The sequence below is a fragment of the Sinohyriopsis cumingii genome, chromosome 1, assembly GCF_028554795.1.
Source record: "Sinohyriopsis cumingii isolate HCF-2022 chromosome 1, ASM2855479v2, whole genome shotgun sequence".
NCBI classification, from domain to species: domain Eukaryota; kingdom Metazoa; phylum Mollusca; class Bivalvia; order Unionida; family Unionidae; genus Sinohyriopsis; species Sinohyriopsis cumingii.
Genome location: NC_142961.1, coordinates 107,182,045 through 107,254,133, shown reverse-complemented (window position 1 = coordinate 107,254,133; position 72,089 = coordinate 107,182,045). Strand labels below are relative to the sequence as shown.

Genomic DNA, 72,089 nt, shown 5'->3' with positions numbered 1-72,089 from the left:
GAAAGATAAAATATTGCAGTGAAATATCAAAACATTATTTAATTATGCTTAATTTTTTTTTTGGTTTTTTTTATCTCGAGATGAATGATAACAACTTCTCCAAGAACTATTGATGGTATCAATGAGTATTCCACCAATTAAAACAAAAGCTTCAGATATTTCTGGTGTGCGGTGCTTGTTTCATTACTTTTCAACGTATAATTTATCAAATAATATGTTTCCGGAGACTTTTAAACCAGATGAATGATAGAAACCTGGCATTGGAAATGGGCTCAGAAACCACTGAAGATAAAGTGAGATTTAGAAAAACCTAGGAAGGAAAACATTAACTGTTGTTTTCATATTAGTGCTCTACTAACGAACTGTTTTTGGGAATAAAATTAATCGTAGTTAACTATGAATTGTGTTTTCTTCATATCAGCACTTATCGAACTTATCTAACATCACATTATATCATATTATGTAATAACCAGGTCAAAGGTCAGTATGCTGATTAAGATGCACCTCTACTACTTTCATCTAAAATAAATGACTTTATATTTGTTTTGTAAACACAGAACCTCACATCAGAAGATAGTTGGACATGACCCAATCTAACTGTAAAGTATAAAATTTGAACACTTTACACTGACTGCAGATACATGAGGTCACTAGCCACCAGTCCTTGCACTTAGGTCAGCCTATCCGTCCTCTCTCTCTCTCTCTCTCTCTCACACACACACACACACACACACACAAACACACATACACACACAATAGATGACTTAACTCCTTTGTGTGGTGAATAAACTTCATGCAGCAAGCCAATCAATCGCCAAATATGGTAGGTCACACACAGCTTATACGCAGTTACGTGGCTTTGGAGAATCAAATGCAGAAAAATGACAAGGATGAACAATAGGTATAGCCAGTAAGACGGAGTTTTAAAAAAAAACTTGAGGAATGTGTGCATCTAAAATGGAGATGTAATTATGATAAAGGAATCAAAGAGACAATAACAGACAATAGAAAGACCTGTAGACAGTCCGAAGGCACCTATAGTATATTATCCCGTTCAACCATTCCTATATGAAATAAAGGGGTGAATAAATTAGATCATACAGATCATATAATTTATAATTGTCCTAAAATTAACAATAAGGGGCTTAAGATAGACTAAAAAATACCCTAACCAAAGAAAAACACGGTACCAATTTTTAAATATCTGAAAACCTTACAGTGAAAAAGTATTGCATCAAAATTGAGGACTAATAAATATTTTACAAGAAATCTTCTCTTTATTTTCATAACCATGTACTGTAAATCTGATTTTTATTTCTTGAAATGTCATTATGATGTAAGGGAGATAAATGACTGATATACATAGTGTGTGATATTTTTTTATTCCTTCAAAATATTATCCATTTAAATTAGTTTCCGAAAACATGTATGAACGTTACATGCAATTAAATTATCCAAAAATAAATTACTGAAAAGTGAAAACATAAACTCCAGGCTTCTAAACAAAATATGACCTGATATGAATTAACATGATCTCTCAGGTTGCCTGACAAGCCACAACTCTTACACAGTGTACCATTCAGCTAGTTTTATTCTTTGTTTCTGAATGCATCGTTCCCTGCACATTGAGCTCCGCCCACCTCGGACTGTACGACTGGCATCGTTATACCTTAAATGTACAATTCCAGCATGCCGGCGGAAACTCGTAAGCTTACTTTGAATATAATGTGTTTCCTTTCTTTTCATCATATTAGGTCAGTAATTTCATTGATTATACTATGTCTGCATCATATTAAGTGAACACAATACTACTGCTCTTAATGTTATACTTACCCATATGCTTTTTTTGTACTCAGTTGTGCTATATCATATACCTACATTTGACATCTGATATATATGTACAACATTTTGAAGTGGCTCTACTCGGCATGTACATCGGGTGCTTGAATAGGTATGACAAGGAAATCAATTTCATTAAATAATAGTATATAAAATCGAATTCAAAATACGAAGAAAACTACTTAATATGTTTTCTTTAAAATTTAAATTTAAATTCAAAACGGAGAGCAACTATATGACTTTATTAAGGATACATTAGGTCAGGAAAAGTTCTTGATTGATAGCGAGTCACATGTTTCTCCTAGTATATGTTAAGCTTATAAAGTTCACCATCATTGTCAAGATATTAATTCATTCCATGGTACCTGATGTTTTTTACCAGAGACGTTTTACCCTGTAGTCACGATCATTTTGTCGTGGGATTTAGTCCAGGAGTTGATTTAAAATGCAATGAGTCCAGAAAAAAATAAATGTTCTCAAACTTCGACCGTCCAATTGAAACTAAGCTCGCGTCCTATACCAAGCAGATTAGTTGGCTATTTGGTAATTACTGAAACTCAATTTTAGCTCTTAGACCATAATTCAACTTCCGAATGTGCACTGAGTACCTGCTCAATACAATGTAAATAATGGCATAAACCTATACTACCATAGATTCAACAGTTTTCATTGAGGTGATACAAATGTTTAGCGGAGTTAACAGAACGCAATATCAAGCGATAGAGTGTATTGTTTACGGGTATAGATGTGATAATATTTCGCCATAACAAGCCGTTTTACTGTACAGTTCGAAGATCTAGTAAACTCTACAAGGTCAATATGCAATAACATGTGAATGAAAGAGAACGAATTTATGGTATAAAAAAGCGTTTGATTTTAAGCTGCATATGAAAAATATTGAAGAAACTATATAAATTGATGACATATTGTTCCCGTTGTAGCTGGAAGTCGTGATGAAATGTTGATAGCGCAGACAATGATGCTTAGTGAATAAATAACAAAACTTCTAATTATGCATGTTGTCATTCCGTTCTTTGATGAATGATACTTTTGGAAGGCAAACTTTGGCAACAGTCCTATTTGCAAAGGGCTATTTTCCGATCCAAGCGGAGGTAATATTCAAAACCAGGCAAAATAGTTAGGGTAATCCTTTAGCTTGAAGCTTAGAGGATTGAAATGGACAAGATATGGAGAGGATGTAATACAAAGAATATCTATATCTAATACGGGAATTATATAACATAAATAAGATGAAAGGATTTTCAAAGGGAAATGAACTGACTAATTTTACAGCTGTAAGCTAGATAAAACCATTGTTTCATTTGGGTTTTTTTAAATTATGTCAAAAGCTGAATAACCGATGTTAAAAGGTAGTGACCGTAATCTGATGCATTTTAAATAAAGCTATACAATTTATAGTACTGTCAAACATGGTTGACACATATGTGTTCATATTTTATTTAAGCCACAGCTTGTAAGAGTTTCTACATGAATTCAAGGACTAATAAATAACATCTGCAGTAATAATAGTATGTTCTTAATTGCAGAGTATATAAACCTGAATCACAGCTGGAATTACTCCAAATTGATGACAAGGACGTTTTTCTTATGTTTTCAGCATTTTAGGCCACTATTAAGTTTAACAGTTTGAGGATAATACTGTAAATCCGGATCGGCTTACTGCTACATAACTTCTTGACAATGGTCCAAGAAGGTTAATTTCCTGGTTTTATTATTCTTGTATTTATTATTGTGTTGTTTTGTTTGTATTAGATTTTATTTATAGTTATAGTGAATACACGTCAGTGTTAATACAATATTATATTCTGTTGGCGGAGTAATTAAATTTTCGGTATTCAGCAAGTGAGATAAATAAAACAGATACCACAATTAGCACATTTCATTTAGATATGACTCATGATGGTTTATCAAGATAAAGAAAAACTCACTATCAGTTCTCGTGATATATGTCAATTAGTCCGGTATTTTCCTGACTCAATAACTATTAGCTTTTGATTCCCATGTGGAATCTGTCGACTTATTATATTGCGGAAAAATATATTGAATATTGAACGTTACATGTCTGAAGTATATGCTTGAAATTTGTGATATAACTGAAAGAGCAAGCGAATGATCAGCTAGATTTGTGAGTACGTATGATTCAAAACAACAGTCTAAGGCATTGTCAGAAAATTTGCTTTTATACATTTCTTGAGAGATAAGGTGTGATTGTGCTTTAAGTAGTCTTATACTTTGCTATGAAATAGATGCTTTTAAATGTATATGGTGTGAACGTTATTATATCAAAAGGACAAAATAAATATTTTTTCTGCAATATATTGATAAATGCAAATATTCTAGGTTAAATGCATACAAAAAGAATATTACCAGCGTTTAATAATTAAAGTTATTACCATTTTGCGAAGGCCTGGTGGTGACATTCACAATTCACGTTTCACTCTCCTGCGTCTGAGTTCATGCTTGTTTTTCAGTATTGCCTTAATATTTCAATGTTTGCATGAAGTTTAAATTTCTGATTCAGATATTGAATGGAAGACTGATACCCTGGTATCTAGTTATCCTTTCAATTGTGCGCTTTGTTTGTCCTGTCGTTTGCATATTATTAGTGTGTTATCTGTCACTATAAATAAATTTATAATGGATGATGAACGAAACTTATATGAACAGGTAAATCATAGAAACGGTACAGATTTAATATTTTCTTCATTTTACAATGTTGTTTATAATCCTAATTGGTTTTCATTTATTCATACATTTAAACCAGGGGTCTCCAAACTTTTCAGCCCGAGGGCCGCATTAACTATCAAACAGCAGTTCGGGGGCCGACTACACACTCGAGGTCCAAATAAAAAAGAATCAAAACATGGATGTTGTTTTTAATTATTTATTTAATATTATTTTATTCAGTTATTATTTAATAACACATTGATACACTACATATGAACACCTGTATTAGTGGGAATGGTGAAATTGTTTCCTGGATGCCAAAATAGCAGACATTTCTGGCTTTAGATTTGATGTCCCTAACATCAACAGTGACCTGAGATTATCATCGGACAAGTTTGTTCTCAAATTGTTCTTCACGTATTTCATTCTTGAAAATGTTTGTTCACACAGGTATGTTGTTCCAAAGATTGAAAGGTACCTTGATGCAAAAGTTTTGACATTAGGAAAGTCTTCCTTGGGCAAAAACTGGTAAAAACCCACCAGTCCTTCTTTGAACTTGTCCCTAAGGAGGTCATTTGCTTGCAACTCAATGACCTCCAGCTGCAGTTCATTTGGGCAACTGGCCACATCTGCTTCAAATGGGTTTTGAAACAGTCTCACTTCTTCTGCCTTTGAATCCAAGTCAGAAAACCGCTGCTGAAACTGCAGCTGGAGGTCTTTGATGATCTCGCATGCAAATGACGTGGATACTCAGCTGTTGCTTCAGCCATGAAGACCTTGCACTGCTGAAAGTGCGTCAAGTTGTTGGCCTGTACTTGTTCCAAAAACAAGACAAGTTTGGATCTGAAGGCCTTTAGGTGGGTGTATAGATCAGAAACTAGATTTTCCTCTCCTTGTAGTTTTAGGTTCAGAAAATTTAAATGACTAGTTATGTCTGCAGCAAAGGCCAATTTCCATACCCACTCTTCATCAGACAGTAATGGCTGTGGCTTGCCTTTACTTTCCAGGAAGTCACCTATTTCCTTTCTTAACTTAAATACTCTGCTCAGAACTTTCTCACAACTTAGCCATCTTACTGCTGTGTAATATGGTAAATCTTGCGATTCTGTGTCTGTATCTTTCAACATGTCTCTGAACTGTCTGTGGTTGAGCCCATGTGACCTCATTAAATTCACCATCTTCACCACAGGATTCAGTACACTGCTAATGTCCACATATTTAGCACACAAAGCTTGCTGGTGAATAATACAGTGCAGGAACATTGGTTGTAGAATGTTTTTCTCATTACACATCTGCTTCACTTGTCCAACCAAGCCTTTCTTTATGCCACTCATGTTCCTTCCTCCATCAACAGTCAGACAACTGAGGTTAGTCCAGTCCAAGTTATAATCAGCAAATGTTTTTTTCAACTCATTGAATATATCCTCTCCGGTAACAGTGCCATACATGCTATGTAGGGAAGCCAGCTCTTGTGTTATGTTCATGTCTTCATCTACACCTCTAATGAACACAAGCAGTTGAGAGGTGGAACAGCTGTCCAGCGATTCATCCATTGCAATTAAAAAATGGCGAAACTTGCTTGCATTTTTCGCTATTTGAGTCACAATGTTTTCACCCATGTCAGCAACACGGCGGGCAATGGTATTTGCACCCAAAGCTACACTTTCAAATTGTTTTGACTTTTCTGGGCAAAGTTCCTCAGCCACCTCCAACAAACATTCCTTCACTACTTCACCATCTGTAAACGGTTTGCCACTTTTAGCCAGGACGTAGGCAACTTTATAACTGGCCTTAGTTAAAGATTCATTTTCATTTGAGGATTTACTGAACAATGTCCTCTGAGATGTGAGTTGATTTTGTAATTTAGAAAATTTTTCGGCACGGACTTTACCCTCCAACTGTGCATATTTCTCCTGATGTTTGCTTTGATGATGACGGCGCAGGTTGTATTCTTTCATCACAGCCACGGTTTCGTTGCAAATCACACACAATGCTTTCTCGTCGGATTTGATGAAGAAGTATTTCAAACTCCATTCTTCTTGAAATTGCCGACACTCATCGTCTATTTTTCTTTTCCTCTTCTCGGCCATCGCTGGGCACTAAAATAAAGTGAATTCAACATTAATAAATAGTGAAACTGAAAGTATCTTGCACACAATATCGCTCAAAAAACCTGATTATGCGAACTAATTTCGTCGCAATTATAGCTGCAATTTTTAAAAATTCTTATGATTTCTTACGTTAAACTTACCTGAATATAGTGTGCAAATATATCCACTTATGGTAGAGAGATTGTTGCTTTTAATGTTTCCTCTTCAGAATATTCGCAATCAGACGCTAACTGACACCAACACCTCCTCATCGCAGCAGTCAACCGCAACTGGCAAACTGTGATCAAAATAATCAAGTCTTGAACAAGCAGCAAACCATTTAAAAACTCCGCCACTAGATGGCCTTATATCATCTCATTGACTGTGAACGGAAGTAGAAAAACTAAGCAGCGAATAAGGTTTTGCAATGTAGTGATCGGTTGGAAAACATAACGCACTACTGCGCGCCTCTATTTTAATTCGGTAAAAACATAACGTCCACGTAAGCGGCGGCTGATCTTGGCAGGATACACGTAAATTTCCGTAATTTTTTTCCGTAGACAAAAAGGTCTCCACGGGCCGGATGTGAGGGCCTCGCGGGCCGCATCCGGCCCGCGGGCCGTAGTTTGGAGACCCCTGATTTAAACTAATGTAACATTTTGTCAGCAATATATATGACACTCAGACTATCTTAGTTCATTGTTCAATTGAATTGGTGCAGTCATGAAAATATTGTGATTTACTGAATACTATTTTCAAACAACAATGCTAAATAATGTTGTTGTTGTTGTGAGGTTTGAAGCCATTTTTAACGCTAAATAGTACACTCAGGAACGTCGAACGTGGTGTTCTACAAGACGCATCCGTCCCTGTCTTGAATATTTCTCTGTGAAAGGCACAGCCAAACAACACCTCTACATACATTTTGAACTATTTGGCTCAGAGGCATGAAATGCAAACATGTACACTGATAACACATCATAACAATATATTGCCAATGAGAAAAATATTGGGAGAAATGTTATAAGTCAGTTGATAAATTCTTCACTTTCGGAAAAAAAAATCAGCTTAATCAATATTGAAAATTGTTTCAATGGTGGCTACCCGCATGAGAGTACAGTATTTTAAATTGTCATGGAAAGAAAACCGTTAAAGATTTTCAACCCCAAAAGATTATTTATTTAATGCAATCGAAAATATGAAAACAAACCTGGTTGCCACATCTTTTGATAAAAGTAAAAACTGGGAGTCATTTAAATTTTTCGTAAAATTGTAACTAAATTTGTTTAATTAAAATGTTTAGTCTGAGATACTTTAAAATTGTAAATTGCCAAAAGATGTGCTAGAAGAAAGAAATACTAATCACCTACACAACTGCTAGCATTGATCGCAGCAGGGTGCACCTGCTTTATGCTAGACCTGCACATACACCACCCCAAACCCTTACTATTCCATCCACCATAGCAGGTAGCAGTGCTGCTGAAGTCAACCAAAGATTCCAAGTGGGACTTCATGAGAAACAAATGGGAAATACAAGAACCGTACACTTGCTTACAACCATAGCTATCCCTCTTCCAGCTCCAAGCGACATGCAAAGGACTGCAAACAGAGTAGCAAATATTAAAACTGAACTAAACAAGAAGGATATGTCACAAAAACTTAAACTGGTACGTGACATGACAAACGATTGAGGCATCACATACACTTCGCTTCTCTTATCAACATTAACATTTGATGCACGCTGCAACTCTATTTGCATACTTAGTGACAAGAAACCAGGACAAGCATCTTCACAAACTGTCAGAATTGCTTGTGAAACAATTTTTGTTGTTGTTGAGTTTAATTATAGTGGCGTGCGCACAATTGTGCATGTGCCACTTTTTTCTGACTGCACCGCAGTCTGCTAGTTGTTCCTGGGGAAGGGGATGGTGCCACCTCCCCCAGGCTTTTATGGATTCAAGGAACCCTGATAGTTTGGCCTCAGTCTGTGGGTCCATAAAGTTCCCTACAGTTGAATGGTTGGCTGTCATTAGTGGGAAGGAGAGCTCGGGAACGGTCCTGCTTGCTTTACATCGCTGGTTTCTTGTTGCATTTGCCTGGTGTTTCTTGCGACTTTTTTTTTGTTATTTTTTTTTTTTTTTTATTCGATTTTTTTTTTTCTTCTTCAAAATGTTCTAAAAGGAGAGGGGGATGTTCTATGCTGTTTATAGAGGTTCTTAGTAGAAATCATGTATGAAGAGAGATTTTCAAGGTTATTATGGTATTACTAGTCGAGGTGTTTAGGGTGTGTTTCCTACGTTATGTTATTTATAAGTTTTTAGATATTACCTCTTTAAGTTATTTATTAATTAATGTTTTTAGAGATTGAATGTTATTTATACTTTATTTAGCAAGAGACCGGAGTCCTAGCAGATTACACGGTTCGTTAAGGACATCTAGGACCGGAATCCTAGCTGATTACTCGGTTCGTTAAGGACATCTAGGACATCCGATTTTGCGGTTTCCTTAGTTTTTTATAGGTGCTTCGTAAGTGAATTATTTATTAATACTTTTTTAAAATTGAATGATACGTTATGGGTTTTTATGTGGTGGCTTCTAAATTTATTTAGCTAGTTACTGGGTCTTTTGGTTTTGTGGGGATAGTAATTATATTTTGTTCCTAAGTCCTGCTGAGTCTATGAATTGATTTATATTTTTATATGCTGATTGTTTATTTTTATTAAAGTCCATAAGTAACTCTGGGTATGTGTGTGGTGATCCAATCTCTTTTTGGTTTTTGATAAATATTTTCCGAGCGGGTTGATATTTTGGGCATATATTGAATACGTGGTGTAGATCTTCGGTGGTGTGGCAGTTAAAGCAGTTAATGGTTGCTGGTTTGGGTCCTATAAACCTTCCAAAACTGCTTGCTAGTTTAGTTTTTCCAGTTATTATCCTGTTTATGGTTTTCTGTTCTAAATAGGTACCCTTAGGTAGCTGTATGTTCCTATCTACGTTTTTTGGGGTTTCATGGTGCTTTTTACCTTTTGTGGAGGAGTTCCAAAACTCTTGCCATGTTTGGTCTATATATGTTTATGCGAAGCTTATTGCTTCTGTAGAGCTATAGTTAAGCTTGTTAGAGTTTTTATCTCCTAGTTTGGTTTTTGCAACTTTGTCTGCTGTTTCGTTGCCAGAGATTCCAATGTGCGACGGTATCCACATGAGCTCGACTAATTGATGTGCTGTGGTGATATCGTCAATTAATTGGCATGCTCTGTCGAGGAATTGTTCTCTACAGTGTGTATTGCGATTTTGGATAGATTTGATAACGCTTAGGGAATCGCTTATAATGACTGCCTGAGGTATTTGGTTGTCTTTGATCTATTGTAGTGATTCAAGTATAGCCCAGAATTCAGTGGTGTAAATGGAGCAATAGTCAGGTAATCTGGATCCCGTTTGTATATTGAATTCAGGGATGACTATTGCTGCTGCTGTTCTTGGTGGGTTGTTTGTTTTTGATCCATCGGTATATATTTTGACATAGTCCGGGTATTTTTGGTTGATTTCGTTTACCAGTACAGGTTTTAGTAAGTTTTCTTGTCCTTCTTTATTGCCTAATTTGGTAGCTTCAATGTTAATCCTTGGTGGTTTTTGTAACCATGGTGATTTGTTCTGGTCTGTATTGTTTGTTACCTGTTTTTTTAGTAGAGGTATCTTTTCTCTTAGTTCAAGGATTACTTTGCCACTTGGTGTGATGGGTATGATTTTGGGTTTGAAGACAACTTTACACTTATTTATAGCTATTTTGGTGGGATGGTTGTCTGGGTGGGTATCTAATCGAATGGAGTATCGGAGGAGCAGTTCTTGCCGACGTAATTGTGAGGGTAGTTCTCCTGTTAGTGTTTGTAGTTCCTCTAATGATGTTGAGGGGAGTGTTCCTGTGCATAATAGTAAGGCTTTTCTCTGGATAGTGTCAAGTTTTTGTAGTACAGGTTGCTTAGCCGAGTTACATGCTTGGCAACCGTAATCCAGTTTTGATCTAATTAGGCTTTTATATATCGTGCGGAGGGTTTCCTGGTTGGATCCCCAGTCAGTCCCTGTGATGTTCCTGAGTAAATTGAGATCTTTGTTACAATTCTGGGTGAGTTGTTCAATGTGCTGTTTCCATGTGAGGTGGTTGTCAAAGAACATTCCTAGGAATTTTACTATTGTTACGTATTTGATTAATTGTTTTTGTATATAGAAGTTTGGATAGACTAGGTTGTTATTTCGCTTGGGGGTGAATATGATTGCCACAGTTTTTTCATGAGATATTTTGAAACCCCATTTGTCCGCCCATCTCCCTATGTTGTCTAGGCTCTGCTGGATTTCTTTAACTACTGTGTTATTGGCAGGATTTCCATTCCTCCATATGCCACTGTCATCTGCAAATTGTGACAAGTTTATTTTTGTGGAGGCTGCATTGAGGTCAAGGTCGTTTACCATTAGGTTAAATAGTAAGGGACTTATTACACTGCCTTGCGGTGTTCCATTTTCAAGTGAAAATTCTTCCGAATGGGTGTTGCCTATTCTTGTGGTAATTTTCCGGCCTGTGAGGAAATCGCTAATCCAGTTGAACAAGCGTCCAGTTATTCCAAATTGGTTTAGTTTGGCCATTAGTCCATTAGTCAGTTTTCCTATGTGCGTTAAAAGCGAGTTTGATGTATATTTCCAATCTGAGAAGTTGGTCAGTGGTGGACCGTTTGTTCCGAAAGCCACATTGATTTATGGAGAGTAGGTTATTGGTTTCTAGGTGGTGTTTTAACCTATTTGCGATTATTGTCTCCATTATTTTGCAAATATTGTTTGTAAGGGAGATGGGTCGGTACGAATTTATGTTGTTGGGATCTTTACCTAGCTTGGGGATTGGTATTACTATGGCCTGTTTCCATTTGGTGAGAGTTGGCCTTTATCCCATATCCTATTAAAGAGTTTGATTATGGCTATTGTTATATTGATAGGTAGTTTTTTGTAGATAATGTAACCTAACTGATCCTTACCAGAGGATGTTTCGTTTTTGGATCGTAGGTCTATCTTCCATTCATGTACTGTGATGTCGCTATTTAGGTGAGATTCTTTTGTTCCTTGGTCTTGAAACATTTGAGGTTGGGTTCCCTCCATTAGTTTTTTGTGTTCTTGAAAGTTTCTGGTGTGATTATTGTTGCTACTCATGTTCGAAAAATGCTTCGCTAGGAGGTCTGCCTTATCTTTATTTGTTATGGCATTTTTAATTTTTTGGGGCTGAGGTAGTTGCTTTCCCCTTTATGGCTTTTATCTTGTCCCATATTTGTTTTGAGTTTGATTTTAGACTCAGTTTAGAGCAAAAGGTTTGCCATAGATTAATTTTAGCAGTTTTTATAGTTTGTTTTAGTGCTTTTTCTTTATCCTTATATTGCTGGAAGTAGATAGAATTTTTGGTGCGTTTATATTTATTTAAGGCCCTTTTTTGTCTTTATGTGCTATAGTGCACTGTTTAGTCCACCGCGGTACAGGGTTTTTATTTTGGATATTAGTTGTCTTTGGTATGCATCGGTTAGCTGCTTCTATAATTGTGTCTGTTATGTTATCGTAATACATGTCAATACTTGGGCTTTCTAAGTTATCTGGATTTACTCTAGCTAGTAATAATTGGAATTGGTCCCAGTCTGCCTGTTGGTACCTCCATTTAGGTGGGGTTTCGTTTGGAATGTGTTGAGTTTTTGTTTGAATATTGATTGTGATGGGAAAATGGTCACTTCCTAACGTATCTTCCTGATCCACCCTCCAATTTGTGATTTGAGCCAATTTTGGGGTAGTGATGGTTAGGTCTATGGCTGAGAGAGTGCCATCCTCAGGGCTTAATCTAGTGTTTGACCCGTCATTTAAGATGACCAGATTGTTCTCAGTTATCCATTTTTCAACCATTTTCCCTCTCTGATCTTTCTTTTTACCTCCCCATAATTCACTGTGTGCGTTGAAGTCGCCACAGATCATTAGATTGTTGTTGTTGTTATTAGTGATTGCCTTTAGTGAGATTAGGTTGGTAGGGCAGAAGGTACCCCCTGGGTCGTATGCATTTATTATTTGAATGTTTGTGGTTCCTATATTTATCATTACTGACATTATTTCGATGCTATTATTGATGTTTAAGTTAGGGGGTACTTCTAATACTTCATAGTAGATTAGTGTATCTATTAAAAAAAATTGCTATTCCACCCCCTTTCTGCCCATGGGTCTGTTTTTAAAGATTCCCTGGGTATAGCTTTGTAGTTTGGGCAGGCGTTTGTGTTCTTGTGTTATGAGGGTTTCCAGTAGGCAGATTACGTCTGGTTTTACGGCCGTATTATTCAGTTTGTTCTGCAGTTCTGATAGATTTTTAAAGATTCATCTGCAGTTCCATTGCCAGATGGTGATTTTATTATTTTTTGTACTATTCATTTTTGACGTTGTCTTTATCTGTTAGTCTTGTGGTCCAATCAGCTAGTATGGTGAAAATGGTTTTGAGGGTTCTCATTATGCTACTGAGATCTTGCATTAGGGTTCCTGTTGTTAGGTTCATTACTTCCTGTATTAATTCTGTCTTGGGGTGTGTGTTAGGTTTGGGGATGTTTGGGGTGACAGTTTTGTTTGTATCTGGAGTGTTATCAGGGTGGTCATGGTTTGTTACAATGTGGGTTGTAGTTTTTGGTTCTTTTGTTTCCTAATTGGAGGGTATGTTTTGCGGTGAAATGTTTTCCCTTCTGATTCTGCGTGGAGAGTTTTGGTACTCATTGATTGTTTCAGAGGTAGATTTTGGTTGTGAAACAATGACTGACCATATGTACATAACTGAGATCGTGTATAAAAACAAACTGTGTTGGACTGGAACTCGACTCAGAGTAAAAGAATGATGTATGCCCTAATGGTCATTCGGATTGTACTGGAAATATTTCATGTGTAGCACCTCACTCTGAGCTTGCAGATCAAGAAGATTTAGTTAAGTTTGAGACTACAGACGGTCATACAAAATCAGCCATCCGATTTTACGAAGCGTATAATACATTGTATCCCGTGTGGCAAGTTTAGCCGATAGAACGTATTTGGGAAAATCGCAATTTAATTTTCTGCCGATCTGCCATATTCAGCGATGGTATGTTTCCTGGTGCTTCAGGAAGAGAAAGCAAGAATCGGACACAAAAAATCCTTAGCCAAGACTTTAAGTCCTGCTGTAGCTTAGATTGTAAACATTAAGGGAAGCAAATGGAGGTAATTTACAGAAAATCTAGTTTTTGTTACCCGAAGTTCTAGATGCAACACTGCGTTGCTATGAAAGCGACTGTTCCCGATGCCGGATTTACTCTATGGACTCCGGTGGTGGTCAGAGAAATAACTGGTGGCTCAATTCATAATTTTCCGTTCAAACAAAATCACCAATCTCAAACGCATGAGAATGAAAATAATTACTGCAAGAAGTTAAATGAAAGTACTTTAGTGACAATGAGACTTTACACAAACCTACAAAAGAGTAAGTTTTGCGAACATTTCTGTATGTGTTTCTCTACCAAAGAAAATCTACTACTCCAGGAACTTTGAATGCAGATGTGCAGAACTTTTCATAGAATTAACGACAAATTTAGGTAACTATGTGATAAATATTTGGTGCAATTTAGGTGTCAGCCTCTCCACCAAAAACGTTGAGGTCCATGGATCAAATTGAAAAAAAAATCTGAATATCACAAATAATACCGTGATAGACCTGTAGTCAGGCGTTGCACATTGAAAAACTGGGCAACAGGTTTATATCCATAACACGTACAGAAAATTAGATAAAGCAAGGAAATCTGGCAGTAGGAAAGGGCAATTAGATATACTAAAGCAAAATCAAGAACACCATTATGCCTAAAAGTAACTGAAATACTGGATGATAAAAACAACAACAACAACAACAACAACAATAACAGCTCAAGTAAGTTTTAATTTAGGATTTTGAAAATCGACTATATAGTTTTCTCCAGGTTCTCACATCGAGCAGATTTGAAACTCTCCTCTATTACTATTCCCTCAGAAAATAGAAAACGTGTTTCTGGATTTGGATAGATGACTGAATTGTTACTGCTTGTCGTCGGTTTCAGTTTTAATTTAAGTTTCCCCAATGGCCAATTTGAGATAATGTTTCCACAGCTGGTTTGATGACTGCATGATTTCTACTTTTCGTTACCTTTTTTGCTGAAATCAAAACAATCTTTTCTTTATTGCTGTTCATTCAGGGCATAAAGAAAGCTTTATCCATAGTTAGGTTAGATAAATGCAATGTTAATATTTTATATTAATGTTTCACTGAGTTTTCTTGGGAATAATATAATCTATGGTGGGAGTTGCACCGAGACAAGGAAATCTTAGTCAAGGAGTTACATTATTTGTCTCCCCACAAGGTAGAGAGTTCCTTGGTTTGCTACAAAAACACAAATATACAGTATTTTCCATTCAACCTAAAACCGGGCACTTTTGGAATGTAGTCAACGCATTCAACACATAAGTATTTGTTAGGTACTATCGTTGCTTCACTTTTATACATATCATATGGTCTGATTCTGAAAATCTGAACAATTATCGAAACGGAATCTAGCAATATATGCCGATCTTAAAATAAAAAGGTCCAGAAAAAGCTATAATTTCTACCTGTTGCAAGTATTGCATCATGAGCATCTCGAGCCACGTGGTATTGTTTGTAAATATCGCGCATTAATACAAATATGTTAATGAAGGTAGTATGGTAACCCGTCAACTCTAAGTACACAAACATAAAAAAACATTTGATATTTTCTCTGTATCATCACGTTTAATCGATGGATGTCATATAAAAACATCAATAAGTAATTAATAACTTTTATAAGGATAAACTTTAACTTTCATCAGTTCTAATTTGGAAAATGTATATGGTAGCCAATGACACAATATGACACTGGGTACGAAGCTCTTACGAAGTGTGTAATGACTGTAGTACTATTTATATGTGTTGGACTATTCATTAAGAATTATAGATCTGTGTTACTATCATATATAAGTCGCCTTTTTTTTGGAAGAGGTGAGACTGTATGAGACATTCTGGTGTAGTAATTGATAATGGTTGTAAAATTACAACCATGTATGAAAAACCCCTCAAATGTGAGGAAATTTCTAATTCAGGATTTTCTTGGACACTTATATTTTAAGTCTTTGAAATATGGCAAGTGTTGCTATTAATAGTACAATGATACGGTACAGGAAATCCTCTTGTGGAATAGCGTGTGGATTGGATAATGAGCCACTCTGAATGTTAGGTGCATGAGTTTTCATTTGTAGTTATATTTTTATGTTTGAGTCAACCGGGCCGGTGTGTGACAAAGTTTGAGGAAAGCAGGTCTGATATAACACATCTGGTTGTTGATATTGTTGATGAAATTTGTAGTTTTATAACCAGGGATGTATATAACCCGATTTTTTTGTTACTTTGTAGCATATATATTTTATCACGCTTGAGCTTATGCCATATATCTATAAGTCAACTTGGGCAAGTCCTGTTTCAGAAAATTTTTATCAAGATATTCCGTTTTCTTGCCCCAAATGGGTCCCATAAAAATGCATTATTCATTTGACCCAGGTGCATCAACATGAGTTACACTGGCAAGATAGAATGAATGGTCAGGTCACAAAAATCACTGGGACGATAACATGTGTAGATAGAAGACACCTATCTTGGAAATATGGATTAGCGTACATTCTTGGTTTCTTATTCCTTGTGGTTTTACATAATGCCCGGTCCTTCTCTTTGTAAGTCTCTCGTTAAACTCTAAATATTCTAAATATAGTTTACAATCTTCTTTTAAAGAGATATCACCACACTTGATGTTTCTGTGTTTTTCACCCCTCTCCGTATCCCAACGTGCAGCGTATTTTTAAAACATAAAGAGTTCAATAAAGTTGATGGTGTCTTAGAGCCAAACAGCGATTATTCAACATGCTTTTGATGTGAGCAACACTGATGGCCTTAGCAGTTTCATTTGTGTCATATGTTTGTGTCTGTACTAAATACCCCGGTTTCGTGTGTGCGTATATGTCTTTTTCAACATGTTGTATGGTGTGTTATTAAAGTTTGAGGGATCTTAACTTGCCTTACGAGTGACATTTCTTTGTTATATACAGTATGTGTTTGTTGATATTTGACTTTATAAGAACTCCGTCAGGCACAGAAGAAAACAAAGGTTTTTTTCCCGTGAAAAATAGTTCCTAGCGCGTGGACACCATGACAGATACAAGCAGGCTGAGATACGATAAGTAAGTTTAGCAAATCAGCTAGAATGGGTGAGAACAATGGGACCATTTTTTTTTTCTTGTTCTGTTCCAACAGAATGTAAACGATTCAGCTCACCTCACCCCATCTCATCTCATACGTTGTATGTATATGTTGAAGAATATTGCAATACGAATAATTAACCAGCTGCTTAATTTGCATTTATTAGTAATAGAGAGTGATTATCTGGTAATATAATGTTAAATTCATTTTGGAGGTTAGTATGACTGATTCTTAGAAATACAACACCAATGACTTTATAAGCAATTACAATGTACTAGAATATAAATAAGAATATAAATAAGATGCTATTGAAAAAGTGAACATTCTAATACACAGAGAGTATATCGTTTGATAATGTTACGCTTGTCTTCGGGAGTAAAAACGAAGACTATTTAAGAGAACTGGACCGACCAGTTCCACTTTCGATCGAAAACATCCATTCCTAATTAATTCGTTAGTCTTTTCTCCAATAACTTAACTCTCAAGTCATTTCAATGAAGAAGTTTTAAGAACAATTGAGCCTTCCTCCATTCCGATTAAATTACAATTGAAAAAAAAAATCACTGACCTTCCAGCAAAGAAAGAGTTATCCAGTCAAAACGTGTTCCAAGATGACCTTGATTGCCTTCATCTAGTGAAAAGAAAATTATATTGAAACAAACAGCATGGAACAGATGAACAAACTCATAAATTAAGGGATTCACGTATTTCCATTTATTTCCGAAATATCAGCAATATATTATTTTCCTTAGCGTTGTAAAGGAGGGATTTAACTACCAATTTTAAAATCAGATTTTTCTAATCAGAAAATGCCGTCATGTTCAGTAGCCCCGCAAGAGAGATTACTCTTACAATAACTACTGTAATATTCATAAAGGGTAACAACCTCTACATTCCCTTTCATCCTATATTTATTTAGCATTGTGTAAGTTTTCATGTCAAAAGTATCCATTAAATGATATTGATTAGATGCATATACTGTATAAAAAGCATGCTGAAAGCTATTTTTGTTTCCATATTAATGAAAAATAGAAATAGCATGGACACTTTAACTTAAACACGGTTCTAAAGCACTTCCAATAAAATTAAGTTCAGAAAGAATATTTGAAATATCATACAATTTAATTTCCTGAGATTTACTATCCAGCATTTTTCACACAAAATATGAATTTCCACAGGTGACACAACTGTACTGATCGTATCCAAATTAGCCACTAATTTCTTTACAGAGACTGGCGGCTCTAGATCTTTCAGGTTACATATATGGTCTTTGTTGGTCTCTCAGTCTTCGTCTCTTCGGTCACTCTTGTATAAGGTTCTTTCTCACCCATGCAAAAGAGAAAATCTACGGGTTTAGCTAAACTTATTTTCCTATCTCAGTCTGGTAATATTAGACCAGTCATCTCTGTCATAGTGTGCACGCGCTAGGTACTACTTTATCAACGGACGCAACCATTGTTGTCTTCTGCTTGGCCTGATGGTGTTGTTTTTCGATCAAACAAACGCCGATACTTTCGGAAATTTACAAAAATGTCTTATCGAGTAGAGAAATAAAATACTTTTCACTTGTGGTACGTGGAGTTTGTAAAGAAAGCACACAAAGATAAAGTGGGGACAAATATTACTGATGCAAGATTTCGAACTTTGACTAGAATATTTAGAGATTAACTAGAGACAGACTAAGACGAAGATAAGGGAGGACATAAGAAACACTAGAAATGAAAAACCAAGGCTATACGTTAACCCTCTTTTTCCAGATAGATGTCCTGTAACTATCTACAAGTGTATTATGATCAAATGTCCAAGTGATGTTTATGACCCTGACCATCCATTTTACCTTGCCCCTATAACTCATTTGCAGGCAAATATGTCCAATAAGCAATGGATTTTACTGGCACCAGTCTGGGCCCGAAAGCTTTATTCACTAATGAAAAAAAATGGCTATGGAAGTAAACATGCCAGATTTGGCTACTAAACGCATTACAAACGAAGCATGAGAAAATAACTATGTCAGAAACCAACGGAAAACAATGTTCCAGACACACCGGCTATACACATCATTGACCGCAAACATCCTAACTCTCTCAAAGACTGACAGAAAACTTAGTAACAGCCAGAAATGTGTTATGTCAAACCTGCTTTCGTCTAATTTTGTTAAATATCTCCATTGTGCCCCAGCTTAATCAAACATGTACCTGCAATCATTAATGACAAATAATGCACTTACCATTCAGAAGGAATCATTTATCCATCCACGTGTTATTCCACATGCAGATTTACCTGTAGCACATCCTTCCACTAATAACAGAACCCCTGCCATATTTTCAAGAAGAAAATATAAATTTTCCAAGAAATGTTGAATTTAACGTTGAGCAGATGTTTATCAGTTAGGGTTCGTATTTGGAGGGTCTTTCATAAACGGGAGTCATTTTACAATCAATCACTATGACCCCCACCCCCCCCCCCACACACACACACAGAGAAAAAAAAAACAAGTATCGCTTTCTGTGCATGTATACGACTATCACCATTTCCTTTCCTTTCAAGTTGCTTCTAAATATTTCTCTCATTTGTTCATCACATCGTGCGACCTCTCTACTAAAGTGTAGCAATTTTGTTCGAACCTTGTGCCATTCTCAGGAATGGATCTGAGGACAACGCTAAGTATGATATAGGTGTGCCATTGGTGACGTTGCCTACCCACCCAAGATGCTATTTCGTGAGCAGAGTGTGAATGCTTGGAATGCCTGTTCATGTGAGGACCTCATGTCTGGAACCTTTTCCGCCATACGATCCTCGTCAGTTTCCTTTGGTTTAAGAAAACCACCATGTTTGATGTGAACCAATGCCTGATATGATGGGTTTATTTTCAAATTTTGCAGAACACCAGCGTATTTCAAAATTAGATCTCACCAAATGATATTGGCAGGTGCACATCGCTGATAAGTGTAGAGATCAGTGTGCACCGATCCTATAGTTTACATAGCTGAATAAATTGTTAATTTTGAGAACCGATGAGCCCGACACAGAATTATAAGCATTTTTAGTACAGGATTAAGGAGGAGTAAAGTTAACCATTGCTTATGCTGGTAGGGAATTCCTGCTTCAGGAGCAAAATTAAACCTTGATCGTAAAGGAGTGTTTGGCACTGGTGTCGGGAACATGAAAATTTCACAAGTTCGTTTTCGGAAGGGAATTTATCATAAACGGATCTCCAGCTCCTTACGTATTTAAATAAAACGAACGCAAGATTGATGCGTTGGACATTGTCATTACAGCCGTATCGCTTCCAGGTAGAGACAATTCGAGGGACGGAAAATGGGAGCTGTGGTTCATACGTGGTTGTTCACAGGATCGGCCTTAGGGCAAGGTGAGGAAGACGGTCCAATTGACAAAAATATTAAGCATACTACAGTAACTCCAGAAGGCGCCTTGGACCTCGCAAACTATAAGGCCGTCAGGTGGATGGTCATGGACTATTCGACGAGAGCTTTGGAACCGAAAAAATCTCGTGATCATCTACTAGGCGCCACGAGAGACATATCATATGTTCCATTTTAAAATCAGCAGAATTCACTATCGCTACATTATTGAAAGTGAATTAAACATACATCTTACTTGCTGATAAACCATACCTTGTTCACAAATGTGTTTAAATTATATACATTGCTTATCCCTAGTGATAGATTCATATATTGCTCATATGTGGTTGTAAGTTCAATACATTGACAATTCAATATGATAGATCGATATATCAATCATATTTATTGATGAGTTCCAGACTTTGATTATTGCATGATTTCTCGTTGAAGATACATGCTCTGATTAGTCTTATTTAGGATCGATATCTTTTTCTTATATCCATTGTTGACCTCTGTGCATATCATTCTGATAAATCCATTCTTGACCTTAACGTGCACGAGAATGGCGATTTACCCATCGTCGTCGAACTGCATTATTATAAATAAACATCCAATTCATGAAATTGCTCTCAATGACTTCTTTAAATTCCGTCCCATCCGGGCTTCAACGTGTCACAATAGTAATGAATCATCTCCAAACTTAAAACATTAAGTAGAAATATATCTCTCTGGACAACGCAAATGACATTGCCAATATGTTGAAGTAACCTTTATTCAATGTGCCAGGGAAAATTTCCAAGTCCAAGAAAAGTCACAAGTCAGAGTGGGCGTAGAATATTTTTGTGCATGCGATGATATAAGGCAAACGTCTTAGCTAATTCGGATTAAACCGGATGTCTCGATATCCTTGCGGCTTTTGACTAGCCTACCTAAATGGCTACTAACGTTTCCGCCAGCAGCGTAAACAATTTATTAAAGTTTTGGTTCAAGTTTTTCAGCAGTATTTTTTATTCTAAAACGGTGTCTTTTTTCACATCTGGTCTAAGTCTGTTAACTAGTTACGCAAGTGCTAAAGTGCTTGACGGTTGTAAATGCCCCTTATTGTTAGTTCATTTACAGATCATGATAAAATAAACCACCGCTTGAACTATTTGCCGTCCTTGTTCAATGGAGGTCGTTAATTGTTTTCTAGGCTCGTTCCGGAACATGCTGACCGATCCGCAATACAAAAGGGTGCTATCCGACACATTGTTTAACGGTAGTAAATAGCATATAACAGCCTAATTATTTTGACTGAATTAGTAGAAATATATATGAAATTTGCGTAGAATAGTCCAGTTTCTTTGAACCAGAAAGAATATATGCTGTTTCTTCATTCCCATAAGTGTGTAATAATAATAATAAATAATAGTAATAGTAGTAAAAGGACAGAATTATGTGCTACGCTAAATTCCGAGGATTTTTGTAATAAAAATGCTTCGCAAACATTCTAATACATTTGTCAGTTTAATAATACTGCAAGCGATGAACAAAATTGTGCAGATCATTTCGTATCGCGTGGGATCTATTCAGAGCAAGCCTCGTCGCTAAATCACTTCATGGAATCGGTTGGTACTCACCACTAGGAATTTTAGCCGTAACTCGAGGAATAATGTACTGATTGATTATACCTAGTTATCGACCCTTGCCATATGATGATAGACTTCACAGACTAAACGTTGTATCCAGATATTAAACCAGGGGACGTCTAAAACTTTGCCTTTACCTCTGACCTTTAACTCAAAATCTATACAGATTTGTATAGATAAGACTAAATATATATTTAAGACGGAATTTGGAGCTAAAACTAAATACTGTCTTCGGAAAATCCATTTGTAGTTTCAACTTTCACTTTCAGTACTCGGAAATGTATTACAATTCCTAGCCGTAATGCAATTACACTGCATTCATAGTCTCCCATTTGATGAAAGGTAAGTAAAATTTGCTATTATCATAAATGCAGTGGCGGATTAAGGTTTGTTGTTGTTTTGCTGGGGGGATGGGGGGGGGGGGCGAGTCACTTAAGATATCAATCTTCAAGTATGTGTGTGTGTGTGTGTGTGATTTGGGTTTTTAACGTAGCTTTAAAAAAGTTTAGTCATATCGCTATGATGTCTGCAGTGTGGCAGTTTATAGTGATGCCTAGCACTGGGGCATCATGTCGCAGGCATGTAGCATGATGTCCCACCCAGTCACATTATCCTGACACCAGGCCGACCAGTCCTAACACTAACCTCTTAATGCTGAGCGTCTTGCGAGGCAGCTGTTAGTACCATTTGTGTAAGTCTTTGGTATGACTCGGCCGGGGTTCGAACCCACGACTTCCCGATTCCTAGGCGGACGCTCTAACCACTAGGCCACCGGAGCGGTATGATCTACACGTACACCCGTAAACTGTCCTGTGTACGTGTATATCTGTTATAGCTATACTAACCTAAGTAATAGGCGGTTTCGAACTGTATGTAGTTTGATTTAAACATATGTATTTTTATCTGCGGCAACGAAGGGGGTTTGGGGACATGGGCATCCGCACATAGGGGCACTTGTGCCCCCCTCCCTCTCTTTTCACCTCTGAACATGTTTTGGCCTACATCCTTAAAACTAAATATCTGACCCTTACTTGTTTGCTCCCGCGCCCCTTACAATAATTCTGCGGGCGCCCCTGTTTCACGAATGACTAGCGGGGGCTGGAGGTGGGCTCGGGCATCGTGCCCCTTGCCCCCTCACCTTAGTCCGACACTGCATACATGTAACTTAATATATTTTGGTACAGGTAAGTGTGCATTCTCTCTCTTTTCTCTCTCTCTCTCTCTCTCTCTCTCTCTCTCTCTCTCTCTCTCTCGGGAGTTTCAAGAAGATTTCATCGCAAAGTCAAACTGAATTTATCAAAAGTACATGAATTTCCTTTTCTATTATTATGACCACAGGGTCCTCATAAAGGTCAAATATAATACAGTACATACGGTAATCAGTTGGTACTTCAGGATATGCTTTACGCCTTTTCTGAATACTTCAAGCTGAACGTGTTGACTTCAGTGCTTCGTTTATTTGGGATTGTACGGTTTTAGGTCATTGTGCACTAGTTAGGTTTACTCCGTGCAAAGAAAAGGTTTATTACATTTTGCCAGGGGCGCAACCCCTCCCCGATTAACCTCTAAATATGTTTTGGCCTACATCCGTAGAACTTACTAGCTGATCGCTACATGTTTGTCCCCTCCCCCGGACAAATAAACATGTTTTGGCCTACATCCGGGAAAGCTTAATACTGACCACTACATGTTTGTCCCCTTCCCCATAACAATTTTTGCGGGCGCCCTATGTTTTCCCCACCCCTTGTAAAAATTATGCAGGCGTCCTTGGTAACATTTATATGATCATTTCAGTTCGAGTACGTGGTTATACCTAATACAGCTTTTTTTTAATCCTAGAGAAACATTACAAAATCTGTTTTAAACAGACTCTAAATATTTTGATTTGAGTTACAACTTACATAGAAAATAATTCATTTGGTCATTTTAATCGGACTGTATCCATCACTCCTAAAGCTTAAAAGTGGATTTTTATACTTCAGTTTTTTTATATCTCTTTTAGTTTCAAATACCATCGAGTACATAGCTGGTCGGTAGTGTGAAGACACTTCGCATCTAGTTGATCGTCATTGAAAGAGAAAATTCAGTAAACTTCTCTGTCATCGTAATTCAAAATAGGAAAAACAATTACTTATCAAATCTATATCGCCACTACCATCCTCTCTCTCTCTCTCTCTCTCTCTCTCTCTCTCTCTCTCTCTCTCTCGTGAACGCGTTCTGAGGACTCGGTTCTCGCGATGTTTTATGACTGACATAAATTATTATAGTAGATTGTTGCTAACATTACCATGACCGATGGTTTTCATAAATATGGACATTATTCGGACGTAGTAAATACATCGTGCACCATTATGTGAAAATGATAAATTATTGAAACGCATGGATGATAATATTTCTTTTTGACGCCCGCATGGACATGTGCTTTAACCTTTCCAGGAAAACTTATATTCGCCCTGTTAAAAAAATATCCTTGCTTAGTTGTTCTTAATTTTCTTCATGATACAGTCAGCTGCACTTTACTACTAATGTATAATTTCACCAGTAAAGTATATTATGGAAATTAACATAACTTAGCAACAAGATCTTCTTTCGTAATTTCAGTCCCATATCTATAGACTCAGAAGAGTATTCTCCCCTAATAGTAAATGTTGTTGCTAAGTTTGGCATATGTTCCTGGTTTTTAATAGTCATATCACTTGTGATTTTCATTTTAAAAGGTTGATAATCTCTTTTCTCCATATTAAAAAGTAGGTTACTGTTTCATCTGGAGAAAAGGATGCGTGTTACTAACAGATTATGACTGTTTTTTTGAGCAGCAGAGGGGGCGAATCGGACATTTTGCCCAAACGTCATTTGGGTTAATTAATACCTTCTGCACTCAGCGGATCCAGCGTCGTCAGCGCCTGGTAAAAAAAAACGACGTCGTCGTCGGGGGGGGGGGGGGGTAAATCGAACGTCATTTAGTTTAATATACTTTCTGCACTCAGCGATTCCAGCGTTGTCAGCGTCGGGTAAAAAAGCGCGACGACCACGTCGATGTCATCGCCCCCTCTGCTGCTAAGAGGCTATTTACAATTTAACCGAATATTTGGTCAAGTCCGATACGATATCGTGTCCGAGGATCATGTAAATTTATCGTTACAAATCCATGTGGGGTCGACTGAGCATGACTAAAAAAGTTTCGAAAAACATTAAAGTCCATGTCACCGCCGCACCATGTCTGCCAAATATTTCGTAGCGTGTGTGTATCAACGCCGTTGAATACAGCAAGAATATTACAGTTATCTCTGATTACTTTTGGAATCTGAGTGTATCGTTGAGTGACATATATCACGTCAGTGTTTTTATGCCTGCCTCTGGAAAATATCCTAGCTGGGTTTTTTTGATTGTCTAACATAACATCATCGTACACGACTAGATTGTTAACATCGCCATCAATATCATCAATACCTGGTGCATCATTGATATCTGTAATAAACTCAATAACATTTTTTTCAGCGATCGCTGATGCATTCTCGTTAAAATCTTTTAACACCTCGTAGCATCGTTGATCATCTACGGGCGATTAAATACAACTTATCCCACTTCATCCATCTCATTATTAAATTAAGTAACAATTGCGTCTTGCCGGATCCAGATGGTCCGATGATAATCATCCGGATCGAGTTTGGTAACGCTGCAACATGCTTAACTGGTTCTCTTGTTTTAGTCGCCGAAAAATCAGTTATATTCATATCTCTATACATAAATTATGGATCTATATTGTGTGAAGTGTAGAGTGCGTACTGGCACAAATGATATGACAACCGTTACAACAAGAAATAACAGATCAGCACTTACTGGTAAGTGTGTACAATGCGGTACAAAGAAATTTAGATTTATTTCTATCAGACCCGGGGATGTTTTAAAAAAAAGCGAGGAGGTGATATTGCAGGCAAGTTATCAAAACTCCCCGGAACTCCGTGGGCAAAGTATCCAGGAGAAAAGCACCTTCCAGGATATAGCTACTGTGGCCCCGGAACACGATTAGATATCAGACTCGATGATCAAAATCAGCCCAAGCCCGGTGAGTATCCAATAAACGCTATCGATAAGGCGTGTCATGCTCATGATGTTGCTTACAACAAAAGTAGTGATCTGCAACAGCGTCATATCGCGGACGTAAAATTAATTCACGCGTTAAATACCATTCCTGATAAATCATTCAAAGAAAAATTGGCCTCATGGTTGGTAAAATCGGCTATGAAAGGTAAATTAATGTTGGGCGCTGGTAATTAATAACAACATGGAATCCATCTATTATTCTCCGAGAGGATACTGGAAGGGGAAGGCCGCAATTGGTAAGCTTGCGAGCGCTGCAAAAGTAACGAGGGCCGTTGCGGCTAATTGGTTATCCAAACAGGCTATATGGCAAATTTATCTACCACCGCCTAAACAAATCAACTTCTCGCGCTTTAATGTCAGCGTACCTAATGAAGTTCATCAGGCTGATATACTATTTCTGCCGCATGACAACGGTTACAAATACGCGCTAACCGTAGTTGATGTTGCGAGTCGATACAAACAAGTGGAGTCGTTAAAAACAAAGTCAGCAACTGAAGTAGCCGATGCGTTTGAGCGGATTTATCGAAGAGGTCCTCTGCGCTGGCCAAATCTATTACAAGTTGATCCTGGTAGTGAATTTCGCGGCGCTGTTTTATCAACGCTGAAACATCATAGCGTCGCGATACGACGAGGTCATACTGCGCTACATCGTGATCAGGCAATTGTTGAACGATTCAATCGGACTCTTGCTGAACGGTTATTTGGGTATCAATACGCGAAGGAATTCATCCAAGAAAAACGATCTCGTGAATGGGTCAAAAGGTTGCCAGGCGTAATTGCAGCGTTAAATAACGAGATTACCCGAGCAATCAACATGAAGTCCAGCGACGCGATTAAAAAAAAGTATATACCCGGAAGATCAAAAATAAATAGCGTTTCCAAGCCGATTCTCGGCGATGTCACTGTTAGATATCTGTATGAACCAGGAGAGCTTGAAGGCGGTAAAAAAAGAGCTACTGATCCTATCTGGAGTGTTACCACACATAACATATCAACGATAACACGATCAACTGATAGACCACCGATCTATAGACTGGATTCAACTGCCCCACAGCGGGGGTTTACACGCGAGCAACTACAAGTGATACCTGACGATACTCAATTACCCCCGCGTGGTCTTAACTAGCGCCGTTGCGTCTATTGCACTCAAGACAGGTCAACCTCACATTGGTTTTGACATGACCGAGACTGTTATCGATCCTGTCCACGGTAAATTGGCGAGCGTCTTTATCCGAATAACGCCAACGCATTACACAATTACAACTCGCGCAGTGATTATTCTGTTGTTGTCGTAACGCAATTATTAATTCGGCATCAATATCAAAACGCCGCTGTTTTTTTTTATCCTGTTGGCGGTAACCCGAAAGTTTTCTATCAATGACGCTTGCATCGATGATGTCGTTGGTGACTTTGTCGGTGACTTTGTCGGTGACTCCGTCACCGGCTTCGTCAGTAACAATTCTTCGAAGCTGATTTATCCTCCGTACTCTGGACACTGCAAGATAGACTAGATTTGACCATTCGATGCGATTATCAACTATCCAAACAATTGTGTCCGTGATGGTTAGTCCCTGCGAGGAATGTATTGTTGTTGCGTATCCTAGCGTCCACGGGGATTTATCAGCACGTAGCGCGTCCTCGACGACGCTGATATCAACGAGCACGATATCATTCAGCACGAGAACTTGTTTTTTTGTCCCTGACGCTGTCGGGCCTGGAATTTCAACTTCGATGTTCTGCCGCCGTGTATCCTCGGGGCTATAACATAACGGCACTGGGCGCGTTGGAAACTTTTCCTTATGCAACGTAAACAACTTTTGCTGAAGTGTGTCTCTGACTATCTTTCTACTCGCTACAATCAAATCGTTTGGTCTCCATGTTTCCCAGAATTCATTTAACGGCGTTTCCGGAATCACCTCGCGGACTATTTCACACTGAATTCTATCCGGCTGTAATCTGATTAATTTCTTAACCTCGCGCAGTTGTTCATCAAGTGCTCGGTAATCAGTATCGGTTTCTTCATAATAGTCCACAAAACCCTTTAACCAATCATGTGGACCCTCACCGACAAATGGTGGTGATTGACCATGATCCCCGCACATTATCACCGCTGTATTTGCGCGCAGCAACCACTCAAGAAACATTTGTAAAACATCTAACGAAACAGTACATATCTCATCCCAGATGATAACCTCAGGAATAAATTTTTCACCCATTCGATCAGGAGTCCACTCACCGCCGCTGTATCGAAAAAAGCTGTGATAAGTAACGGCGTCAACATTTCGTTGTTTTATCTCTCGCGCTAGTCTATGGGTTGGTGTAAGCACGATTATACTTGCCCGCGTTCGAAATAATTCAATTGCCCGAGTCGTCTTTCCTGACCCGCCACAGCCGCTTAAATAAACTGTTTTGTGTCTACAAATTGGATCAGAACACGGTGGTGCATTAGACCATTCTGATAGATTATCACCGCGTAAGTAGTTGTTCTCAACGGTGACATCTGCTGACGGGGAATAATCGCGTCGTATTTCATTTTTAATTCTCCATGTACCCCAACTCTCGTCCGGACTAGTAAACTCGGCTATGTTTCCCTTATACTTTACGTCTATGTAAAATGAATCAATCGCAACTCTAACTGCGGTGTCGGGAAATCTATTTATCATCGAGAATAAATTGATAGCGGCGTAACCCAGCATAGACGCCCTCAAATGCGGGTATGCTGGGCTGTCTCCATCGCTGTAAGTAACAACTGTACCCAACCTTGTTCCATTGGACAAGAAAGCTGTTTTGCAGTTCACGTATCTATTTTTCGCCACTGCGTCCTTGATTACGAAATCATATTCTGCGTCATCTATAATCAGCCGTGAGCAATATCGTTTGTAGTCGCAGTTTTTTCCACCTTGTGTGAACTTACCAATTATTCTTCTACCGAGATCTTTTGCCTCTCTGTTTCGTTGGTTGAATATCTTTTTGGACCATTCGATGATATATTCCTCGTTGGCATCAATCTGTTTTCTGGACTCGTCAATTATACTATCTAGACGCTCTGGTTCTGGTAACCAGACTTCAGTCTGCGCCCGGTATGATATAATCGCGTCACTGACAATCAACGAAACTAGCATTTTACAATCAATCATATACCGTAGCAGCGCTATTGGCAACCACGTTTTTTCAGTCATGTGTCTACCGATCCAAATATAGCAACAGCGATGAAGTCCTGCCGCAAATTCAAATGATACTATGCGAGCGAATCCAGTTAAATCAAAATCAGGCAGTGGTCCATTAATAGCAACACGAGTCATTTCATGTCTGGGGTGTCCAAATCGTTTAAAGTACTCAGCGGCGGATCCATACCCGAGAAAACTCGCTGGATAACAGGCAACCATATCAACGGAAATCATAGCGTCGCGGTTGTATTCAGTGTTCCATAGTCCACCGTGATAGTATTCCAAACAACTGGATTGTACATCCGGTAGAAATTCCTTGCGCGTTGGTCTCCACGCATTTTTCTTTGCTGCAACATGAGCCGCAACCGATGGAATCGTAAAACAATTTGTTAGCAGTTGTTCATTATGCTCTTCAAATTCCATGGCGGTTTTTTTCATCTTGTTGTGAAACGCTTCAGTGCGATATAATTCGCCATTTGGTCGTACAAACTGATCAAAGGTATCCGCATCGTTTTCAGCGCTGCGAAGTAACCACACTGATACAGGGTCGTTTTTACACAAGCAGGCAATAGCATCAAATAGTTTCCTCTCCGCGAGAAAACCGTCCTTGGAGAATTGTTCTCCCAGGAATCCCCCCGGGATATACTTTACTGTTCTATCCCGTGGAAATACTGTGATCGCGGACGTCCACGCGTGTTCGTTATGATCAATAATTTTGATTGGGGCTCCCTTTGATTTATACTTTGATTCGTATAATACTTCACCGGTTCTCGTTGTAACGGTTATTGGAAATCTCAACGACGTTTCTAATCTCGCTATGTCGCTGATGGTTGCTCCTCGCTCGCGCACTGTCTCCTCCCACTGGTTGATTTTGCTACGTCGTAAATCAGTCAATTTGTTTCCTCGACATGCATTTGTAAAATGCTCTATTATTCGTTCTGCTACACAATTTATCCCCGTTGACTGTTTCATCGGCGCTAGTTTTCCGATATCATGTTTCTTATTTAACGGGTATATTCCATAAACAACTGCTGTTTCAGGATACGCTCGTTCATAGTATGGTCTGTCAATTCCGGTTAACAGCCCCGGCTTGGAGTCGCGGCTAACAATAACTGTTTTCTTGTCGCTGAGAACTGGTTCAAATTTATCACGTGTGATCCAATTACCTGATTCCACCCGGACAATGAATTTTACTCTGAAAAAATACTTTTTACCGTCAAGTTGTGATATTATCGTTGCTGCGCGGTTGTCGTTCATGGTAGCATCAACAACGCCATCAATTCGAAATGTTGACCAACTATGAGATGCACCATCACGCTTGAATTCATTGATACAATCGCGTATTTTATTCAACAGGGTTCTATCGTTTATTAACGCTTTTGGTGCGTCCTTGAGGGCTCTATCGAGATTGAACTTAATATTTTTCCAGGGCTTAATTGCTGCTAATTTCTTGAACTCCTCCACCATATAATTAAAACAAATATTTAAATAAAAGAATATAGTATAATGAGTAAATGCAACTGGTTGATGATTGGGTCGACAACCCCGTGCAATAAATCATGTAGAGGTGAATTCTGCGGGTATCATTTACAAAGCGTTCGTAATGGTTCTCTTGGCCCCCTCCCGTGCTTGGTTTGCCACGTTGGTGTAAGAGGAAAATCACAGTTGTGTATCAATTGTGGCGGAAAGCGATACAGAGAGTTAAAACGTTATTATGATAAACGAATTAAAAACTCCGTCATTGACCCCACCGAGTCCGTCAAGGACAAAATCATCAAAACTCCTCAAGACTACATTGAAAGGTTTATAATTAAACCAAATAATGAATTAGACAAGTAGTATTATTATACAAATGGACCAAGAGTTCAGACCTCACCCTGTGCTTGTTAATTACGAGGCATCTCGCGACGGCGTTGTTCGAAACCGCAGACTGAAGAGGCCGGTTGGTACTGTGAATAATCAGGGGTATTTGCGACTTACTGCGGGGGAAAAAAGCTATCTTGTTCACAGGGTGGTATATGAAGCGTTTAACGGACCAATCGAGGACGGTCTCGTTATTGATCACATTGATGGATGTCCTCAAAATAACAGACTGTGTAATCTACGAGCTGTTACACCGAGTCAAAATTCCAAATTTGGAAAAACAGGAGGGATAAGAAGGGCAAAAAGTATCAAATCGTTTGATACAATAACGCACGAAGAAAAAACATTTCACTCTATAAATGCGGCTGGTAAATACTTCGATATTTGTAAAACCTCAGTACAAAAAGTAGCAGAGGATATAACTAAAACAGCGATCTCAAAAAAGACCGGGCACAGAATTCGATTTTCATATGTAACATCAAGGGGAATAACTCGTGATGGTATATCACCGAGTGACGAAGTTACCGACAGTGTGAACGCTACAGTCTATTACAATTAATAAATTGCCTGTTCCGGAAGAAAACTGATGGAATAAATTGTCTTTACAAACAACTGTAATATTCTGTTTTATGTTTCATCGAAGTATTTAGTGTTGTTTAAGCGCTATTGATAGCGTTTTTTAAGTAATTTAACGAAATATAATAACACACCTTGTGACCTGACGCGGTTGTATTAGTCACCTTATATATAAGACGACTCGTTATAAGCCTGGGGCTTTCGAAAGCCAATTCAACTAATCAAAACTAACCCACGCTCTTGACCCGGGCGTGTGGTTGTCTTTTGTTCACAATCATGCAACTGGGTTAATTTAATTGGGTTGCTTTTGATTGGTTGAATTGGCCGTAGAGTTCCGCCCCCGCCGTTTTATGTTTGTGCTGTCTTGTGCCGTCCCATCATCCATCAATCATTTCATTGTAAATATATCCATCCTTAATTAAGTACATGTAGTGATGTCCCCCCAAGCATATATTCTGGGCGGTCTACGATGACGTTTGTCACCCTAGGCCTCCCTCCCGGAGATGTATGTTTCGGGGTTCCCTTGGGCTCAGATGGATGCGAAGGCACCCAAGGGGTTCCAAGATGTGTTGTTGATGGATGTCCTTAATTAAGTAACCGATGGGCCTCTCTGACGTCATAGGGCGCCAGCGGGGTTGCCAAACGGGTCTTTTATGTATGTGCCGTCCAATCATAATACTCTCTGTTAACACGAAGATGCAGTGGCAACTTTATGTTATACGAGTCCATAATCACGCACATATTTCTCTAGGCAGTAAAGATGTTAACAGCACCTTTATGTGCCTAGAGTTCATTTTGTAAAACATTTTTTTTTATATTAGAAATAAGATGTTTATAAGAATATGAATATCGAAGACATCAATAATATATTAACCGAGATTTCAAAATTAAAAAATCAAGGAATTAAATTATCTGATAGTCTCAACAGCGAAAGAATATTATCCGATTATGAAATTATTAACGAACAATCGAAACGGGGGAGTTTTACCCTGGCCCGCGAGTATTCTTTTATAAAACGATTACAACATACGATTAATGAAAACCTGTACCGCAATGACGTAAATGCATTCATCGGGCTATTCACTGCCGTTGAGACAGTACGAAAAAAACTTGGACGTGTTTATGAACGACGCCGGGAGATTTCTAGTAAGATTAAAAACATTAGAAAGATTATAGACGAAACCCCCGTGGAGCCCCCAGCGTAACGGAAGTGGCGCATCGTTGTATACATTTTTTTTTCCCCCGATAGGTCGTGGTAACGATACTAAAATAGTAAGACGATTGCGTCTGACGCGACAGGTGTTCGGGTATATTCCTGCCACAGGGAAATTAGAAATTGCGGAGCAATTTGCAATAATGGTAGGTGAGTCACTTACTACTCGGCTAGCCAGAGAGCGGCTAGCAGCGCTTGAAAAGTTCATACCGTTACGAGACAGGGTCCGAAAACAACTTCAAACGCGGCAACAACTACAAACTGATTTTGCTGTTGGAAGCGAACAACTCTTTGCCCCGGTAAAAAGCGCAACTGTGCCCGTCCTCGGTGCGCTTGAAAAGATAGCGGCTCAGACCGAGCAAACAAAAAAGTCTCTGGAAACACTTCCTGCGAAAATAGCGGTTGCTACAACACACCAACGGAGGGAGAGGCCACCACCACTCGCTATAACCGACCCACAAGAACCTTATGTTACAATGGCCGATGAAGAAGAACTAGGTGCTACTGCAAGAGAACCAGAAGAAGAAATACCGGAAGAAATACCGGAAGAAAAAAAGAAAAGGGAGAATACACCCCGTAATGTACTTAAAAAGAGCACAATAGGTCAAATTAGAGCCCTCGACAGCGAGGAAGAATTGATCGATTTCACTGTTGCAAATTTTGCTAAGGGCTTACGAGATGAGCATGTCAATAGCGGTTACAAGAAAAGTGTAGGGGAGTTGAAGGATTGGGCAAGAATAGTGTATTTAGCAAGTACATATAAAGATACAAAACCACGTGGTGATACCAATTACGAAGCATTCCTCGATAAGGTTAAAAGTAGGAAACCAAAAAAAGGAAAAGGATACTCCGTTGGAAACTCTTCTGGTAAAAAATCCTATGGTTTTGTTACTTGTCCTGGTAATGTTCTCAGTGATATATCACGGCTGGAAGTACTAATCGGAGGAAAACGAGCCGGAAATAACTCTCGTGAAATTATTAATGAAGCCGCTGATATTTGCAGGCGGTTATTTGCAGGCGGTATCATGGACATTAATGTATATCGAACGCTCATAGACGAACTCGTGGACGGTTATCACAGCGATTGACCAATCAATCACTGGTGATCAATCACTAATTGGAAAACACTGGTGTTTTTATAATAAAGATGATTATACACTACAACCATGATAAACCAGTCAGCGTCTACGTGGTAAACTCACGATTGCCTGTATACCGCGCGTGGTACGGAGATGGTCTCGGTAGCACCATTGCGGGGTTATTTACAAGAATGGCCCCAAAAGTGGCGCCGTTAGCTAAACAATTATCTATGAAGGCCATTGATGTTATTCGTGATAAGGGAATCAGCGCTATTGGAGATGTTGCCGGAAAGGCGTTTTCTGCAGCAAAGGACAAACTAATGTCGTTGGTGAGAAGAAAAAAACAAACGCCGCTGCGTTCTACAACAGTGATGCCTGCAAATGTCAGCAGGGTAATAAATAACGCGGTGGAAAAAAAACTAGCGTCGATGGCTTCGCTGATGATGGCGACTCCGATGACTCCGTCGATGGCTTCGCCAACGACCCCGTCGTCGTTGATGGCGGAGCCATCCACCGATGCAACAACCAACGCGCTCATGAACGCGATAGCGGGAAGTGGTCTTAAACCGAAACGAAGACGACGTTAATGAATTGCAAAGCAATTTCAATTGAAAACATCAACATGATAAATAATAAAATGTTTGCGCGAACCGCTGATCCCGCGTTTGATATGGATGCCCCAGTGCGCAGGGATGATTCTGTCCGTGATTATCAATTTTATTCCTATCAACCACCACAAGCCGACCTACGATCGCGAATTGAACTTCAAGTCCAAGATACCAGTAAATACTTTTTGCCGTGTGCAGCGTTTATCGAAATCGAAGGGGAACTTGTAACAAATGCTGCCGATAATGCACCATACGCAAATGACGGTCGTGTTCGAGTTGGTTTTGTCAACAACGGTATCATGGCGTTATTTGAGAGCGCCAGATATCTTATTGACGGGCGAGAAATTGAATCAATAGAACGCGAGGTTGATGTTGCAACGACGATAATTGGGCTAGCAAGATACTCCGATGATTATACAAGATCGGCGGGCCCATCTATGATGTTCGCAAAGGATACCACTAATAACGCTGATCATATTCAGTACATTAACGTGCTGACGGGAAGAGATAACGCAGTTGACCCACAGGCTGAAGCAGCCAATCCAGACCGCAGGGCAAGACCAGGTGACAATTTTACTATTATAAAAAGTACTAACGATAATTTTAATCTAGGATTTGCAACACGATTAGGGATGTTGCAAGGACAACGCCGACAGTTTTTATGCGCGATTCCACTCCATCACATATTCGGATTTTGTAGAAATGTCAGAAAAGTTATCTATGGGGCCAAGCATACAATCGCGCTAACGCGAAGGGGCGATGATAACAATGCAATATGGCGTGCTGCTGGCGTCACTAACGGTAAAGTCGTTTTAACTAAAATAGCATTGTGGATGCCGGTGTTGACTCCATCAGTTACCACGGAAGCACGATTGTTATCATTTATGGAACAGGGGGGAAAATCGTTGTTGAGTTGGCTAGCGGTAACAACTGATGCTAAAGAGGATAATGTCGCTGATACATTTACATGGCACTTGGCATCAAAACAAGGCGTTTCAGCTCCACGTCATATATTTATAGCGCTACAGAATAGGGATCGATTGGGTAATCAAGAACGCAGCCATATGATATTTGATCAATTAGGAGTCAGGGATGTTTCACTGAGAATAAACGGACAACAGGAACCATCCGAGGATATACAGCTTAATTACGGCGACAACCATGTCGCACGTGTGTATCATCGATTGCTGTCATGTATGGGTCGTGATCAAAACGTCGACACTGGTTTGCAAATATCACAACTTGATTTTAAAAACCTGTATCCGATTTATTACTTTTCGTTGGAACATCTTGATTTAACGAGACAGTCCGTCGTTGATATACACTTCCGAGCTCGTATAGCCCCGGGTGGTGTTAATTATAGAGCGGTTGCTGTCATTCTCAGCGATAAATCAATGCTGTTGGAAGGTGTTGGTGGACGAATGAGAATCGTTGATGCGCCAGTGGAAAATATGTAATTGAAAACATAAACGCGTTTACAATAAAATGTCGTATAGTGTTGTCGGCGTTACACTAACTGATGGTCAAGTCAAGAAATTACGATCAAAGTCGGCTAAACAATGCGGGACCACAATAACGTTGAAGCCATCGCAGATGGCAGGTGGTAATCATAAGATATCATTGACGACACGTCAAATAAAACATTTCAATGATGCAATGAAGAATAAAAAGGGTATTCAAGTAAATTTCTCAGCCGCAGCGATTAAAAACATGGAAAAGACCGGTTTGATATTTCCGTTGTTAGCTGCAATTCCGGCGTTGATTGCCGCGGCGACCCCAGCGGTGGCTAAGGCGGCGGCGTTAGGAGCCGTTGGTACCGCGGCGGGAATGGCACTAAAAAAAGCAACCGGAAGAGGCTATAAAAAAAGAAACGAGGACGATCCGTAGCCGGAAAGGGTTTAAGACTACCGGGAACCCCGTATTCATGGTACTCGGGGAAGGGTCTAAGACTACCGGGGACCGTTTATTAACGCAAGAGTCTATGGTTCCGTTATCCAATTTTGATTTAATAGATGCCGCAGACGCGTTAGCGATAAAAAACTTCAGAGGTGTTTTTATGAGGGATCAATTACCGACAAAACCAAGGAATATTGAAACCGGTATAATTAAGCTCGATAAATCCTCCGGAGCGGGAACTCATTGGGTTGCATACGCGATTAATCCGCGTGCGATCGTCTATTTTGATTCATACGGGTTAGCCCCGCCAAACGAGTTCATGCGGTATATCCGGGCGTGTTCAGCCCCGGTTTTTTATTCCACGCTGCCAACACAGCAATTAAGTGACCCACCGATATGCGGCCGTGAGGTATTGAACGTACTCACGGCGATTTCATCATCGCGGAAACCACCTCATGTGGTTGTAAACGAATACACTAGTGGGAAATTTAGAGACAATTACATTAGATAATAATGATTGATATCTGGGGACGACCGGTTTCGGCGCTGAAAGAACCCATAACGTCCGCCACCGATGACATAAAAAAACTAATCGAGGATGAAATCGCTGAGACGTTGAACCTAACAAGTGTTGACCCGGGCGAAATAGTTGTATTTCAAGACCGCCAGGGTAAATTAAAATCCAGTAATGTGTCACTCGACGATGTTTTAATACGACAGCGTGATGCCGCCGAGAACACTATCGCGTTGTATACCAGCGACGGACGTACGTCTCAAACCGGGCGAATCCATCCTGACGATAACGAATAGGGTAACATTAATCCAAGACGGTTTTATAAGGTTAGATAGATTGGTGACCGAACTTGACGCGCAGGTGAATAAATTCGCCGATGTGGAAAAGTCTGTCACAGGTATGCAACTCACTACCGCTAGTTTTTTTGGGACGCCGACGGTAACCGAACCAAATCTTGCAGGGATAAAAAGTACTATTTCGGAGTTTACAACGCTGTCGGGCCAGTTTTACACGTTACGAAAAAATGTTAACAGGATCGATGACAACTTTGATAAATTCTTTGGTAAAAAAAATACCAAGCTGGATGAAATTACAACAACTATAAATGATATCACTGCGTATGGACAGGAAATAAGAACAATCAAAACTGATGTTGCAGCGAGCAAAGGGAATATAGACGCGCATACAGGGGAAATAAGAACAATCAAAACTGATGTTGCAGCGAACAAAGGGAATATAGACGCGCATGGACGGAGAATAGAAACAATCGGCGTTAGTGTTGCATCGATCACAAATAATGTAGACGCGCATAGACGGAGAATAGAAACAATCGGCGTTAGTGTTGCATCGATCACAAATAATATAGACGTGTATGAACGGGAAATAAAAGCAGTCAAAACTGATATTACAGCAATCAGGACTAATATAGACGTGTATGAACGGGAAATAAAAGCAGTCAAAACTGATGTTGAATCAAACAAAAATAATGTAGACGCGCATGGACGGGAAATAAAAGCAGTCAAAACTGATATTACAGCGATCAAGAATAGTGTAGACGTGTATGAACGGGAAATAAAAGCAGTCGACAATAATATTACAGCGATCAGGACTAATATAGACGTGCACGAACGGAAAATAAAAGCAGTCGACAATGAGGTTACAGATATCAAAGACAGACTAACGGGGGTGACAGGGCAATTTGAAAAAATAAAAATCCCTCATGAAAACACCATCAACTCGGTATACACAATTCGGTATGGATCATTCACTTGGACATCTTCTACACAGAATATAGTAAATATTACCGCAACTGTTAAGGGCATTTATCGATTAACACTGGTCGCAATGATGCAGTTTAATATATCATCGTCGAGTTCATCCGGGTTTAACAATACAATATCAACAATTATAGACAAGGACGCAACTGAACCGTTTACAATTAGAGCCGTTGATAGAAATTTAGTCAGGGCAAACATTACATGGTATGTGGAATTTGTAGTGGATCTAAGTAATTAAAAACACTAGCTCTTTTAAAATAAAAATGACCACCAAGGTAATTGAATCAGAGGTATCACCGACGTCACATCAATATCGATTCGATACCGTAAAAGAATTTTCCGCGAATTTGAAAACGCTTTCCGAACAATACCGTGTAAAAATAAAAAAATACCGTCGAAAAATAACCGCCATCGACGCGGCCGTGTACTCGGTGTCCGGTATAGTAGCTGGTACCGGTGTTATTTTATCCACGGTGACCATGATGGCCCCGATCGCTGTTCCAATCGCTATCTCCGCGGCGACAACAATTGCTGGAGTCGCCAACGCAATCACTAGAAAGATATCATCGTGTTCTCAGAAAAAACTCAACGAGTATACAGTAAAACATCAAATAGTATCCGACGCGTACTCGAAATTATCCGGGTTGATCTCGTTGTCGATCGATAATTCGTTTATATCCGATGTTGAATTCTCCACGATGGTCCAGTTGTATGACTCCGCGATGTCAAAAATCGAGGATTTTCAACTGGAAGCTGGAAACCACGTCGCTGAAACCACTTCAATGGGCTTAAAACATTCTCCTGAAAACAAGCAAGTTGTTAATATTCGGTGTTGAAATTGAACACTAGAAACAGCGAATAATAATAATGTCGCTGAACCCCGAAGGGTTTCAATTACTTCAACGGATCGCGGAGAACACCACTCCGGTACAAACAAGTATGATATCAATAACGTCAACGAAACCCGAATTCAGTGTGAACTTCCCATCATCGGTTCCAATGAAGGTAATAGCGCTGGCAAAATTGAGAGTATATCACAGTTGGCCTAATATCCGAGCGGACGCATTTAACGGACAACAACCTAATAACTCGCTGGTTTTTGCATGGACAAATAAACCCGATGGGACCCCAGACTGGAAGGAGGTTACAATACCAACTGGGTCATACCAAATAGAACAAATCAATAAAGAATTTCAACGCAGGATAAAATGAATCACAGGAAAAGAATCAAAAATAGCTATTACGGTTCATGAACCGACGTTATCGTCGACGATTGAAATAAGCACACCGGGGTATATGGTTGATATTTATAACAGTTCAATAAGAACCATACTAGGATGGCCTAAGAATCCACCTCATGAAATCCCCGCGGACTTGCACACGAATGCGCAATCGTATCATGAAATTAATCCCAGTTATCGAGATGATTTGTCTATTATAAAAAACACGTTATTACCCAGCAGGTTTATATTTCAAGACAGGAATACCATGCAATGGTATTTTCCGTATAAGGAAACTCCTGAATCGTCCGCCGTGGTCACAGTTAGTTTAAATGATATCACTGGTGCGTTTGCCGAGATTAATCGTAATTACCAATCACAACTAGAACAGCTACGGAAAACAAAAGCACAAAAACACGTTGAGGTGTTAAATCAACTTATATCAGACATGGAATATATTAATGAGCGAATCGTTAAAACAATATCTGCTAACAGCGATGATAATAAACAAAAATTCCTAACCGAGTATAATATCACAGAAGCCGATTTACCTAATTTCAAGTTTCCAGGATACAACGCGCCAGAACTAAAAAAATTTCTTAATGATTTTCTCGGTCCATCAATTATCCTCAGACACGATAACGGAGAGGGTGGTAGGCATATTGCTCCATACAACGTAAATATTGCATCGGTGATAGCAATCAATCTAGTGTGTGATGTTATCGAAGGGAGTTACCAGGTGGATACCAAGCAATCAAATCAGGCTCAACAGGGGTATATCCTTTATTCATTTTCACCAACAGCCCCTCCGGGATTTTTAATCGTTGAGAGTCCAATTAATCCGGTCTATATGCGATGCCATAATCGGTTTTTAACGAGAATTAATTTTAGACTTACCGATCAGTCAAATAACCTAATTGATCTACAAGAGGAGGAGTTAGTGATTACTCTGTTTGTAAGATCATAAAGATTTTCATTGTAACTCTTAGCAGCAGAGGGGGCGATGACATCGACGCGGTCGTCGCGCTTTTTTACCCGACGCTGACAACGCTGGATCGCTGAGTGCAGAAAGTATCAATTAAACCAAATGACCTTCGATTTACCCCCCCCCCCCCCCGACGACGACGTCGTTTTTTTTTACCAGGCGCTGACGACGCTGGATCCGCTGAGTGCAGAAGGTATTAATTAACCCAAATGACGTTTGGGCAAAATGTCCGATTCGCCCCCTCTGCTGCTTTTTGGCATATCCAGGTAAAAACCCAGAGGTTTATTTAACGCTCTGGTGGCAGATTTCTGCCAACCATTTTCCACTAATCTACTTAAATATTTGTTCATTTAGACACATTGACATAATTATAAATAAATCGTCTTAAAGCGACAAATAAGCGAACATTAGTAAAATTTATGTTGAATATCCATTTGTTTATATCGACTTAATAAGAGAATCATTTGACCAAAATATGTGTTAATGTCCACTTATGCTGTCTGTGGTGGCAATATTTCTGCCACTTATCCACTTAAAAAATGTCATCTTTCAAATTGTGTTGACATAACTAAAGACAAACCGTCTTAAGACGTGAAAAAAAACATCTTTGTCATTCAGATTTGTCGACATAACTTATAGACAAGCCGTCCTAAGACGTAAAATAAGCCATCTTTGTCATTCAGATTTGTCGACATAACGACAGACAAACCAACTTCAGACGTGAAATAAGCCAACTAATCAATATCTTAAGGCAACTTAACGGTTCTTCTATGTCGACTTATTAACATGATAGGTTGAGCAAAGGTCGCATTAATGACAATATGTCCCATCCATTTTAACCACTAACTTTACCCAAATAAGTCGGCATAATGTTAAAAATAAGGTGACATATTAGGCGATTAATTGAACGTGGATCAGGATATTTCATGGTGTTTATAGCACGCATTATTTTTTGGAATCACGTGTTGCAAATATATAGATAGTTGTTTCAGTAGTAGTACGTAAGAAGGAGGGTTCTGGCTCGCTTTCCTTTTCATATAAAAAAGATCACTGTTCTGCAGATTCACATATCTCACTTTTTGAGAGTTCTTTCTTACTTGTGATAGTTATGGCTCATTTTTTTCGAACGTGGATCGATGGGAGATTTTGCTCAATTTCTTTCAACGTGTGTAGATGAAAGTTATTAGTTTTAAATGTGGCTCCATGAAAGTTGTTGAGAGTTCAGGCTAATTGTTTTGTGAGTTTTGTCTTACTTTAATTGGAGAGTTCTAGCTCACTATTTTGAAAGTGGATTGATGAAAGTTTTTGAGAGCTCTCTCTCGGATCGATGAGAGTTCTGGCTCACGAATTTTACTGTGTCCGTATGCCAGTGTGTTGTTTCCATCGGAACAGTATCTTTTATTGCCGAACGCGCATAATACTTTTTTACTTGGTGAGAATCGTCGAGAGTTGATGCGAGTGAAATCGAAATGATTTCATCGAGTAATACTTTAGGCTGCCCTGAAGTGCTTCCCGATAATGATCGAACTTGGCTGCTTTAACAAAGACGAGTCCCCTCCCCCCCCCACACACACACACTTTGGATTCTTTTCTTAACGTGTCCGACATCGAGGGTGAAGCTATACATTTCACTTCTGGTCCCAGCGAACTCCGTAATAGGTTTTCCATAGGTTTCCTCTTTCACCCTTCCTAGAATCATTTTGTTTTCGGTTTCAGTAAAACGGACGATGTTATGAGTAATCACTGAGGTCAAATAGTTCTTTGTGGTCGAACATATCTTTGTGAACATCTTTTGTTGTGATTTATTAGATGAGCGAGTCCGCATCCATCATGAGAAGCTTTGCTTTGTTGTTGTATTTGTTTTTGATAAAACCGTAACGAAACTCGTGCATGAAGACCTTAGGTAGATGTTACAAAGCCACTCCAAAGTAAATTGGTTTATCTAGTTTAAGCGTTGTTTTTCTGCTTTCTATGGCAACAAGATATTTATCAAATACTTTCATTTTAACAAAGGCATCATCGGCTACTATTTTATTTCGTCTCTCGACATAAATGACGACCTCGATGTGTTTTTCTTTTTCGTTTGTTTTCGATGATATTTCCGAAAAAGCTGTTTTTCATGAGCTTGAAGAAATCCTTGTCGAAATCGGTGTTGGCTTTAATTCTCTGTACAGTGTTAAAGTCCATATAATATTTCATCCACGGCGCCTGTTTAAACTTTAACGGTTTGTGAACTTTTTCAAGAACTAGTCCATGTTGCAGTGCATGTAACAGCACCCTGTAATGGAGTATGTAATTCTTTTTGTCGCGCAGGTTAGGTTCAGTTCTTTTTACTTAAGCTTCTCCAATACCAAGCAGCGTTTTTAGCGCTCGTTGTTGCTCGCTTAACCAATGGCTGTCCACGAGAACGTTTTCTGCGTAGAAAGAATAATCGTTACGGAGCTCGCGAAGGTGTTCCGGATAGTGGAGATCTGCTTCGACTCTTGGTAATCCTTTATTGTTCTCTGTATTAACTGATAAGCATCGTCGATGAGATCACCAAAGCTGGACCAGCGAAGGACAATCACACTCTGGCTAGTCATCCAATTAACGTTCGCCTGATTTTCACCTTCCACGTTTGTTTTAATGAAATGAACATTAAATGAGATTCCAAGTTTTATGCCGTAAACGTTTAGAGTTCATTTTCAGCAACAGACCAGATCAACCGTTACAGCGTGTCTTTAGTGACACCGCGTGCGAGCATGTTTTGATTGTCGAACGTAATGTTTTATCGTAATTTCTGAACGCCGATCCGGTTTGCCTCGCCATTAACTCATCATGTTGTAGTGCTCCGGTGGCCTTTTCGCTAATTTTCTGTCGCTGTCATCTGATCTCGTCGAGGCTGATTAGTGGCAGTGTCGTTATCTTTTTACGTTGTGAAATACTATTTTCTTTGGTTTGCTTTTTGAACACCAAGATGGAGTTTTTGAACGCTTCTTGGTCCATATTCGATTTAGGGTACTTGACTAGCTTTCCAGTGATTTTAAAGTAATCCAGTTGAATATTTCTGCTAACGAAGCTTGTTTCTATGGTACGATCACCTTGAGATTGCTATGTTCGTGAAACCTTTTTGCGATATTCGTCGTTGTGTTATTGTTCGATCAATGCGAGCACGTTCGTCCTGAGATCGTTCAGTGCCGGGTTGAATCATGGAAACTCCGCTTTTCTCCGCTTGAACTGTCTGTGCATAGTCTGAATATAATAGACACTAGCCTTTCTCGTGATGGTCGGCATGGTGTGTATATATGGATGTCACACAAAATTTTTGATGTTTGATCTATTGGTCACACTACCCGCCGAGAAATTTATATCTATATGTAGCACATAATTATATGTTTAATTGGTTGTTCATAGAATTTTATGTTTGATACGTTAATTGTAGAATTTTATCTGCTCTATAATATACACATCATGGCACCGGCAACACCGAATCTTTGTAAGTGGTTGTTTTATCACTCCACCGAAATGTGCAACCAGCGATGGGTCGAGGACTACTTTAGCAAACATAACTCGCTCGCCAAAGGGGGACGAGACTGTAAACCATATGTTGGTTGTGGTCAGGGCATAAGAAGAGAAACTATTATTTATGCGAAATGCTGCTGATCCAAGTACTGATCGATTAAATATTATTACTGAGACAAAGAACCAAAATATAAGACATCATTTGGTTTTGTAACCCATGAGGAGTACGTGCAGCTGGAAAAGCAGCTAAGCATGATATGATCACAACAATGATGAAACAAAAAACCAAAACAATACCAAACAAAAAATCAAGAATACAAAATCTTTGCACACCTATGTGATGTGATGAAATAAACCTATATTGTATGAAATTGATGGAAACATAATCTCCACCAATAATCAACGATAACTCTGGGCCTATTGAGTGCGATGAAATTCTTCATAATGACCACAAACGGTAATAACACAAGTAACTTTAATTATCACATTCAGTGATAACAATAGTAAAGTAAATTCCAACATGCAGTATGGTGATAATGGTTGACAATGAATGACGGGTGTGAAGGATCTGCAAGAAATGACGGAGGAAAGGAACGAGGTAGTGAGGAAATGAACGAGGAAGTGAGGAAATGAACGAGGTAGTGAGGAAAAGCAACAACTGTTTCATCACCAATAGTCTATGACATAATTATCCAAAATGTCTCTTTCGAAAAATATATCCCGTGGAAAATTTCTCACAGAAGGTTAGAGCAGAAAGTTATTTTTTGCATGAATGCAAAGGGAAAATTTAGCACATTTGCTATAGTACGAGACACATGGGTCATGTATGCGCATTTACTTATTTTAAATTAAATAAAAATTGTTCTTTTAAACTTTAACACTAATTTTCTTTAACAAAAGTCTATTCAATCCTAATTATTGAATGTTCTGCACCTTCACTGTCGCCAAGAAACTTCCAAATGAAAATTATCAATCGTTATGGACTTTTACAGTGGTTTCCATGTACTAAAGTCAAAATAAGAGGATCGAGTGAAATAGTCACAATCGAGGGTTGTACGAATTTATTTATCTATGCGTAGCTTTCACTGTGACATCATAACGCACGACATTCAATCCGGATTGTACTGGATCACGCCTTTAGACATTTCTTCCAAAAATGCCTACGTACTTCAACATTGATTTTGCCGTATGCACTTCTCGGGGCGTCTAAATAATGACCTTCCAAAGGATTGTGGAAGTATGCGAATCCAAATGAAATGAATAATTGGCACTTAAAGGTATGTAGAATCAAATTCTAAAAGCTGACACCAATTACTGAAATAGTCGGTGTTCAATGCCTACATGACCAGTGTGACTTGTACTAAAATACTACTACAACAACAATAACTACTACTACTACTGATAATAATAATAATAATAATAATAATAATAATAATGATAATAATATAACATCAACATTAAAATATCAATAATGATAGTGCCCCAGTACTAGACATCACTATAAACTGTAACACTGCAGACATCATAGCGATATGACTGAAAAATTGTTAAAGCTACGTTAAAAAATCTAAATCACACACACATACTTCAAACACTCAATGACAGAACATAAACACTTGCAGATGTCAACACGCTGCTCCCTCGCTGCTGAAATCAGATGTATTTCATGTAGAATTGACACAGATAAATCCTGTCATTATCACAAAATTTAGCAGAATCGACAAAAATGCCAAAGTCTGTTTATTCCAGACTAAATGGAAAAGTTGTTGCAATGCGCATTTATTCACAATATGAATCAAAATTTCAATTTTAAGTAGATCAAAACACCATTTTCTTTCGAAAATGATGTCTAGCGCGCGAGTAGGTTCAAATTTATCTGGGCTGAGTTATGTGCACATTAATAATGTTGTTGTTGTGTGCTGATGAATCTGCGCTTGTGTATTTAGTTTGGAATACGGCATAAATTCAGTTACTTTGTTTTTGCTAGTGTATTTTTGTTTATGTAATTAAGCCTAAGGTAGACTTTGTTTCTGGTTGTGTATTTTTGTTTATGTAATTAAGCCTTAGGTAGGATAAGAAAATGAGCATATAATAAAAAGGTTGCTCCATTTGTATGGGAAAATATGAACTCATTTTGTTGAATGGATATATTGCACTCCCATGGTAGTGCAGTATATCCATTGGAAAAACTCGTTTATATATTCCCATACAAAAGCAATAGACCACTATATATTTCACTTTATGTAAATGTTCTTCAGCTCCAACGGTTTTCACTCAATAGGTCGGAGGTCAAGAGATTTGACGGAATATATATTAGTTTTATTTATAATATATATATATATATATATATATATATATATATATATATATATATATATATATATATATATATATATATATATGAGAATAACCCATACACTTTTATCAGTTGACAGAAATGTCTTGTTCCAAGGGAGCGGAACCTATGGAAACTGGATGCGATGACCCAAAGACAACTGGCATGATCAGAGAGCAAATATATGCCACAATATATGGACAATGCATCGGTGATGCATTAGGCATCATGGCAAAATATATGGGCAAAGAAAAAGCAGAACAAGTACGTTAGAATATTTTGTTTATGTACATACAGTTGCTCATTTAATTTGTAATGGCAATTTATTTTTCAATTTTCATTTTTATTGACTTTTTATGCTTAGATCATAAAGAGAAATGGAATTCTCGAATACAATCAACAAATCAGCGACAAAATACCCTGGACAGCTGGAGACTGGACAGATAACTCCGACCAAATGATTCTGAATATGCAATCCCTCATTGACAATGCAGGTCAAGTATGTATTGATCTTTGTAAAGATTATTTATAATAGAATAATTACTACACAAGTGTTGGAAATTTTAATTTCACTTTCTGATGACAATACATCTGTTTGACAACGTAATTTCCTTTTTATAGTTTATACTTTTTTGGCAGAATTTGTAATACCCGCTCTACATATTGCACATGTTGTGGCTTTCTTCTGTCTTGCTAAATCTATGTTAAAAATCATTCACACACAGACAGTCTTGCCAAAACAGAGAGGATGATAGAATTCGATCTAGATGCTTGTTCAAATGATGTTATCTACGACATTTAATTATCAGACTTAAAACTAGAATGCCTGAAATTAAAATTTGCTGAAAAGATAAAATGTTTGGATTGCCATTGTGAAATATGTCAGAAAGTTAAAGTTGTTGCCTTGAAGCTCCAGTTTTATTCCACTGACTGTCATTAAAAGATTTTTAACACAATTTTCCTGTAAGGTGTATTTAAAACTTTGTCTATCAATTATTACCGGTAAGTATTTATTTCTGGTTGACTTGAATGTAGGATTATGTATACCTCAGCCCGATCAATGCATGTTCATACTTTGACAGCTAAACATTTAATCTCTCTCTCTCTCTCTCTCTCTCTGATAATTTCTTAAATTTAAATATTGAACTGAATATCATAAGTATTATGTATTTTTGGCATATAAAACAACTACACACATACGATTTCATATCTTTGAAACACAAGAATTGAAGATCTTATATATTATTATATGATAATATTATTTAATATTATTTTACTTTATTACAGGGACTGATGAAATATTCTAACTCATAATGAATTTTGACAATAAAAACGTTTGTTATTGCCTTGGATAAAACCCAACCAAACATCTAGACATGTTGTCTCAATTACTTAGCTGTATAGTATACATGGTGCATGAACTTTAAGTTCCACCATTTTTCACTGAGGATGCATCGTTACAATTGTATCACTTCTTGTTCTTTATGTTCTAGATAATACCACAAGACTTTGCTACAAAGTTGTTACATTGGGTGACAAATGGCTTTAAAGAGCTTGGAGATAGTTGTGGTTCAGGAGTTGACAAGTCAAGTGAAAGAATAATGATGGATGAACGATTCACTCAACAGCCACACAAGGTATGGTTGGGGAGTAATTTTAATTTCATTCCATTTACATTAGCGATTTACCAGAGCAGCTTAATTTTAGCACATGTTCAATTCTTTCTATGCTAAACCGAATGCATCTCTGTATAAAATTTGTTATTAAGCAGTGTTTATGAAAAAGGAAAACACACATCAGTAGAAAAGAAAAACACTATATATATATATATATATATATATATATATATATATATATATATATATATATATATATATATATATACACATGAGATATTTGACTTTCTTAAATCGTACAAAACAGAAAAGTGTACTTAATATGTATAGTTGTTTTTCCAAGTAAACTCTTTATATTCATTTGTACTTATTGTCAATAGAAATGATATGTTCGTGTAATAATCTTGTAATTACATATTAATTTTAAGGTTACTGAAGAGGCTTGGAAGGCTAAACTTGTACCAGATCCAAATAGTTGTGTGACGCGAACATCCATTCTAGGGATTCATGAATGGTGGAACACAGAACATGTTGTACAGAATGTCCTTAACATTTGTAAAACAACTCACTTTGATCCAAGGTAAGGGGAAAGATTTCTTGTGTAAGAATAAACTAATTCCTAAGACATGTTTTGGCAGTTTATTTGGGGAGGAGGTGAGCCGGTGGGGAGAAGGCAAGGTGAATCAGCTATATTACTGTATAAATTAGAGAAAAGATATATAAATAAGGTAGATTCAGATGGTGAGCCAATATAATTTCACAGATTTATATTCATTTGCATAATTAATTGGAAGGCGGAGACAGCAGAGAATATGGCTATGTAAGATGAGATGTATAAAAACTGCATTAATGCAGGAACATCCTCACACATATCACCTATCCATGATGTGCAACATCCAAAATCAGTTTAAAAAATATAAAAATTAAATGCATGATTATGTAAACACTGGATTTTTTGACAACCAATGTTTTCAACCGTACTGACAGACAGATTTAAAAATTTAAAATTCTTGTCATACATGCAATACCTTGAATACCTGAGGAAACGGGTCAGGATAAGATTGCACAACAACGTTGAAGACACCGAGGTTCTCACATGGGCAGGCATTCCAAGCACTCTGATGATGAAATCTAAGTTGAGATGGGCAGACCACACCACCTGGATGTCAGATGAGTGACTACCAATGAAGCTCTTCTGTGGCAAGCTAAATGAGGGAAAGCATTCTGAGGGTGATAGGAAGATGTCACCATTCAAAGATTCCCCAGAAACACATTGACATTGACCCTTAGTTTTGGGAAGATTGCACACAGGATTGGTCCACATGGCAGAGTCTTATCCATACTGGAGCTATAGACCAAATAGAAGTGAACTGAAGATGCTGCAAAGAAGTGCTAGCAGTGGAAATCTCAGAATTGCAGCACAATCTTTACTAATCTAGCAAAAACTTGTGGCATCTAATGTCAAATGTGCCACAGACAGTTCAGAACACAAATTCATTTGATCACGTACTCACAGAAACAAAACCAGTGATGTCAAGGTCATCTTCAAACTCAAAGGACAAACAACAATTTAACATAATTATTTGAACTCCATATTAACAAAGCCAGCAGATTAAGTTCACAGGCAATTAATTTCAACTGTACTATAATGTGCATAAATTGAATAACAATTTCCAGAAATTAAGTTGTTGGCATTTTGTAACAAAATTTAACAAAACATTATTTTGTGAATGACATATTAGAACAATGTAATACTTGCCCTACTTACATGCAGTGTTCTTTACTACTGTAATGATGATGTAACAAAAGGAATGTTAAGTTTACAGAAACATATTATATCAAAAACTTTCGCTTGCTAGTAATTATTCTTGACTGAATGAGAAAAGTGTAGATGTCCTAAAGAAAAGAGCATTTTGTGTCTGTAAGTTTAGGAAGTTTGTGTAGACAGGACAAGAGATAATTCAAACCAAATGCTTCTAATTCTTAATCCACCCAAGGAGTCAAACATATTACAAATGTTTGAACAATATGCTTGAGAAGACAGATCCACTGTGCATAGTGTAGATTGGTGGTGCAACGTACTTCGGTACATATTTAATACCAGCATTTGTTTTTATTTTTGCAAAGCATATTATCTTCTGAGATTGCTTATATATTGTAGGAATGGATCTAAAGCAGCTTTAAGTTGGAATTGAAGGACTTTGACAATTGAAATTTTATCCTACTATCATTACCACTATTGGATTAACACATTTTCATTAAACCAAAAAAACAAAGAAATATCTTGACTAGCATAAGAGTTGATGCACTTTATATTTTAATGTAATTACCTAAAGCATTTGGTAGCAAGTAAATTACTTTTATTGTCCTTAGATGGTCTTTTAGAAACAAGAAGAACTTTGCTATCTAACTTCAGGTGCCACGCCGCTGCTGTCTCTTTCGCTGTTGCAATTAGTTTGATGTTGCAGAAAGATTCAAAGACTTATGAAAATGGTGAATGTAATGTCGATGCACTGGCAGAGAAAGTTTATAAATGTGCTATGAAATTTCTTGCCACCAAACCAGAGGTATGTCAGAAAGGTGACAAACTTTGACTATGTAAACTCTAGTTATCATAATATATTTTTGTATGACATGAGCAGGTGCTATACAGTATTATATTATATTATATTATATTTATTATATTATATTATATTATATTATATTATATTATATTATATTATATTATATTATATTATATTATATTATATTATATTATATTATATTATATTATATTATATTATATTATATTATATTATATTATATTATATTATATTATATTATATTATATTGGTGGCTCAGATCACCCTTACATCACACTAGGTAAAATTGGTATTCCTAAGCTGTTTCACTATTAAAATAAGTATAGCAGTTAATCCATTCTGATGGATTAATGATAATTTTATTCCATGAGAGGATGCAAACCTTGCTTAAAATGAAACAAGTTCATTCATCCAATTCCATCAAGTTATCGATGTCAACTATTATGTAATGTTACATGCAATGATTTAAATTTTATAAGAACATCAGATATATTCTATTGTACATTATAATAAATGAATGTCATGTAATATATTTTATGATTGATACATATGCATCATGTTTAGTTAAGAGAATATAGTTCCAGCGTGATTTCCCTTTGTTCCAACTTTATGTTTTTAAACAAAGTAACAGAAATGGAAAAAAAACAACAAGTTTTTTAAAATTCAACAAATATTTACCTAGAATACAAATTTAAAATTTAAAATGAATTTACAATATTGTGAATTAAATTGCAAATAGTCCTAAATGTTCTATCACATGTCCAAATGTATGAGGCTCCAATTAAATTCCAGTGGTATTCCAAATAAATTTTGATATTGAATGTGTTGATGTGCCTGTAGTTCTGAATGTGCTAATGTGTCGATTGCCTTGAATGTGGTAATGTGCTAACATTCTTTTGATATATCATAATAATATGTCCTTGTGTGAATTCATTATAGTTCCAAAAAATAATGTTTTAGTCCAATAATATTATTGAGCACTTTGTAATTCCAGTGAATAATAATATGAAAAAATAAATCCAACCAAAATAAAAATTGAAAACAACAATAAGACTGATTCTACTTTGGATGTTGAGGCAAGTATGACTACTTTTTTTAAAGTAAACAACATCATATGAAAATATAAGCCAGATGTGTGTCACTTTCCTTCCTAAAACATTCAAAGTTGTCGATAAGTTTAGGAATTTCCAAATGAAAAACTAATATCCTACATTCACATAGAAGTAAACATGTTTGCTATCATTGATAATGATCTGAATATGCAATCTATATGCATTGAGAAATAATAGCTATGTATTCTGCTGTTTACAAAACAAACGCCACTGGTTAGTTACACCATTAACTTGATTTTAGATGAAGGTCAGGTACAAAATATAGATATACATAACATGTAATAATTAAGAAAAGCCAACATACAGTACAAATTAAATATATACATCACACCTTGGTTTGTCGATATGGTTAATATCAAAGAGATCTATCATATCTTAATCACAACTTAAAATGTACTGTTTATAGTATCGATTCACCTTTGTAAATTTCAGCTGGAGGACCTTAAACGGTGCCTAGGATGTCGAGACATATCTCAGTTGCGACTGCAAGAGAAAGGGAGTGACAGTTTCAAAAGTTTGGGTGCTGGGTTTTGGGCGCTGAGACAAAAGAATTTCAGAGAAGCACTATTACACATCATCCTTAGCGTATGCACAGTTTCAGTGTTCATGTATTCTGTTTCATGCGTCATAGGAACCAAAATGGTCCTTGTGTTTAAAGGCTTGGTTCGACTGATCGGTTCATATTACCATTCACAGCCTTCATACTGATATACAATTCTAGACATTAGAACAGATGGTTATCCTAGAGTTATCATAATTGAAGACTTGCACATGTGTATCATGCCTTGACATAGCTTGTGAAACAACATACACATATACACAGAGTATAGTTTGGAATATATATTTGTACATGTGTTTTGTGTGTGTGTGATTTGGGTGTTATATTGGAATCTGCTTTGATAATGACCCTGATAATTTTTTTAAGATTACTACTACATTGAAAATCTGGATGACATATCATAACATAATTAATGGGGTTCTAAAATAATCCCTGCTTCATTAGACTGGTATGACCTTACCTGAAGGAGACTGCTTTGCTTCAGAAACGTTGTTTGTAAAGGTAATAGCTGTTCAATATTTGTAATTACCGTTATAGCATCAGAAATTACTTCTATTCAAAGTACATGTATGACAATGCATATTAAATATACACTTATTATTGCTTTTTACACGTGGAAACCTTCAAATAATTGGGCAGAGTACAAAGATATCAATGTTATTACTAGTGTTTAAACCCTAAAGTATTTATTTTTAAATGTAGATACCGTATTGTTCACTGCATATCCATTAAAGCCTTGAAGTCTTTTTCGATGTATAAAGTGTTGTGAATATTAAAGATATAAAGATATTAAACAGTTCTATATTTACCTTATTGAACTCCAAAGAAAACAATTTCATACTATCTCATTTCCTCAAGATTTGTACGACATCGATTATTAATAAACTAGTTCTATTTTGTATACCGGCTGATTTATAGGAATAACTTGCTGCTAATCATCTTTGTCTGATAAAGTGCTAACCTCTATGATACATACGAGAACACTGAGACTCAAGCTATATATCATCTGTTTATTTACAGGGAGGTGATGCAAACACAAATGGGGCAGTTGCTGGTGCCCTTCTTGGCTGTAAACTTGGACATGAGATAAATTTCCCCGAATCCTGGCTAAATCTGAAGCACAGAGAATGGTTGGCTGGCAACATTGAGCGGTAAATTTCTCACTATAAGCTCTGTGAATAAATATTGATGCAAACCCTAATAATGTAACAAGCCCAACTGAAGCAGAAAAATTTAGTCAATTATGGATTAGTGTCAGGTATGAGTGAGGTCCCTTTGTTTTCTTTTGTGCCTATTTTAGGTTAAAATGTCAGCTGCATATGCTGTGTTCAGTATACTTTACTTTATGTCAACTTTCCTGGATATTATATGGAAACATCTTTACACTTATATGCATCTACATCAGCTCCTGCAATGCGGGTTCTAAATATACCATTGGAAATAATTCACAAGTGCATTAACTCTTAAAATAAAACTTGATGCTAGAATTAACTTATTATTTTAATCGTAAATGAACTTTTTTGACCTACCAAATGGTCACGTATAGCTTAGCACCACAATTTAAGTGTAAAGTATATTTCTGGCAAGGATAAAAAGAGTGAAGACTAATACTAGTCACTTTTTATATATTATTTGGTGACGATTTCTAGTTGATTACACATTTTAATTTGCAATCCTTATTATCTTTCTATATTATGTGCAAATATCTTCGATTATCATAGCTTCATAGCCATGTTGGAGAGATACAAGCCAGTTCATGTTGTACAAGCTGTGGGAAATGCGAAGTTGAAAGAGAACAAAAAACAATTATACCATCAGGGGAATAAAACTGCAACAGGTAGGAAGGCAAAAGCAAACCAGTGTGTTGAGGTTATGAAGCATTTGGATCCTGGTCTTCAAGAGCGAATATGTGCCACCTTATACGGACAGTGCATTGGAGATGCAATAGGTTTACTGACTGAATTCATGACGAAAGAGAATGCGAGAAAGGTAAGATAACTTTTTTTCACCTGCCATGACACATGTGTATATTCCCCTCACATTAATACCTGATATTACCACATGATGTGATGCACAGTTTCTAACAAATTATACTTTAATAGTCACATAAATTTGTTATTTTTTGTTCTATCGTTCAGCACATGTCAAATCTGAAATACGCAAATTTTGATGACTTTTCTAGGAAACTGGAGAGATTAGGAATTCCAACAGCCCTAGACAGATTAAAATTTGGGACCTGTTTAAGAGTCATTGAAGAATCTGCCTGTATGCCTATTAGCTACCGAGTCTGAAAAATTAAGATTGTGTCTGCTTTTCATGTATATGGGGTGAACATAGTCTCGATTATATTGTACTGAAATGAAAAGAAAGAGAATAGAATATGCCTTTGTAACATAGGAAAATTGTGTGTATTAATTTTAGCTCGTTCATACAATGTATCACTATGCTAACTAAATTTGTTGTATAGTTTCTTCATTTTTCCATAGTTTCAATGAAACGCAGTGAATTAATTAAAAATTAAGATACACGAAGACTGAAGAAACACATAAAATGAACACTTATGAAACCATACCTTATTTGCAACAAATTAAATTTAAAATAAAATCAGAGCTGTGCAGCCATATGACAAATCACTGTGTATAATAGGTACATTTGTATGAAATAAAACTTGTTTTTTTAAACTGGGAAAGGTTATATTTTGCATCACTACATTATTTTAAATATGCACCAAATAGTTTTTTAATTTACTTAATCAGCGAGTTCCCTATTGATTTTCACATTAAATCTATTCAAGGTATCACTACACTGGTTAATTTACTTTTGTGTTTTCTTCTTTTTTCTAAACTCATTTTTGAAATTCATTGCATTAGTGATACATTCCAATGTACCAAACCAAACACATTCTTTATTTCTATTGGGCACTAACATGGACAAAAAAACTTATTAATAATATCATCATAGGTTATGTTGCAGTTTCAGGATTTATTTGGATTGCAACGAAATGACTAGAATTTGTAATGCAAATACTTTGGATGGAAATGTATGAGTCTCAACTATTTACTTTGTCACACAAAGAAAAAGCCAAGAGACTGAATTTAATAAACAATTATTTTATTATTTTGTTTAATGTTGTTTTTTTTTTTTTGAAAACAAGTTAGATTTGCCACTGGCTACCATATCCCTAAGAAAAATTAGAAATTGATAATGACTTTCTTCATGGCTACAACAGAATGCAATAACAGGTGATTTGCTCTGTTAATGGAGTAATACCTAAAAAGAGCATTGGCGTGAGACCCAACTCTAATGATTGCAAAAAGAAGTTTTTGCCTCAGCAAATTGGGAATCGCACACAAATTTTTTTTTGCAAAGTAGTTAATATTTCAAATATATGACCTACTTGCATAATTTTAACTGCTCTCACTCTCCAATATTTTAATTGCATTTCAGCATTATCCTAAACTGCCACTTGAATACAAATATAAGATCAATGACAAATACAGAGAACTATGGGAAATCGGTGATTGGACAGACGATTCAGATCAGATGTTCCTCATTATGCAGTCCCTGATTGAAAACGAAGGAGAGGTACACACACGCACACACATACATACATACACACACATACATACATACATACATATATACATACATACACACACACACATACATACATATATACATACATACATACATACGTACGTACACACACATACATACATACATACATGCAGTTCGAACGAGTACATACGATGATTCTTTAGGAATATATATATATGTATGTTATATATATGTATGTACACATAAATAACCAATAACTATGATTTTTATAGAAAACGTGCATCACATTCTTGAGGTTAACTGAAACCTTTCCTTTTTAGGTTATTCATTTTGATTTTGCGGAACGTATGGTTCACTGGATGAACAATGGTTTTAGAGAACATGGAGACAAAGAGGGCTTGGGCATTGGAAACACAACTCTCACAATACTGACAGATCCTAAGTTTACACAGGACCCACATCAAGTATTGTGATATAACTCCCATATACATGTGTGTGTGTGTGTGTGTATGTACGTGTGTGTTTGTGTGTGTTGTTCACCACAGGCAGTGCTGGACTATTATATAATGAAGCGCTGTTGTATTTTTCTTCAGGATTTCATTAGACATTTACTTCTCCATTATACTCTTGTGTGATGTAGCAATCAAGGTCGGTTTCACAAAATTTTACCTTCGTAGGGAGGTTTTATACTGAATTACTTATGAGACCTATAATTGAGTTTTCCAGCACAGTTCGAGATAGTGCAAACAAATTATAGAGATAGATACTCTTAATATTTATATTTTTAAAACAAGAGTTGAGGAAACCTACTATTTGGGGAATGTTAAATTTCCCCAAAAATAAGACATGCCTTTCTTAAATGAAAATATGATAACATGACCTTATTCTAATCTTTGAGACATAAATCAAATTTAGTTTTTTTTTGTAAACGAAAAGAAACATCATTAGCAATTTCGATTTGTGGAAGCAGATGTTAGAGGTGAACAAAGGGTCTATTATCATGTTTCATATAAAATATCAATATATGTATTGTATCAGTTCATTATCTTTATTTTATTGTCAACATCAAAGTTATTTTTTTCTTGGCATATTGTTTAAACAGGGTAAGTTTCTATAAACAATATAACGTGTATCTCAAAGAAGACTTGGCATAAGTAAGATATTGCCCAGTAAAAAGTTACAAAATGTTTTATTTGTTAATAACATATACTCTTATTAAAATATATTTATTTGTGAACCATGTTATATATTTCATAAAAGTTATCATTGTATTCACATAAAAGAATATTTTGTTTATGCAAAATAGTATCGTGCTTAAGCAATGAAAATATTTTTAAAGCAGCATAACACATTTTGCTAACAAACAAATCAATCTTTAACAATAGTGTATCTTGTTTAAAAAAGATACTTTCAAGTACATTAAAAGCATCTTTCTAGGTTGCTCGAGATGAATGGTTACGTGGTAACAAAGACGTAGCACCAAACGGTGGAGTGATGCGAACGTCCATTCTTGGAGTCCATGATTGGTGGGATACGAGAAGGGTGAAAAAGAACGCTATGGACATCTGCAAGACGACGCATTGGGACCCAAGGTTTACATTTGCATTATGTTCACATACACATACATCACTCTTCCACAATGGCTACCTCTCGTCATATACCTTCCCTATGTCAAAGTAATTTCTGCCTTCCATTCTTGTCGATTTTATCTGTTAATTATTTTCGTTTCTTCATTTAAAATTAACACCAACCCCACCATTGAATTATCATAATTAGATGAAACTCCATCATAAAATTATTTGCTGTAAATGCAGTATTCTATAAGTAATCTTTTATCTCTTTGTATTTTCTGGTCTTTTCTTTCGTTTATGTGGATCAGATGCAACATTATCCCATTTTCATCTAATGATTAATATGCAATGGCAAAGTTATCATATATTTGATTTATGTTTTCCTGGACAGATTTGACTTTTAATTAGAAAATATTGCACATGTGAAAGATAGTTGCCCTTTTGTTTCAAGCTTTTATCCAGCATCAACACTTTATAACTTAACAGTGCCAAGAATATGGTCAAACTTTTTCTGGCAGCATCTATATGCCTCTTCTAAAATATAAAAATTTAATTTACTGACTGAATGTAGTGTCAGTTTTGTCTACTGGGCACCACGACAACCAGGAATGAGAATCATTGGCAGTCCGGTGTTTTGTTACTGATCAATGTTAGCCTAGCCTTTGTACCGATAATCATCACATCCTTTGCAACTACATTTTTTCACTCTTGGTAATATTCCAGATTCATTAAATTGCGTATCTTGTCTAAGAGGCAATGATAAGCTGAATAACATAAATTAGACTGCATCTCTCGTGTCTCAATCTGAAGTCACCTACATCCTACCCAACCAATGATTTTGTTGCAGTTATTATATCGCCTTTGGAATGATCAAGTCTGTGTATGTCTTTTGTGAAATTGTCAGGTAAAATGTAGGCGACACACGTTCGGCACATTTAGAGTATGGTGCATTTTAACATAATTGTAAAATCCCCCATACCTAGTTACACGTGCCAATGTTAAACAATAAATGAAGAGTCTATATGCATGTAGATTGACTGTTACTACTGAAGTACCACCGTATTGATCTATAGTGTAAACTTCATTATGAAGTCTGGACTGAAATTATTTGGAATAGTGCACAGTCATGTCATCACTGCAATGTGAGTCAATTCACAATTCAGTTTCATTTATTTTAGCTAGTTTCAGAAATAAACTATAGTAGGACGATAGTGGTATTACTCAGACAGATACTAAGCTCAATCCGAATTGATTCTGCTACACAAGAATGTGACCCAACATTTTGCTCCTAGTTACCAAACAGTGTTCACACTGAAATGGAAATAGTGTGAGAAAAATATAAAACCATTGCCATTTGGCTCCTCGTAATAGATTCTCAAACTTTTATGTGCATGATAACTAAACATTGAAAATGTGACTTGTTCCAGAAGGCTATTGAGGATACAAGCAGCATAAATGTATTTAACAGATTGATCATAGAAAATACAACTTATTCTTCTACACTGTGCAAATTATAAAAGGCAAGAAGTCAAAACCCCATATTCATATCTTTGCACGTTATACTTTAGTGCCTATAAAATATGTTGTAGGGTCTGCCAATACATATCTTAAATTTCCAGACGTTTGAAGGAAGGGAAAATATTTTAAATATGATGTGAATTATCTTTCTCTGTATTCTTGTCAGTGCGGGTAGAATGTAGGCAGCTTTGGAAGAATTTAGCTAGTTCTAGTCCCCCTTACCCATTTCAAATCATGGAGATTTCAGCAAAGTTCAAATTATCATGGGAAAACATTTAACTTGAGGGGGAGATGTGTTGCAAGTAAATTAAACAATAGCATGCTTTTGTTTCCGGCATGATTGGATTGTCATGGAGTCCACTTTCATCCTGGGAGTTTGTGATTAATATGTCTTAAAAACAGTACCTTAAGTCAAATAGTGCCCTATGTTGTTCATGTATGATGAAGAATGAAAATATTTACTCCATTCTGGCAAATGATTTAAGTTTCAAGGCCAACAGATTACATAATTGTTTGTTTTACCCATTCTAGATGCCAAGCGTCAGCAGTAGCCGTCAGCATGGCCATAAGTTTGATGCTTCAGAAAAAACACTACAACGGGAACGGGTTTATCATTAAAAATCTTATAGACGAAGTTTATTTGTTTGCTTCTACATGCTTGAAAACGGACAAAGAGGTAACTATTAACTGTAAATTACACTTCCTTATTGGTCGGGTGATAGCTGGAACAGGAAACAAAACCACCAGAGCAGGTTAATATTTTTGAGAAAAACAGAGAAATGGGGCAAAAACAAACCAAAGTGTTGTACATTCTTGGACGAGGTTTCAATTTAAAAAAGTCTGCATGCCTTAAATTATACTGCTACTGTTATCTTAGTAAAGACAGGATATGCCAAGTACTTGATTGTTGTTTTTGTTTCAATGGCATTTTAGCTGTTCTTATCATAATTCATGGTTTGTAATATATTTTGATTCACCTTATTAATAATTGTTTGAGAGGTATGGGAGGGGGTGGCTATCTTTCTGTAATTTGAATGAAAAAGATGTTTAAATACTATATTTAGTTGTAATTTTGCTTTAAATAATTATACAGGCTTATGTTGCAGTCCTTCTTACATTCTTCAATAAAATTAATGGAAACTAAACAGAGCTGTATAAGCTAGCAAATCATTTAGACCTTTTAATGAGATTATGCAATTTGAATGTCAACTACTAAGACTAGTTCATTTCGAATGTAAAGAAAGAATTTAAGATTTCATGTTATGTACTTCATATATACCTGGTAGTGATTTGGAAATATAATTCAAGAGATACTCAAACAGTATTGGCTAACCGATAATCCATCAATTTTAAAAATGAAAGTAATCATTAATGAATGCCATTGGAATCAACAGAATTGTGAAGCTCTTTATAAGCTTCCTTGATTTCGAGGTGGAGTCAGAGTGCGTAAAATTTTAAAAAAGCACGGCCATCTCACATTTTAGAAAAATAACACATTTATGGCAGAAGTTAATTGTTAATATAATTAAAGAAGTTAATGGTTAAGGATTGTGTAACTCTGGTGTAAATGTTGCTGTTAGGCTTGATAAGTAGTTAATACATTACGTTTGCCATATCATCCAATAATCAGCCAGAGATTTCAATATGTGACCGACAGTTTGTTTGTGTATCGATCAAGGGCTGATTCAGTGGTTGATAATATGAAAGTATTGACCTTTTTCTCATACATCTTTAAACAAGTAACAATTAGAATTATTAGGCTGTATTTTAAAGGACATTTAGAGATCAACATGTGTATATTTCTTATTTGTTCTATCTCACACTTTTTTCCAATCACTATGGAATTGAATGTAAACGATGTAGGTCACATTCAAATCTTTAAACAATTCATAATTGTACACAGTGTATTAAAAAGAGACATGAATAATCAACAAATGTTGTTTAGACTTCTGCAAATAAGATAGGTGCATTTGATGTTTTGACCTACTGTGTCTAATTTATCATGAAAGAAATAGGGGCATTGAATGTACAGCCTGAAAACATTGTTGATGGTTTTAAACTTTTTTGGGATGTTTTTAGTTGATAGTTGCATTGTGCCTCTCAGACTACTGATTAATGGAAGATTCATAATACTGTGCGATATTCTCGTGTCACCCTCATTATGCATACAAGTACATGAGCTTATTTTTTTGATCATATCGTCCAGTTCTGAGATATTTTTCGCTTGCAATTGTCAACAAAGATCTCATTGAATCTGCTGTGAATCCGCCATTTTCCCTCTCAGAATTCATATTGACAATGGTAACAGACTGGTTTATGATTACTTCCGTGATTTATGTGATGTGTGTGATATGATTTGGATTTTTAATGTAGCTTTAAAAAATTTTCAGTCATATCGCAATGTGGCAGTTTATAGTGATGTCTAGCACTGGGGCATCATGCCGCAGACGTAGCGTGATGTCCCACCCTGTCACATTATCCTGACACTGGGCAGACCAGTCCTAACACTAACCTCTTAATGCTGAGTGCCAAGCGAGGCAGCTGTTAGTACCATTTTTGTAATCTTCGGTATGACTTGGCCGGGGATCAAACCCACAACCTCCCGCATCTGAGGCGGACACTCTAATCCCTAGGCCACCGGAGCGGTTCAGAGTGATTTATAAATGGAAACAAAGTAAATACAACACTCGAACAATTCAGATAAAAAGTATATAGGCTGATACAATTTATCAGCCCGGATATTGTAATTATCTTAACGACTATGCTGAATAAAACAATTTGATTAAAATCTGTTCTTCATAGTTCCAGTTGAAGAACTGATGGACACCAGCTAGAGGTCATGCTCTGTTGACCTTGTATTTCGCTAGTCAGTTCACAAGTTCCAAAGTTTTTAAAGTGATACACTTCATTTGAAACATGTCATTGCTAACAATAACTCTCCTCATGTAACATGCGTTTATAATGCTTTATCTGATAGGCTCCTAAAACTGAGTGGAATGGGAATTAAAACAAACTTACTACTCAGGCTTCATCTTTACCTTTATTCAGTCTAAAAATTATTATTATATATATATATATATATATATATATATATATATATATATATAGTTTTATTGTTCACTAGTAGTAGGTGGTAGGCTGAAATTGTGAGCGATAATTTTCATAGCACGAAAGACTGTTCAAATTATATGTTTAATCATCTTTTCTAGAAGGATCTAAGACTGTGTACAATTGATTTAAAGTGCGAAAGTATCACACTCCTTAGCAGTTAATATGTAATTCTCAATATCATTTTTGTATTCATCCAAGAGAAGTAATGGTTAATGTTCACCCTCTTATTCTATTTCTTCTTCTTCATCATCTTCTTCTTCTTCTTCATGTTTGTTATTGTTGTTGTTGTTGTCAGTATTATTGTTATTATTATTACAGAAAAAGGAATTGAGCGCTTACTTGAATTGTACAGATCTTCTGCAACTGAAACTTGATGAAGTAGATAAAATGGGCTACACCTATAAGTGCATGGGTGCTGGATTTTGGGCTCTGAAGCAAGACAACTTTCAAAACGCACTTACTGACATCGTGATGAGTGTAAGTGTTAAAGCTGGAAAATGTGTTAATTTAGCTTCTCATTTTAGTAAATAAAATACATGCATGAGAGAATTAACAATGCTACTACTTGATCATATGGAGACATCTATAGAATGCAACATTAACTTTGAGTTAACTTTGAATTAATCACTGTTCCAAACATTTATTTGATAAAATGTTGCAAATCTTCCATAAAATTAAGCTTACATAATGGATGTAAATGAAATGTGTAAAGCATGAATGACATTTATAATTGCCATCACATCAAGAGAAGGAAAAACAGCACAAATAATTATCACAGGAAAGGGACATAACTCAATTAAAAATTGCTTGTGCACTGCGAAAAGTTGAAATTTTTCAATAAAATAACATTTGAGTGAATTCGAAAGTTTCGATACAGTTTTCAGATCAGATTGCTTACACGTTCTTTTAGAAACAGAAAAAAACAAAAATGGCAAAATACCGCTATTCATAAAATTCTTGAAGATTTATTGCACCTTTCTTTGTGGGGAAATTAAATTAAAAGTCAAACCTCAAGGCACATCATAAATTTACAGCCATTAGTCAAATGTTAGGTTAGAATAATGCTAGGCATATCGATATAAAAGAAATGTGTGTGTGTGTGTGTGTTACATAAAGAAGTGTATATGTGTGTGTGTGTGATAAAATATCTAATATTGAAATCCATTCAGAAATGGAGGCTACAAAGCTGTTTGATGAATTTCTTTAAAATCATATCACTGCTAGATGGATTTATATAACAAATGGATATTATATACAGAAAGAGAGTGGACTGCAACTCATGTAAGCCACTGGAATATTAGAAAGCATATTCTGTGTTATTTTACATACAAAGTTTTTTTCCCAAACTAGTTCTAAATATAGCTTATTAACATTTTGAATTACTGTCTGACTCCAAATTATACCTAAAGTTAAAACATGTTAAAGTTTTGATAGTCAACACAGTACTCACTGACTTATAGCAATGTGCATTACATGTATTAGGTGTATTATATACGTCCTTTCTTGATCAAAATTTATTAATTACTTCACAAATATAAAAATGATGGATATCTTGGGAGAAGACTCTTGACAGTCATGTTATTTTTGTCTAGTTTGGATCAGAGCCAAATGTTGTTTATTTCATTTAGGAATGATTCCATATAACCACTTTAGTGTTTTAAGGCCGAAGAGAACATAATTATCAGCTAGTTCTCAGAATTGTTAGGCAATAATAGTATCTGCAGAATCCAGAAACCAAACAGTTGTGACAGGAAGCAAACAATTTTTTAATTATTCTAATTATTGTTATGCAGTGCCAATATATATATATATATATATATATATATATATATATATATATATATATATATATATATATGGAAAGGTTAAGTTGAATGAGATTAACAGTTTTAAATCACTAGTTTTAAATTATAATTACTATTAATGCAAAGAATTGGACAATAACATTTAATCGTTATTTTCATGTACAATTTTGAAATTTTGTATTGGCAGATCCAATTGATTTAAATACTACTCAGATTACGAACACTCTGTTAAATTATCCTAATAAATTATCGGCATACAAAAATATTGCAGCAAACCAGCATGAAACAAATTAAAACAATGTAAGAAAACTAAAGCTCCATCCCCTCTTGGACAAGGCATTATAAAAATGAAATGAGTCTCTCCCTTATTATCAAAATCGATGTATTCTATATATTCACATTCATATTTTGGGTAATTACAAAGACAAGTATAATGCCTATGTTCAAACCAATTCATCATCAAACCTATCAATTAATTTGAATTGTAAAAAATATATAGGGAGGTGATGCTGATACAAATGGTGCCGTGGCTGGTGCTTTGTTAGGCTGCAAACTGGGAGATTATCAGGCATTTCCAGCATCATGGTTAGAACTGAAACACAAAGCATGGTTAGATGACCATTTACACAGGTATGAAATCATTTGCTTGTATTTTTTCAACACTGTCAGTCGAAGTGTAACAGTTTTGTAAATCAAAACATTTATCTGAACACTACAAACTATTTGATGTTTATATTGGAAACCATGAGGTGTGTATGCTGAAAAATAATGTTAATAATGGAATTCAGTCTTAGTCAATGAAGAACAGTTATAATGCAAATGAAAATGATTAAGCCCGAAATCCCAAAATTGTCTAAGTTGAAAAACTCAAACTCAGAGCTCTAAGGAAATTTCATTGGATCTTAAGACTAGTAAAACTCTCCAAATGTAGACCTGACATATGAAACCAATTCTGATAATTCAGCAATTTGACGTTTATTCCAGTTTTAAATTATTTTTTTTAAAAAAAAACATTTAGGAAGAATGTGAATTTAGTGCTTTTTATATTTGGAAGGGAGGGTTACTGTTTATTCTATTAAAACATGATCACGTGCCAGAAATGTTTTGAAGAAGAGATTTCAACTGTGTTTTCTAACAAACCAAGATAATATGTTATTTCATTTTCCTCATGAGGGGTCCTGAGTAGTCTAAAGCACTCTCCCTTACAGATCACTACCATCTCACCTCTGTCTGCATAGTTTCGAGTCTCGGATTTGGTCAATGTGGGTATGTGAGAAAGCTTGCCAGTAGCTTCTTGTGGGTCGGTGTTTTTTTCCGGGGTTTTCTTGGGTTCTTCCAACACCATTAATACTGGCTGCTATGTATAGCCTATCATGTGCTGAAAAATGGCGTTAAACCCCACAACAACAACATTTTCCTCATTATTGATATCACTTGTTCCTATTATAATCACTCAGCACCTGTTTTCTCTTGTATGCTCATGATTAATAGAATTTCGCTGTACTCAGTATTCGCTAATGAAGGCAGTGTGATATTGCAGAAAAGTTTTAACTCTTTGGTATCTAAAATATGTATGCTCAGAGTAGGGGAAAATTGTAATAATCATTAATTATCCAGGGCAATGAAACAGCATTTTCAAATGTATGCCCAGTAAGGTCATGCACTTTTTTCATTGATGAACTCTGTATATTTGGTTAGAATGACTTGTATCGATATTTTTGCTTGCAATTTACAACAAATTTGTAAAGGGTACTTCTAATTACAGGTAAATAAAGGAGTGTAAGCAGCTAAAGGATTTATCTTCACCTTTAGCAACCATCTGTTTGATAAAACATACCAACATTTATATTTTCACTTTCTTTCCAGTTTCCTCATTATGATGGACAGGAGATATCAGAAAGCGACCCAGAAGTTTAAAAGCCAGGCAAATAGTCAATAAACAGTACGGAAGGTGTAGATTCTGTTGGTTGAACCAAAGTTTTTGAAAGGAGAAAAATAATATGACAGGTGTTATGACAAGTAATGGCTGAAGTAACTGCATATATATATATATATATATATATATATATATATATAAAGAATTAAATGACATTTAACAGTTTGCATTCACGCATGTTTTACATTATTTTGTAATGGCTCTACCTTTCATATATTCATATTTCTTTGTTCCGTTTGAATATGCTTCTTGACATGACTGACCTATTCTAGCAATATTCTTTAAAATAGAGTAATCTGATTGACAGACTGTCATAACATGCATAATATTATTGAAAGAGTCTCATATTGTCGTAGACACCTAAAACTCCATCAGAAAGCAATAAAAAAATATTGATTATGTATCGATTAAAATGAATGTATTCAAAAGGAATGCCTTCATTGATGTGGGCTGCATGCCTGGTTTAAAGTATATAACAATCTGTTCATGATTAGATCTTTTTCTTTTCTTTTTATTGGGGAGGTGGTAAGGTTTTTTTTTCTTTAGTCAACTTTTTCAAATTAAAGTATTCCAGCGAGTTTAGGAAAGAGAATCTGTGACATCTCTTTAATGCCTTTTCAAAAAAGAAGATTAAATAATTTTGAGAAAACAAAAATCAATTAACAACACTTTCCATGAAAACTGTTGATATTCTTATGTTATTGCAAGAAAGCTAGCGAAATTAAAATAAAACATGTAAACACTGTTAGTCATATGACTTACAAATATGACGAAACACAGAATTTTCATCATAGTTCTGTAACATGGAACGATAAACCAAGACTGCAAACACTTTATGTTAAATATTACATTGTTGAATTTGTTCTTTTGTTAAAAACTGCATTTAAACCGTAATGCTCTATATCAATATTTATTCAGTAACAGTAAATACAGCATGCCGAGTGATGACATATGAAACAATACCATTGGAAGTACTTTGATTGTATGCGCCAATCTTATCGATATGTTCTTGTCAATTTACGACAAATGCAGTGTCTTGATCAAATACAAAGGAATTTGAAATTGAGAAATTCACAACGCTTCTTGTCTACTTGCCTACTTCTTATAACAGTCTCCTACTACAATACAGTAACAGAGTCAACATTTTAGTATAAGAAATGCCAGAAATCTGAAGAAAAAATTTGTCATGAATATTACTGACTCAACATTTTATCAACATAATGTATCTGAATACAGAACAATTCAAACAAGTGCAACTTTTGAATTAAGCGATCCATGTTTTTTTAATAACAATGGCACTTAAAATTATTTACCCGATTTAAAAAATCTTATGAATTATGATAAGGGATAACTAACAACATTGGAATCTCGACATTTACATGTTCGTTAAATTATATGATCTGATTTATGGACATAATAATCATTATCATTGATCCTGTTTTCTGTCTTTCTTTGGAGGCACGGGGTAAATCAATCTGCATAAAATAAAATATGTTATTGTTACTTTTCATCAGAATAACATTCATATTGTATTATACCAATTAACAGAGACCTGGTTGAAAATTACTAATTGATATTCTTCTGGCAGGTACTATATTATTAGTTCTTTTCAAATTCTTGTCCGCAAACAATGACAATGTAATTATTGAGTGCAGCACCACCAACTTAAAATGCTTTCTAAGGGATTTAAAATTTTGATGGTTTTACAATGTTTTACAACTTTTAAGTCAACAACAAAGGATTCTGCAATAAATTAAACAATTATACCCTGTAAATTGCAAAGATATGGTCTAGTAAATAAAACTCCAAATGAGTTATAATTCTGAAATATTGTAAATATTTAATTTCTTGTCCCCATCTTGTACTCGTATCATGCTTATCAAATACTCACGCAATCAATTATCATTAATTTAATGTCATAAACTGATCAAAACAAGACATCAGGCAAATTTGGCTAGTTTTTCATTCCCCCAAAAATGGTTAGATGTGAAACAACAGAATTCCTGTAATCTTTTATTTAGTTTATTTAGTTATTGTAAATATCTGTTGTACACGAGACTTTTAAAATAAAATAATGTATAATCTTTCATCAAGAAATTCATGCAGATGATTCAAACAAATTTTTATTCCACGGTGAAGATATTTATTTAGGTGTTGACTTAAATTGTGTAATTGTTGGTTCTTTGTTAAATCAGTTTTTCCAACCTCTGTCAAAGTCGCTTTTGATGAAGTTCAACAAAATATTGTTAAGTATTGCACATTGCCTATGAATCCATTCGATGACTTTGTGAGTAGCTCTGAATAAGACTTCTTTGTTACTTTAAAACTCTAAAACATAATCAGATATCATCTATTACAATGATTTCTAGTATTTTCTTAACATCTTAATACACCCCTGGTAATGCTGTCTGTGGCAATGAAACCCAACCATAGAGAGTGAGAGACAGACAGACAGACAAGTTTGAACAATTGTGGAAAACACACTAGTATGATTTTTCCCATGCACAATATACAATTACATTCAGAATTTCTAACTTCACATGTGATGTGTTACATTTTGGCAAAGTTGCTGAATTAACATGTGTGTTAATTTAAATATCAATATATCTATAAATTTAAATATATAAATATATTATATATTTTCATGATATATGAAAGTGACCACATTCTTATTCTGACTCTGTTTATTTACTCTATCGTTATCGTACACAGATTAAGAGATATGGCTAGCAAGCGAAACAATGAATAAATGTGCGACTGGTCATCTGAACTATGTTTCACACCAGGCAATTTTTTGAGTCTAATACGAAATATAGTCTTATATGAATGTGAGAATTTAAAGTGCTAGGACCCATAGTAATTGTTATTATGACTGTACATGTTAGTTTTGACTGAAACCATTCCCCATGCATAAAAAATGCAAAATAAAATGATCATACTGAGAAATTTTAATTCCTGCACTATTTGTATACACTACTATATCATAAGAGATCTTTTTCCCCATCAATAAATGTTATTTTATAAAAGCGTTTTGCGTAATGGTTAATTCATCAGAGTTTTCCTTTTTGATTCTATAATATTCCCAGGACCTGTTTGAAGAAATCATTCAGTGCAGTAAAAGAAACAACATACTATTTATGTTGTACTTGTACAGTCAAAAATAATGGAACATTATGACATATATGTGGTAATTCTTTCCAACGTTTATCGTACAAGAATAATGTGGCAAAATATAGTTAAAAAAACTTTTAAAAATGAGTGATGTTTTGAAAATGTTCCTCTATACCTTTACCATTACACTTTGAAAATAATGTTATTTAGATAGCATGGCCATTCTAAATGTGCAGAATTGTGAACACTGTATTGACTGTTGCAGTCTATCAGTGGCCATTCACAACAAGAACAAAGTGATTTCAATGGAACAAAAGTAACTGTCCCTCATCACTTTTATATCGAATCTACATGTATCTCCAGGCACTGGCTGAGGAGTGACATTCTTTGAAATCTGGCGCTACACCTGTTACTGTAGCTTCCTGCCTCAAGTCAACAACAGCCAGATGGGACAGCTTCTATCGTCTACTGTTCAATGTCACTCTTCGATGTTTCTAAAACAAAATTAACTATTGATTGAGTATGTCACAAACGACACATGTTAAAATGAAAACAATGTTACCTTGTGATGAAACTTTTGACTGAGGATGCATTTTATATTTAATACTCATGGTGTAAAGCTAGTCTCTAGCAATATATTGAAAAATTAAATATAATTAAGTGTAATTCAAGCCATATTCGATCACCTCCTCCTTCCTCTCCCAACCGAAAACACCCCGATCCCCCCCATGCACACACACACAATCGGTGGCAAAACAAGTGAATAGTCTTAAATTATTTAAATTATAACAGTTCCTAGCAGTAGTTGCTAAATGTGAAACTTTGATGTTTAAAAAAACACCTGCCATTGAATGAAAATGTTTCTTGTTGTCACAATAACACTATAAAACTAAGATGATATTATGAAAAACAAATTTAAACTGACCATTAAGTTGATGTTATCACATAAAACTGGTTCCTTGCTGTATATAAAGCAAACCAGATATAATATTTCTATTTTCTCATTTAGCAACCAAGCATCTAAATGTAACAAGTTCTATTCACATCTAACACTTTTCTAAAAATCACAGCAAGTAGCACACAGAGTAGAAGCTAAATTACTCTGTATCAGAATTCAAGCATGTCCCAAGGATTGTTATGAAAACATAAAGGACTAGTGTTACATTAAGCCACTTACGCTTGGATAACATCTTGTAATTTAAATGCTCAAAAGATGTGATTGAAAAACGTCAGATAAACAATTAGCACATCAACCCTGCCCCATGGCATTACTTTTAAACACATATCCATATATGTTTATGTATACATAAATACCTTTTGGTAAATGAAAGCTTTCCAGGTCCATCATTCAATTTACACATTTCTCTTCATTCCACTAGTAGCAGCATTCAAAACATGGCCTCAAATGTAACTGCTGAAAACATGTCTCTGCGTAATTTGATAGTATACCCAAGCACTTCATGGGCTACTTTAAATATGACAAAACTCGGTTTTAAGCAAGCAATGCCGAAGCGAATTCCGATAGTGAGCTTCAGTACCTAATGCAAACGTTCATCAGATGTAAATGATGCTGTGGTCATTGGCTTTGGCAATTTTAATTCTGATCTTTAATCAAAATAGGTAAATAGATAAATAGCTGCTTAGCAATTCACTTTGTATTTAACAAGAATGTATATAATTAATTGCATTGTTAACCTGCTATTAGTAAGCTTTTCTTATTTTTATTATCCATTGTCGAATCTAGTCGTAACATATGCAAAGCTTCAGAAATATAATAGACTGAATGTCAGATGAGTGGGCATTACTGCAATAATCAAAGTGAACACTTTGACAATATTCACGACCACCACTGAATTAATATTAACAATTTACCGTACAACCTTTGAAGCCCAAATATCTTCACATCAATATAGATGCTTGTTAAATTCTACCAGAAATAACTATTTAAAGTCTTAAAAAAAAACATCAATCCACGTATTAACAGCAATCAGTGCACCTAGAAAGTCGATAGCATTGACAAAAACATGGATTAGTCATTTCGAGATATAAACAAGGCATACTGATATAAATATATATATATACATGTATATATATATATATATATATATATATATATATATATATATATATATAGATATATATCTATCTGTGTGTGTGTGTGTGTGATTATAATTGCTTTTAATTTTTCTGGTCCACAATTGGTACATGTGGTTGTAAATTTAATTTTGGTTCCGAGCAATTCTGTGCTTTTGGCATGATTATGGTCATGACTTCATTCATTTCGCATTGTTGGCCTAATTGCAAAACCTTTTATAAATACGTATTTGGTCAGTTTTCTTTGGCATTTAAATGTTTATTTTGTATTCAGGTCAACTTCTTCACAAGTATAACTGGGTTCAAATGTAACAAATTAGTAACTAAACTGATGGACAATATTTGCTTAACATTCGGGAACAATTTGCAGAACATGTCATATGAAATGAAATAATGTACTGTAGCAATTAAATTAAATCTGCATTCACTATAAATAACACATACAAGTTTATCTCTTACAGAAAATATTTAAATGATTACACTTTTATCACCACATTCATCTGTACATTTGGTAACTAAATAACACATACAAGTTTATCTCTTACAGAAAATATTTAAATGATTACACTTTTATCACCACATTCATCTGTACATTTGGTAACATTAAACTTTTCAGATGACCAAACAAACAATCTCAAGTATATATTTAAGCTGTCAGTAATAGAATGCATCATCATAGAGTCTAAATGGAGCAGGTCAAATGTAAAAGTAAACATATGTTTAGTTCCTGAAAAAATGTGTCACATGGACATGCAGATTTGGGTCACAATATTAAACAGATGCTGGACTGTGGCTCTTGTATTTTGGATAGCATTGTATATATTTCATTGTATTCGATCATGTTAAGGAACCAATTTAAGATTGACTGGGAATGACAAAACATGAGTCGTAGCATTTCTCATTTTTTTTATTTAATAGTGAATAAAACCTGTTAATGCTTACATCTTTTTCTTTTTCCTTGTTTAAAAGCAGAATCTGTCTCGCAAAAAAAATATAATATTATCATTGTAGATTTTGTAAGCCATGTAAATAGTCTCAGGATTCTTTGCTCAGAAATTAATCTTTCATCTCTCACAATACACGTATATGAATGTGTTTTAGTTGGAGAATATTTTAATATTATATGGCATTTTGTACAGCTTTCAGTAAAAATAGCATTCTGCACTGTACACCATAGCTGAACCAACAGGTAAATTTCATGTGATGTTGTGGACATCCTCTATTAGATAATTATATTTTTGTAAGTATCTAACTGGGCAAAA

The 72,089-nt window shown here is 36.1% G+C and overlaps 2 protein-coding genes and 1 long non-coding RNA gene across 9 annotated transcripts in view; 2 read left to right on the top strand and 1 right to left on the bottom strand.

Annotated features, from left to right (window-relative positions):
• Positions 1-394, top strand: part of LOC149807530 (uncharacterized) — a 10,851-nt gene extending 10,457 nt beyond the window's left edge. For 4 of the 6 annotated variants that reach the window (XR_016422827.1, XR_016422826.1, XR_016422812.1 and 1 more), the window contains one exon: positions 1-394. This exon is cut by the window's left edge. This is a non-coding gene — a long non-coding RNA (uncharacterized LOC149807530). The other 2 variants (XR_016422828.1, XR_016422824.1) reach the window with 1 other exon arrangement.
• Positions 395-5,183: 4,789 nt separating this feature from the next.
• LOC149807529 (general transcription factor II-I repeat domain-containing protein 2-like) lies at positions 5,184-6,617 on the bottom strand. Its single transcript, XM_089957392.1, has one exon. It carries the CDS (start codon positions 6,615-6,617, stop codon positions 5,184-5,186), a length of 1,434 nt encoding a protein of 477 aa, XP_089813518.1.
• A 15,397-nt stretch (positions 6,618-22,014) lies between these two features.
• LOC149807528 (uncharacterized) lies at positions 22,015-71,768 on the top strand. 2 transcript variants are annotated; one of them, XM_089967413.1, is made up of 17 exons: positions 22,016-22,258; positions 23,919-24,002; positions 46,348-46,518; positions 46,619-46,753; positions 47,748-47,891; positions 48,299-48,450; positions 50,287-50,437; positions 51,997-52,149; positions 53,144-53,274; positions 53,845-54,112; positions 55,571-55,708; positions 56,002-56,145; positions 57,119-57,273; positions 59,302-59,446; positions 62,200-62,358; positions 64,186-64,316; positions 65,553-71,768. In XM_089967413.1, exons 3-17 carry the CDS (start codon positions 46,357-46,359, stop codon positions 65,623-65,625), a joined length of 2,241 nt encoding a protein of 746 aa, XP_089823539.1. In that variant the 5' UTR covers positions 22,016-22,258; positions 23,919-24,002; positions 46,348-46,356; the 3' UTR covers positions 65,626-71,768. The 2 variants fall into 2 exon arrangements, with proteins under 2 accessions (XP_089823549.1, XP_089823539.1); XM_089967423.1 differs by lacking the exon at positions 23,919-24,002 and having other exon boundaries at positions 22,015-22,258.
• Positions 71,769-72,089: the final 321 nt, after the last annotated feature.

Excerpts from the sequence above, each read along its gene's own strand:
- LOC149807529 (XM_089957392.1), bottom strand. The coding sequence starts at position 6,617 with ATGGCCGAGAAGAGGAAAAGAAAAATAGACGATGAGTGTCGGCAATTT.
- LOC149807528 (XM_089967423.1), top strand. The coding sequence starts at position 46,357 with ATGTCTTGTTCCAAGGGAGCGGAACCTATGGAAACTGGATGCGATGAC. Across the intron at positions 46,519-46,618 it reads GCAAAGAAAAAGCAGAACAA|ATCATAAAGAGAAATGGAAT; the intron begins GTACGTTAGAAT and ends TTTTATGCTTAG. Across the intron at positions 53,275-53,844 it reads TTGGCTGGCAACATTGAGCG|CTTCATAGCCATGTTGGAGA; the intron begins GTAAATTTCTCA and ends CGATTATCATAG.